At 35.8% G+C, this 65,398-nt stretch overlaps 2 protein-coding genes and 1 non-coding gene across 3 annotated transcripts; all 3 read right to left on the bottom strand.

Annotated features, from left to right (window-relative positions):
• Positions 1 to 14,474: 14,474 nt before the first annotated feature.
• On the bottom strand, positions 14,475 to 14,547 carry TRNAA-AGC (transfer RNA alanine (anticodon AGC)). Its single transcript has one exon. It is a non-coding gene; the product is annotated as a tRNA-Ala (tRNA).
• An 11,703-nt stretch (positions 14,548 to 26,250) lies between these two features.
• LOC141822377 (GRF-interacting factor 1-like) lies at positions 26,251 to 30,075 on the bottom strand. The gene is made up of 4 exons (XM_074709825.1): positions 29,790 to 30,075; positions 27,551 to 27,627; positions 26,826 to 26,907; positions 26,251 to 26,751 (listed from the first exon to the last, which is right to left on the bottom strand). Exons 1-4 carry the CDS (start codon positions 29,871 to 29,873, stop codon positions 26,341 to 26,343), a joined length of 654 nt encoding a protein of 217 aa, XP_074565926.1. The 5' UTR covers positions 29,874 to 30,075; the 3' UTR covers positions 26,251 to 26,340.
• A 1,947-nt stretch (positions 30,076 to 32,022) lies between these two features.
• On the bottom strand, positions 32,023 to 36,912 carry LOC141821316 (endoplasmic reticulum oxidoreductin-1-like). Its single transcript, XM_074708729.1, has 10 exons — positions 36,638 to 36,912; positions 36,417 to 36,548; positions 34,785 to 35,037; positions 34,564 to 34,674; positions 34,077 to 34,195; positions 33,869 to 33,973; positions 33,070 to 33,272; positions 32,870 to 32,993; positions 32,358 to 32,531; positions 32,023 to 32,282 (listed from the first exon to the last, which is right to left on the bottom strand). The coding sequence occupies exons 1-9, from the start codon at positions 36,791 to 36,793 to the stop codon at positions 32,382 to 32,384; spliced, it is 1,353 nt and encodes a 450-aa protein (XP_074564830.1). The 5' UTR covers positions 36,794 to 36,912; the 3' UTR covers positions 32,023 to 32,282; positions 32,358 to 32,381.
• Positions 36,913 to 65,398: the final 28,486 nt, after the last annotated feature.

Below are 65,398 nucleotides of genomic sequence, written 5' to 3'. Positions count from 1 at the left end.
AGATGAATAATGGTAAAAAATGTGACCATGGAAGTCAAAGGAATAAATCCACGGATGGGACTCCTGTTGTTAGTGATCCTTCTTTAGTAAGAACAAAAGGATGTGGGAAGAGATTAAAATCATCAAAGGAAAAGGCAGTTGCAAAGTCCTGGCTTTGTCATGGATGTGGGCATCGAGGTGTTTCACATGACAAGCGCAACTGTCCACTTTTACAGCAAGGGTATGTGTCGAATACTTTTGTATTTATATAATTTTATTTGTAAATCAATTTATTTTATTAAATGTTGTAAATATGATAATGTCTTTCTTATTTCCAGATCAAGTATAGATGTAATATCAATGACGACGACACATATGAACCCTTGGCATCTATGGCTGGTACTGTTTTGGTTTCATTTTAAAAAATTATAGTGGTTGATTGATTGAGAAATGAAAGTTAATAATTGTCTTTATTGTTGTAGGTTCTAACAATATGCTTTAGGATTCAATGTGGAAAGGATCTGGGTAAATACTAGGATAACTTGGATGTTGTATCCTTTAAATATCTTAGAGTAGCATCCTTTACATATTAATTTTCTTGAGGTTGTATGTATTTGACTATCTTGATTTTCCTTCAATTTTACAGATTCAAAGGTATGACTTGAAGTTATCAAATTCTGTGAGCAAACTATGGAACATGTTGAAGGTATGAAGAAGTTTTTTTCTGCAAACTATGGAATATTCTGTGAGCAATTTTAAAAATTTTCTTTCAACAAACAAGCATCCTTGATGTTACTCTAGAGACATGAAGTTTTCTGTCAATTTTTCAGAATAAGCAGATTTTCTTTGACAAGATAGAACAGTGCTTTGATCCAAGGAAAAGCGCAAAATTGTATGGAGGACTGATCATGACTTGATGGCATTTCATTTAGCTGCTATAAACCTTATTTGGACATCTCAATTTAGAACCTTCAAGTGTAGAACAAACTGTGTACAGTTACCATGCTTATATCTAAGATTATGGCATTTTCATGAGCCAACATTTTACTTTCATGTTGCTTGTACATGTGAAGTATCTTTTTCCCTTGCATTAACCAACTCTTTAATGGACAAGAAACTGATTTCATTGTTATTTTTCTTTATTATCATCAGGACCTGGAGGAAAAATCAAGTTGGAAAGGCAATTGGCACGATCAGCTCACAAAGTTCCATGGACATTTGTACATCTCGAGGCTTTCAACGGTTGAAGAAGCTTTGCCTTCATGAAGCACTTCCCTTTTGTGAAGGACCCTACACCGTGAATATGTTCTATCTTTAATAAGCAGCTCACACAGTTGTGGGGTAGCAGCTTGATGCTTGTACTAGAACTGAATTCAATTGATCATTGTGTAGTGGATAGCATGATGAAATGTGAAGCCACCTTTCAGCCTCCTTTTGAATAGGAGTTATTGATTAAAGTTTTGTGAAATGAATTTGGTGTCTGCTTCTTTCTGTTGCTTTCACTAACCCCCAACTTGTAAGGATGATGCACCCTGAAGTTGGAGAGTTTATTCTCATTTATAATTTTGCTTCTTGTCTAATTTTGTGATGCTGAGAACCATGCTTCTCAGTCTCTTTGTGCTGATGAAAAACCTCAATACTATTTTGGAGGATGGGTCGTGCAATCAATTCTCGTGCCATGGTTGGAACCAAGCCTTTGAACAGGCCTCTAATGCCGGCTTCGCGAACAACATGCTTTGCGACATCGATTGGCCCTCCATACTTTGCTGCAGCTGGTGCTAAAGCACTCTGAGCTTGCAACCTGTTTCAGAGTTTCATCAAAATCAAGAAACAGAAGACTTTAAATGTTCCAGTTGATAGATCCATAGCTGCAGAAAAGTTAGTAACCATTTGCAAACTCAAACCAGTAGAAGTTCATAGAATACATGTTTCGACCTGTTAACCATTTGCAAGCTTTTGACATGAATGTGTGTGTGAGTATCCCTCATCTCTAATTTGATAAACTTCAGGCACATCATCAATAGAGATATCGAGCATCCACTCAACCTGAGTGCATTTCCTTTTCTTATATTAAGCTGATTTAGCTTAGTCATAGAACGCAAGAACCAAACAAAGGACAAAACAAAAAGAATCGAAAGTCTGATGTAGAGCCAATTTTATGTTTCTGTTATTGTACATGGTTCAAACAAGTGTTCAATAGCTTGCGAAAAGAAAAGGCTCGAATTTTACCACATCATGATCCATTTACAAATAGAATAATTCAAATATAATTTCAAGTTCAACACACCATTTACAAATAACGTAGATAAACCACACTTACAACAATTTAGATATAATCAATATTTACAAGATAACATTCCCGTACAACTTGAAATAACATATCTAATCATCATTACTCAATTGTAGAGAATCTAATTGTTGCTTTATGTCTTCTAACGCATCTTTCAACTTAGCTATTTGTTCAGCCTTCGAAAGACTTATCCTTGAATTTGAATTTGAACTAGTAGTTGCCTCTGAAATTTCTTTTCCCCTTGATGTTAAAGGAGTGAGTGTAGATGCTTTATTCAAATGTTTATAATAAGCTTTTTCAGCCTCTTCTCTACTTTTAAAAGCTTGGTGTATAGCACCTTTAAAACCGGTCACTTGATTAGAAGCTTCTATCCATGTGTCATAGATACCTGGTTCGCGTCCAACAAAAACCACATATGTTTTTCCCTATATAAAAATTAACATTCATAATCTTATAACAATAAAATTTTAGAACTTAAAAACAAATAACATACCATTTGCAAATTTCCTGCAAAAAAAAAAGACAAATCAGAATAGATTTACTAAAAACTGAAAACAAACAATAGCAAGACGAAATAGAGGCATCAATTTCATGTGAAAATTGCAATAATATGTTTCCCTTCCATTTCACTTAATCACTCACTTTGTAATTTTTTGTGCTTTCCTGTTAGTGGTAATTCAATGTCTTCAAATGCTATTGAAGCAAGTACATTAAAGGTTCAATTGATCACCACTTGTCATTCTTGCATATTGGTAACACACTACCATTAAAAATAACGACTAAAGCAGTTGTAGGAAAGTTAACTCAAGTAATCAAAACCATTAAATAGACTGAAAAGTTCAGACCAGTTCTAATTGCTGTCTAAATCAGATGGGAGATTGTCAATTTATACATAATGAATGACTTATTTGTGATTAATAATAATGAAAAACCCTAAATTAAATGAAATGCAAGTTAAACCCTAAATTATACCCTAGTCGAGAGGGAGCAGTGCCGGTGGCGCAGGGAAGCAGAGAGCAAGAGAGAGCAGCAGGATGCAGATCTTGGCGGCGAAGAGGCGGCAAGCAGATCCTGGTGGCGAGCAAAAGGCGCCCAGCAGCTCCTGGCGGCGAGCAGTGCCGGCGGCGAAGCAGGGGAGAAGAGAGCCGGGAATCACTTGCGGCGGCGAAGAGGGCAGCGCAGAAAAAGGAGGCGGAGGGGAGGCTTAGGGATGCGGCGGCTCTTTTGCAAGAAAGGAGATCGCGCGATTGGAGAAAGGAGGCGGAGGGGAGGCTTAGGGCTGGGGCGGCGAGAAAGGAGCAGCGGCGGAGGGGAGGCTTAGGGCTGGGGTGGCGAAGAGAAAGGAGCAGCGGCGGAGGGGAGGCTTAGGGCTGCGGCGGCGAAGAGCAAGGAGGAGATCGCGAAGAGAAAGGAGGGAGGCTTAGGGCTGCGGCGGCGAAGAGCAAGGAGGAGATCGCGAAGAGAAAGGAGCAGCGGCGGAGGTTAGGGTTTCTGCGGCGGCGAATCGCGAAGAGGAGAAAGGAGGGAGGCTTAGAGCTGCGGCGGCGAAGAGCAAGGAGGAGATCGCGAAGAGAAAGGAGCAGCGGCGGAGGTTAGGGTTTCTGAAGGAAATCGCGAATGAGAGGGAGGCTTAGAGCTGCGTCGGCGAAGAGCAAGGAGGAGATCGAATAGGTTAGGGTTTCTGAAGGAAATCGCGAATGGACGCCGCGGCGGAGGGTCTCGCTGGTTAGCGCACGCGAAGCGCCGCTGACGTGGACGTCCAGCTCAGCTGTCGCCCAGCAGACGCCCACGAGCAGACGCCCAGCAGAACACTGCTATATATATATATATATATATATATATATATATATATATATACAGTTTTGCTATTATGGGCGACAGATTCCTGCGCGCCCCGTGAGCGCCTCCATTCGACCGTCCGTCCGTCCGATCGCCCGATCCAAGCCGTCCGATTGCACAGTGTTTCTCCTCGGACCTTCGTCGCTTCCCGCCGCCCGTTCATCGCCGTCCGACCACCGCCGGCCGCCGGACCGGGCCCGTTGGAACCGCAACTCGCAGGCGGTCCGACGGTGGCCGGATTTCGGCCCCGATTCGGCTGGAATCCGGCCGAATCGGGGCCAGGCTCCGGCCGCGGTCGACGCGCCCGGCGCCAGCGCGTTACACCGGCGGCCGATTTCGGCCGGAATTTGGCCGGATTTCGGCCGGAATTCGGTCGGATTCTGGCCGAATCGGGGCCGGAGTCCGGCCGCGGTCGACGCGCCCGGCCGAATTCCGGCCGACAGTGGCGCCAGGCACTGTTGCCCTGGTTTCGGCCGGAATTCCGAACGGATTCCGGCCCAATCCGGCCGAAATCCGATGCCGAAATGTGCGCCGGCGAGTCGCGGTTCCAACGGGTTCGGTCCGGCGGTCGTTGGTGGTCGGACAGCGATGAACAGACGGCGGAAGCACGTGGAGGTCGGCGGTCGGCGCGCACAAACGCGTAGGAAGCCGGCGTTCATAATAGTAAAACTGTATATATATATATATATAGAGAACTGATCTCCCGCGCGACACCCGTGCGCACCACCGACCCACGCCCACTGCCGGCGCTCCCGTTTCGCCGTCCGGCCACCTCCGGCAGTCGAACCGGCCCCGATCGACGCGCCACTCGCCGGCGCGTCGACCGGCGTCGGTCCGGCGGCTTCCGGTGACCGGACGACGGCGAAATCGGCCGGAAACCGCCGCTCTCCCACCCACGCCCACTGCCGCCGCGATTTCATCGCCGCCCGCCATCTCCGGCCGCCGGACCAGGCCCAATCGACGCCCCACTGGCCGGCGCGTCGATATATATATATATATATATATATATATTATTTTTATTTAAATTTTTTTTTTATGTTTAATACTATAATCCAACCCTTAAACCCTAAAGGGAAAATCTTAAATGACTTAACCATAAATCAAAAATTTTAATAAAAAATAAATTGTATTTTAAAATTTTTTAATGTTTAATACTATAATACAACCCCTAAATTCTAAAGGACAAATCTTAAATGGCTTAATAGTAAATAAAAAAAAATTTAAAAATTAAAAAATATATTTACTGTTCTAAGCGCTCGGAATATTTTCGAATGTCTCAATTCTGATATTGCGTACAATCGCATCTTTTAAGATGATATGAATAGGATTCTAATCTTCACATCCAATTATTAATTATTTAATCGAGTTAAAAAATCCTTCCATACTTTCTTCTATTAGGATCAGATATCAAATCCTTGACCCAATTTAGAAGAAATTATCATCTTTAATAGTTTGTCTTGCTTAAATTGAACAGAACCAAAGTAAAAAAACAAACTAAAATTTAATTATTTTATTAAATATTTTCTTTCAAAATTATTAATGATTTTAAAAATTTTAAATTAATATCAAACTGGCACTCATAGTGATCTCATGATCCTATTCATTCTTTTTTTAAAAAAACTAAAATCTTAATTTATCAATGAGTTTTATTAGTGTTTTAATAATATCTTGAATTTAAGATTTACGATTTAAGTAATTCAAAATCTTTCTATCGACGATTTTATGCCAAAAGAATTTAATAATCCTGACTAAAAGTATTTTGTGGATAAACAGTTGACCTTATTAGTCCATCCATATTATTTTAAAAATAATTAATCAATTTGGACTCAAAAGTCATAACCTTAAAAAATTTAAATTTATTTTAACGTTACGGAATTACGTACTTGATTTTATGTATTACCCAAAACGCGTACTCTATTTTTGAATTAATCATATCACATATCTCTTTCCTATAATATCTCTCTTCCTTTTCACTGTTCATCCGAATAAAAAAACTCCGAAGCATTTTATTTTTTCCACTAAAACAAACCTAATCTCTCAACTCTCCTCCATCTCCATCTCGACAAGTTTCTTCCATCATCCCCTTCGCCTCCGTCCAGTAGTGTAAAGAGACACAACAAGTCAATGATAGTTTGAAATCAAGACTAGAGCTTTGGATAGATTAGTGGTGGGCTATGGGAATCAATGGTGTTTTAGATCGAGATTTGGAAGAAAATGAATGACATAAAAGCCATGGCGAAATACGTTAAGGGCACCGAGCTGCAGCTTGGTCTGTCGGGCTCTGATGTGTCCGAGAAGCCGATCATGAGGGGTGAAAAATGAGCGTTTCCGGAGGATGATACCAACTTCGTCAATTCTTCATTAGATGATGACTTCAGTCAGAGGAGTGTCAGTGTGTCCCTGGTGATGAAAGTTTCTGATTTCGGATCAAAGATGTGAAATTTGTATATGTTTTAGGGTGGTTATATTTTTTTTACTAGTAGTTGTTTGATAAAATGTCAAGGCGCAGCAGTTGAAGGCAGAGATGATGGCGGGCATTGCCTGGTTATTTGTGAAGGTTAGCATAGATGAGGCTCCTTATTTGAGGAAGATTGACCTCAAGATTTATAAGGGGTACAAGGAGCTCAGGGAGGCATTGAATAACATGTTCAAATAATTTTTCCTAAGTAAGCAAGCATGACTTAATTATTGTTATCATCATAAATTGATATGTGTTTGTATTTCTTAATAATTAATGTTGCAAATTATTGATTCTCACATATCTTGCTGAAGAAGTATTAGCCAAAGAATGTTACAATGGATGTGAATATGCCATCGCTTACAAAGATAAAGATGATAACTAGATATTGGTTGGAGATGTTCCTTTGGAGTGAGTGTCATGTGTTGGATTTAATCTCTTAAGGTGACCTTAATTATAATTTATATATGTGGATATGAATCGAACCCATTTAAGTGATCTAATTATAAGGTTTATCAGGTTTCGGATCATCAGATGTGGATTAAATATGTAAAATCCGTTAGCCCGATCCGTTATTATATATGAGCTGATAACAGATCAAATTTCTATATATAGGATTTGATTCCTAAGGGTTTAGGATTAACTGACATCTTACCTTAGTTTCCCATTGACGAAGGTTTTACAACGCTATCACCCTAATTCCTTTAGAAGACCACTCTCTTGCTTCCGCTTTATCTTCTTCCACAGAGATCGAGCATTTGACGTTGCAAGATAAGGACAATGACTCTCCAATCAGGTTCTTTGTTGTTATTTACATATTTTATATGTTAAATCATATTTCATTGAAATTAGATCCTTGTTTTATTCGTATCTCTAATTATCCAAGTTCTTATTAGGTTTATAGAACTTATATGGTTTAGGATTGACAAATTCTTTCAATTAATATCAAAGCTAGGTTCTGTTTTATCGTATTTCATGGTTTACAAGATCGTGCTTACTGTGCAATTGGTGGCATCTTCGTTTCAAGTTGATTGTGAACATGTTGAATTGGACGTAAACTCAATTTGTTGCATGATTCGTAATGTAGAAGGAACATGAGATTTTTTTTTAAAATGAACATGGGAACATGAAAACAAAGAACATGAAAAATTTTAAAGTTTTTTTCCTTTCTTTCCCTCGTTCAAAAAAAAAAAATATGGAAGGCGTTTTCCACATGAAAAAAAATGTTTTTTTTAAAGAACGTGAAAAAACACAAAGGGGTGTTTCCACATGAGTAAAAGAATATATATATATTTTTTGGAAAACATGGGAACCTTTCAAGTTTTTTTTTCTTTTGACAAATGATTGACAATCCTAAATTAGCGACAAAATCGATTATCTAATTTGATTGCTTCTAGTAATCAATTTAAATGATCGATTGGTGACCACCAATCGATGGTCATAAATCAACAATCGATTCATGAGTTAGATGTCGAACACATAAAGGTTTATAATCAATTAATGTTGACACTCATCATCAATCGATTGATAATCTTGAAGTAGACTTTCAATTCGATTAAGGTAATCGATTGAGTAGTATCAATCGATTTTCATATAGTATCAATCAATTAATAAGTCTAGTTCTTCTTGGGTCTATCTACACATGTGTTACTAAATTGAACTATTGTCACGTCCTAAAGGAAGGCACATTAGATAAGTTTAGTATATTTTGTATCAATAAACGTATATCTATGCTAAAAGTAATTGACCTAAAGAAAAAAAATTTTTATGTCAGATATATGTTCAAGGTAGCTTACAACTATAGAATAAATTTATTTTATTCAGATAGTGTACAAAATATGTCGGCCCAAAGGAAGACATATTGCGTTGCTGATTAAGATTGATGTAAGTTATGGACCAATATATAACTCATAAAGTGTCAAATTATGCGCATAATGGATCGGTCCAAAGGAAGATTCATTATATAACCAATTAAAGTTTGAGTTATATTAGAGAGTACCGCTAACAAATTATATTTTAGTCTAATGCTTTGTTTGGGAGGAGGTGAGGGAAGGGAAAGGAAAGGTAAATAAGGGGAAGACAACTTTGAACCTTGTTTGGAAAGGAGTGAGGGAAGAGGAGGGAAGGGTAGGGAAGGGTAAGTTTTAACCTTCCTTACCCATGAAAAGAGAGATTTTCTTATACTCTAATTTGGGATATAAGGAAAGGGAAGACAACTCTAAATATTATTTACTTCAATTTTATCCCTATTTTAAAATATTAATTCCTAAATAACTTATTTAATTTATTTAATCTAAATTTTTAAAAAATTTCTCACTGAGCACGATCTTTTCGCTCCTTTCTTACATTAGTAAATTTTTATAAAATATATGTAAAATACTGATTCATCCTTTGTCGTACCAAAGTGTACAGATTTTATATTTCGCATGTTTATTATGTCTACTCATTATTTCTTTAAAAAATTTTATTTATTTAAGTCATAAATATTAATTTTAGTTGGTCTCACAAGATGGTTTTGGTAAGAAATTAAAATCTTACATCCATAGATTTAATGAGCTATATATATTTTTTCACATATAGATTTATTTTAAAAAGTAACAATATTTTTGTACTTTTATATATTTAATAAGGTAACACATGTTACGCTAATGAATCTTCCGTTTCTCCCAAACAAAGAGAACATAAATACTTCCCTTCCCCTCCCTTTCCCTTCCGTTAATGAACCTTCTCTCGCCCCATCCAAATAGAGCGTAAAGAGTAAAATACAATGCTATATTTGGTATCTCATAAATAACCCATTTATATATTTTATTTGTATATTTTATTATCTATACTTATATATATATATATATTCTTAGCATTAATTAAACGACGAGCTACAATTTTGTGGGTTACTGTGAAAAGTTTAGAATGTATAAATTTTATGATCTCTCTAACAGATCCTTCTTCAAAATAGGAAATGCTAAATTCATTGAGGACAGTGAGAGTGATAAAACTAGAAAAATAATTTTTGAGAAAAGCATAAGCAATCCTCCTATGGTCACTACTAGTGCAATAAGTAGCGGTATGATTATCATATTGCACATTATAGATATTGTACATCTAGAGGGAGTAGTGAATCAAAAATATTTTTGTAATATCTCCAATACAGTCGGAGGATCCCTTCACTCAAAGTGAGATATTATCGCATATTGATGAGCAAATACCTTAGCCACCTCAAGAACAAGTGCCTTTAAGGCGATTTACGAGAGAACGGAGATCCACGATGTCTTGTGATTATGTTCATCTCTAAAAGGATGAGTTTGACATTGGATTGAAAAGTGATCCTGTATATTTTCAAGAAATCAAATGATGCCCTAATTTTGCAAGGTGGATTAATGCCATGCAAGAAGAGTTGAAGTTTATGATAGAAAATAATGTTTGAGAACTTGTTGAATTGTCCAAAGGTATGAAATCCATTAGTTGTAAATCAATATTTAAAATCAAGCCAGATTCAAGGGGCAATGTCGAAAAGTATAAGGCTTGTCTTGTTGCCAAGGGATTCACTCAAAAAGACGACATTAATTACAAGAGACTTTCTCACCTATGTCGACGAAAGACTCTTTTAGGATAATCATGACACTTGTAGCTCATTTTGATTTAGAATTACATTAGATGGATGTAAAATTGCATTTCTCAATGGAGACATCGAGGAGTCTATATATATGGTGCAACTGGAGAACTTTGAGTCTGAATATTCAAAGCACCTATTATATAGATTAAAGAAGTCTATTAATGGTTTAAAATAGGCGTCTCGTCAATGATACCAAAAATTTGATTAAGTGGTCATCTCATTGGATTTAGAGAAAACTCTGTTGATCAGTGCATATATGTCAAGTTCAGTGGGAGCAAGTTTATTATACTTGTCTTGTATGTGGATTACGTATTGAGGATCAATTGTGATAATAAAGCGCAAAACTTTATGACAAGAACAATCGTAGTTTGTCGAAGTCCAAGCACATCGACATCAAGTTTCTAGCGATTAAAGAAAGAGTTCAGAGTCGTCAAGTAATGATAGAGCATATTAGTACAGATTCTATGTTGGCAGATCCACTCAGCAAGGGCTTAGTGCCAAAAGTGTTTCATACGTGTGTTGTGGATATGAAGTTCTTCTTATAGAAGAAGAATTCATTTAGTGGGAATCTATATTTATTTTATTACTTTATATTTATTAATAAAGATAAATATTTATTTTAATTATTGTACGTACTTAAAGTTTAAAATATTAATGTATATTTATATATTTGTTTGACACTCTAAAATAAAATATTATGATTTGCTACTACAGTTTAACATTTGATGTTTATAAATATGATACAGATTCCTTTAAGAATCATAAGACTTGGATTATGATTTGCTGTTACAGTTTAACATAAAGTATTTATAAATATGATCAGACTCTTTTGAGTCATTCAAGACCAATTGGAAATTAACATGTACTGATCACATTTCATGTAATTTTCATATCATATCCACTTCTTGATCTATACCATTAATGACATTGGTATTATGATTATTGTTGGGGTTTATTACAAGCATATATAGTAGCTATGACCTCTTTAGTCCTATACCAATGAAGTTAATGGACCATATAATTTGCAAGGATATTTTATACCCCTAGAGTTTGATATCAACTAAAGTTATAGTCGTATATCATATACATATCACATGTAGCCCAAGTCGGTGAGATTATTGGATTTAATCTCTTAAGGTGGGCTTAATTATAATTTGTATATGTGGATACAAATTGAACCCATTTAAGTGATCTAACTAAGGTTTATCGGATTTTGAATTATCGGATGAATAAGATTAAATATGTAAAATCTGTTAGCCAGATTCCATTATTATCTATAGGGTTGATAACAGATCAGATTTCTATATATAGGATTTGGTTATAATCCTGACATCATTACCTTAGTTCCCTAATGACGAAGGTTTACGGCGGTGTCACCCTAATTCCCTTGGAAGACCATCCTCTTGTTTCCACTTCATCTTCTTCCATAGGGAGGGAAAGGTCGAGGATAGACGACAATGACTCGGCTTAAGCCATTAGGTGTACGCTTTCCAGAGGTAGGATAAGGACCATGACTCAAGTTCCTTGTTGTTATATACATATTTTATATGTTAAATAATGTTTCATTGAAACTAGATCCTTATTTTATTTATATCTCCAATTATCCAAGTTCTTATTTGATTTATAAAATTTATACGATTTAGGATTTACAAATTCTTTCATCATGCACTAACTTATGTGTGCTATATCTTTTTTCTTATGAATTAATAGGAATCTCTTTAATTACTATTTGTAGAATATTTATATCTTTTTTTAAAGATAAAAGATTAAAGAAGAGGTAAATCAAGATAGCAAGAAATCAATCAGTTGTATAAAAAGATAAGAGAAACTTGCTTGAAATCAAGATAGCAAGAAGTCAATCACTTTATTGTCTCTATTCAAACAAGAAGCTAAAAATATGAAAAGAAAATAAGATAATATGTTAAACATTGTTCAAGCATACGTTTAATTGAAAATATCATGCATGTAGTATATAAGATGTGTTATTGTTGTATGAAAGCAAAGGAAACTATCAACTTGAAATCTATTATTGACTTGGGTTAGCGTCTATGAACTTGAACAAAACAATTATTTTTATAAAGTAAACACTCAAGTTCTATTTGTATATCTTTGTATGACTGATTGACTTTCTTGCTGTCTTGATTCCAACCCTTTTACTTCATCCTTTCATTATCTTTAGTCTTTTGCAAGAAGATATAAATATTCTGTAAATAATAATTAAAGAGATTCCTATTAATTTACAAGAAAAAGAAATTATTTCTCAAACACACACAAGTTAGTGCATGACACCCACTTTAAAGAACATCTTCAACTAACATCAAGTTATCATCTTTGTCTTTGCAAGTGATGACATATTTACATCCATTGCATCTTTCTTGATATTTCTCTTGTAAGAGATGTGAGAATCAATAATTTACAACATCAATTATTAAGAAATATAGACACATATTAGTTTGTAATGGTAGCAATAATTAAGTCATATTTGTTTACCTAGGAAAAATCAATTGAACATGCTATCCAAGACCTCCTTGAGCTCCTTGTACCCATTATAAACCTTAAAATCAATTTTCCTTTAGTAAGGAGCCTCATCCATGCTAACCTTCACAAATAACCAAGCGGTGTCTGCTACAGTCTTCATCTTCAATTGTGCCTTGGCATTTCATCAAACAATTACTGATAAAAAAATAGAACCACCCTAAAACACAGTTCATATTTTTGATCCGAAATCAAAAACTTACTTTGCCACCAGGGACACATCGATACTCCTGCAACTAGAGTCGCCCTCTAGCAAAGAATTAACGAAGTTGGTTTCATCCTCCATAAGCGTTCATTTTTCGTCCCTCGTGATTGGCTTCTCCAATACATCGAAGCCTGATAGACCAAGTTGCAGTTCGGTGGCCTTGACATAGCTTGCCATAGCTTTCATATCATTCTCTTTCTTCCAAATCTCGATAAGAAATACTACTGATTCCTAGAGCCCACCACGAATCGATCTAAAGCTCTAACCTTAATCTCAAACTATTGCCGATTTATCGTGTCTCTTTACACTGTTGCACGAAGGCGAAGGTGACAATAGATGAAACTCATCGAGACGGATATAGAGGAGAAGGCTTAGAAATTAGATTTTTTAATGGATGAATAGTAAAAGGAAGATGCGTATTATAGAAAAGAAATACATGATTTTATCAATTCGAAAATGGGATATGTATTTTGAGGAATATGCAAAATTAAGTTGATAAAATACCTATTTTTTTCAATTCAAAATTTAAAAATTTAAAAAATTTTAAGTCAAGCTCGATGCAAAATAAAATTTAAACTTAGATTTGTTCAAATTATTCAAACTTTAATTTAGTAAAATTAAATTATAATTTAAATTTGATTTCAATTATAATAGTACTGAACAATACATATCGATGTCCTTTTAACAAAAAATCAAAAATATGATTTGAAAATAAAAAAAGTTCTTTCGATTTTTACTCTAAATATTTTAAATTTGTTTTAAATTTACATGATTAAATTTATGATAATGTCATGAATGCATCATATTTTTAAATTTTTTTATATTTATATTTTAAATTTTTATATGGTTTAAGCTTTGATTATTTTATTTAAAAAAAAGTTAAGCACATGGGTGGGGCACAACTCACTAGGACTATAAATGAATCAAATATTCATGAATAAATTTAGTATTTAGTTTGGTAAGACCTTATTTATATTTATTCAATATATACAAGATCAATTAAATGAATAAATTTAAATAACTTATTAAACTAAACGAATATGCTTGAACATATATATCTTCAGTCCGTTAAAGTTTGTGAATAATATTATTGAACTATATTCATTAATAAAACTTTTATTAATATGCTAACTAAATAAAGAAGCTTTCAAAATAAACAAATAAGTTTGTATTATCAAGTGAAATAACCAATCAAACACGTTTATAATGTAAAAGTTTCAAACAATCAAAGAGAAACTTTAATTGAAAGTTTAATAATGAATTAGGCTCAAATTTAACTTAATTAAACTCAAGCTCATAAAAAAGAAATCAAGTCAAGATCAATCATTCTTTGGTTTTATTTTTTCTTCTCTTTCGCCCTCCATCTTCTGAATAGGACGACAAACGATGGATAACCCCAATTTATTTGTTTGTTTTTTTGGATTAGGCTATTTTCCATGCTCCAACTCGTCCAATTATAGCCTTCCCACTCTCGTTTGGATCTTTGAAATTTCTATTCAATTGTGTCCATTTTTGATTTTGAGAAAAAAATTTCTTATTAAATAAAAAAATTAATTGGAGATGCGGGGTATCGATCCCCGTACCTCTCGCATGCTAAGCGAGCGCTCTACCATCTGAGCTACATCCCCAATAAAATATTTATTATATTTTATTATAAGGAATTATAGAGTGTTGTGCTTAATTAATATATTTATTACTTCGATAGAAAATTTTAAATAAATATAAACCATTAAAACTCTACATTTAAAAAAAATAAAAATCAGTTTTTCTAGGTAAAAATATCCTAATATATTTGTTGCTCATAGCTTTCAAAATCTTTCATTTTAAAACTATTTACAAACTAGTTTACATCACCATAACTAATTAAAAAATTAAATGCAAAATATTTACAAACTGATTTTGCAAATTAGTTTTTATGGTTTAATTAAAATAATTTTTTTTAAATAAAGGAATATTGATATGCCTCTTTAGTAGTCAGAGTTGTACCTATTAGGAGGCAAAAGAGTCATTCGACTGGAGGTTCATTTTCTTAGAAGCTCATAATTTTGAAAAAAAAATTACATAGTAGTGTTAATTATCCTAATATAATCTCTTGCACTCTAATCCTTCTCGCAAATTGATCAAAGAACCTTTTTCTCTTCTCTTTTCCTTTTCAATTTTTAAAAAATGACGAATGTTAGAATTGTTTTTCAATACCTCGAAGGTTTGATTGTTTTCTTCCTCTTGCTTTTTCTGATTATTAATTTAGATATTTTTTTAAAAAAGTAAGAACAGATTTCTCGACTTGCATAATTGATGAAAATAAATTTGTGTATGTTCTTTGAGATCTTGAATTGAAGGGAAAAAAATATTTGTGACTTCATTAATTATGTAGACTAGAATCCAATCGAAAAAGATAAAGTGAGATTTTCAATTGATGAGTCTATGTTATTTTCAACTGTATGATAATAATAGGAATTAAGAAATCTTTATTAAAGTGAGGTGTGGATTCATATGCTTACTAAATATTTGAATAAATATCTCACAAAATTGCAACAAAGCAAACATATATGCATGCAGTTGAGGTCTTACAAGAATCTTAAAAATTTTCGGACTCATAAGGATTGTTCTGATTATTAATAAGATGATTTATTTTCTGAGTTGACATTCGTAAAGTGCTCATTAATAAGAGAAGTAAAATCAAGAATTGATGTAATTAGTTCCACGAAGAAAATGAATGGAGGTTTTTCAAATGCTGTTGCTTATAAAATTTTAGAGTAATGATAGAGAGTATGAAAAATGGTAGTATGAATGGAGCATGACAGACTGCATGCAGTGGGTCCAACTTATATGCAATAGGATCTACATCTATGCAATTGAGTGTGTCATGCTACATTGATGCTACCATTTTTCATGCTCCCTATCATTTTTCAAAATTTTATTGACTATATTGGTTACGGTAAAATGTACATAATAACATTTTTTAAAGTTAAAATTCATCAATTTTTTTTTCAATCAATCACTGATGAGTTAGGGTTTTATTAATTTTTAATCGATTTATTTTTGGGCTTTTACATGAAAATAAATTATAAAATGAATCGATTTGATCTTATTTGTCCCATATTGCATAATTTGAGGCTTGATATAATTTTTGTGATTTAATGGTGAATTTTTGGCATTAATTTGGATTTTTATTGATTTTAGGGCTAAATCGGACCCGACTCGAGCTCAACCGCGGTCAAATCAAGTCAAATTTGTCAAATTGATCAAGCCAACATGGAGGACATGACTCGGATCGAGCCCGATCAAAATTTCACAATTTTTTGGAAACCCTAAGAAGCCCTAAAGCCTAGATCAAGTCTGCACCGTCGGATTCAAAATCAACGGCTCCAGATTAATCAATTAATCAGCGGTATATAAAACCAAAACCTTACCCGATGAACAGTGGCTGCCGCCACTGTTCACTGTCTTCGTCCCCGCGACCGCGCCAACACCCTGCTCACCGACGTACGCAAGGCGAGCCCCGTCCTCCCAAACCTATTCCATTGCAATCCTTGATCCTTGAGGAGTCCAACGCCGGTTCGATTGGGTATAATCCGGCAGCTGGAAGAGGCGCGACGGCGAGGGTTTCTTCCGGCGGCGGCAAACCCTGTTTCTTCGTTTCCGGCCATCCACAGCACAATCCGAGCGCCGCGCTCCTTGGAGGGGTTCTCCTAGGATCGTGGAGCAATCCCTTGTATCATCAGCAAAATCCATCGGAGCAAGAAGAAGCATGGAAATCCAGTTTTGCCAGCTCAAAAGCTCGCTGCACAGCTTCTGTTTCAGTCCGGAGAGGGTTTTTCCGGCAATTTCAGGAGGTGCGGGCAGCGAGCAAACAAGCACACGATTGAGACCGAGCTTCCAGATTCCAATTGGATTCAACAGCTTGTTTGACACCAAGCTGAGGAGAAGCACGAAGGAGAAGGGAAGGATTGGATGCGTTTTCTGTTTTGATTTTGCTGTTTCTGCATGTTTCTGATTTCTGTTTTCATTTCTGTTAATTTTTTTTCAATTTCTGTTTTTGTTTATTTAAATTTGCAATTTGTTTTTTGTTAATTGTTATTTTTAATGCTAGTTTTGTTTGTTTGATTTGATTGTTTTAGAGTTTGTTTAGCTTAGTTTTAATTTGTTTTTGCAATTTGAAATCCTGATTTCTGAAACTTTGATTTCTTCTTGTTCTGTTCCGTGCCAACCTGTGCTTGTTTGCTTCAGTGTTAGATTGCCAAAATTAATGTTTGGTTAATGCCAATGGGTTAGGAGATGTTGGTTGATTGCATTTAGCTAATGTTAAGTTATTTACATTGCATTTGAATTTGAGTGTTGTTTAGTTTCATTTGTTTCTTAATAATTGCTTCTTCAATTCCTTAGTTTTGTGCTTAGGTTTAGGTTCATGCTTCAAGCTTAGTTTTATTGCCATCAAGTTTGTTGAATTGAATTGTTTAGCTGATTTTTGCATTGCATCATCATTGCATTTTTCAATTCACATTTAGGTTTAGGTTTCAATTTGTTTAGGTTTCATTTTTTTTTTTGCATTTGCATTAGATTTTGCATTGCTTAGGGTTTAATTTTCATTTTTATTGTTTGTTAATTTGCATTTTTTATTTATTGCATTTTGAATTTACATTTCATTCAAAAACCCCAAAACCCCCATTTTATATTGAAAACCCAAAAAGACGACACACCCAAGCTCAATTAAACCAATTTTCTACTAGTCCTTGGAAAAACACGACTCGAGGCCCCTATACTTCATTTATTTGTATTTATCGTGGGTTTTCGATAAAATCTATAAATTCTAATTTGAAGCCCTATCGTGACACCTAGTTTAGGGCTTTTCAAATTTTGGCGCCGTTGCCGGGGAATAACTAGTAGGAATTGTTTGATTTTGAGCTTATGAATAATTTGTTTTATTGTTACTTGGATCATTGTTGGTTTCTAAAATGTATGGAAATTCTTTTTATCAACAACCATTTTATCAACAATCTGAACAGCAAAATTTTTATTTGCAGGAGCCATATCAAGGTTTTCAACATGTGGATCAACAATTTCAACTTCAAAACCAGAATTTTCAGATGGGGCAGTTTCAACAAGATTTCCAACAACAATCAAATCAATTTCAACAACCATATCAACAACAACAAGGATTTCAACAACCCCACAACAATTTTCAGCCCCAATTTCATCATTCACAACCTCAATTCAACAATTTTCATCAAGCACAGTTTCAACCTTCAAACCAAGATTTTTCACAGCCCTATGGAGGTTTCCAACAGTCCCTAAATCAAGGTTTTCATGGCGATAATTTTCAGCAACATTCATGGAATCTTCAAGGGAATTTTCAACATCAAAATCCATCATTTCAAGCCCAAAATCAATGTCAATCATCATTTTCTCAAAGCGGACAGATTTGTAATCAAATTCAGCAGCCCATCTATTTTCAAGATCAGCAAAACTCATACTCAAATCAAGATGAATATGAAAATTCTATTGAGTTTATTCAACAACAACAAAGGCTAGAGGAGATGATGCAATCTCAACAAAGGACTGCTACAACCTTGAAAAATCTTGAGAGGCAACTTGAACAACTTGTAAATAGCATGAATCAAGTACAAGCTCAAAGATCAAACACTCAAGAATCAGAATTTTATGAAGAAATTTCAGCAACTCCTTCTCCCACACAAATCAGCCCCGAAATAGATTTTACAGCAATTAATTGTGACCAAAATTCAAGAAACACAAAGGCACAGGTTGATTTCACTTTGGATGATGGAGAGGATACATTGGTTATTCAGAGAGTTGTTCTGGAACCTAGTCTTGATTCATGTGCAGTTGAAGATGTTCAAATGGGTGTAGGGGATTGCACTGAGCCCCAGGGATCACCATTATTGATTGAGGATTCTGAGGAGAGATATTTAAGTGTAGGGGATTGCATGGAGGCAATACCCCAAGAATCACTTCCAGTTAGGATACATTCAATTGAGTCAGAGCAGGAATCCTCATCTGAGGAGGATGAAGTTGTGGAGCCACATAATCAGGAATTAGGGCTTATTTGTGATCACTCCAGTATTTGCCATGCTTCAGGTACCTCCTATTCATCCATGGATATTATTCATGCCCATCATTCAGAAAATGTCATAGAGGTACCAATTTTTGATTTTGTTGGATGTGATTCATTTCTTTATGCATGCCCTAAACATTTTGATATTACTATTTCTGCTCTTTCTTACTCCACATGCGTGTGGAAGATTGGTTCTATTTTTGGCCTTGCAGATTTATTTGAAAAATCAGATTGCACACTTCCACGGTTGATAGAGTCTCCATTAATGCTGAAAAAGGCAACAACAATTCAAGCAACAATCGAGCTTCCCAAGTGGATGCTCCATCTGAATCACCTTCGACCACCTGAGACATCATTCAAGGAGGTGAAAATTTTTAAGAAAGCAAATCAGGACACTCATGGCCATATTATGAAGATGCTTACCTCTCCCCGATCCATTCCATTACCGGCGTGGATTTTATTGCTGAATCTTCTACAACCGCCAGGATGAAGGGGAGTTTGTTCCAACTTTCACTTCTTTTTCATTGTTAATACCATATGTTGTTTTTATTTTGCATTTTCAGTTTAAATCAGTAATAAAATTCATTTTCATGAGCATTTTGGATTTTGCATGCATGGTTTAGGGTAGGGAATAAGAACCTTGAAAGTGTACCCCCTAGGATTTCTTTATATCATGTTAGAAGCTCTTGAAAGAAAATTACATTTGATTGATTATTCTAGGAATTAAATCCATGGATGAACACTTTTGAATGCTTGCATGACCCTTAGTAATGGAACCTAGATTGATGAACTTGAGAAAATGCGATTTTTATACCTAGTGAGGTTAGCCATTTTGTGTGATGCACTTAGGTGATTGCCACACTAGAACTTGCTTGTTTTCTTTCAAGGCTACAATATCTATGATGGGTCCACATTTATTTAGGTTTAAAAAAAAAAAATTCCCCCCATAAACCATCCACCTTTATGCTTTATCCATGTTTAGCCATTTGCATTTGAAATTTTTCTTCCCCATTTTCGATTCAATTTTCATGCTTTCTTGGACATGGGTATTTTAAATGTTATTGATGTTCCTTTGCCCGAGACGGTCAATGATTTAAGTGTGGGGGAGGAGGTTTTTGAAATTTTGAAAAAGAAAAAAAAAAGTTTTTTGTGCCAATTTTGATTAGAAAAGAAGAAGAAAGTGTGCCAATGTTTGATCTTTGAAGTCCTTTATGGAGTTTGTGTGCCAATGTTTGATTTTGATGTTCCAATGCAATTAAATGAGCTATATTGTCAGAAATGAGTTGAGTCTAGAAAGCCAAAGAATTCAGAAGAAAAAATGTGCCAACCTGTGAGATAAGTGGAAGCAACTCTATTGATGAAAGAAAAAAATTTGGAATGGAGATGAGTTGTTGAGTGCCAAAATTTTGTTAGTAGCAATCTTGTTCATGGAATTCTGAAATGATTAAACAACAAGTGGATCTGTTATGATGTACTCTATTGAAGCTAAATTAATTTGAATCAGTAAGGTGATGGAAGAAATACTGTTGTGCACAAATGAAGTGGAAACAAGGATGAAACTTAATGGAAGCAAGGAATTTGTATAAGCTGTGGAAAGGATGCATTACTTTGATCAGTTTGTTTTCAACAAATCAACTGAAGCTCATGTGAAGAAGTGGAACTGAAGTATAAGGAGTTATGGATGCAACTCAGTTTCCAAATGCATCAGAAAAAAAAAAAAAATCAAACAGAATCAGAAAAAAAAAAAAAAAAGAAGGAAAAAAAAAAAAAAAATAGGGAATACAAGAACTTGGCTTGGATGGTTTTCAACAAATCAATTGAAGTTCATGTGAAGAAGTTGGATTGGAATACAATAGATGATGGATACAATTCAGATTGCATCAATTCAGAAAAAAAGGAAAAAAAAAAAAAAAAGAAAACAGAAAAAGAAAAAGAAAAGAGAAGATGTGTGAAGTTTCAAGGAGGAGTTTCAAGAATCTGATCGTTGATGAACCACAGCGAAACCTACTTCATTTAGTCACTCTTCTAAACAACAAATTCAGATGTCAAGTTGTCCCAAATGAGCTGCAACAGAGAAAGAATCAGAATCAAAAACAAAACAGAAAAAAAAAAATCAGAAAATCAGAAATTGCAGTTTTTATTTCAGCTGAGTTTTGAGCAATTTTTACGGCACTGATCCGAATCTGGATTTCATGGAAATTTGCATGGCTATTAGCCTCATCAATCAAGCTTCATTGTGCAAAAAGAATGGAGGCAAAAGAGCAAGAAACAAGAGAGAAAAGCAAGATTTCGTTTTGAGAAAAAAAATAGTTTTTCAGCTTTGATTTTTCAGCCATGTTCCCTAATTTGCTGCTATTAATCCGAATCTGGATTTCACGAAAATTTTGCATGGATATTAGCCTTATCAATCAAGCTTCATGATGCAAAAAGAATGGAAGCAAAAGAGCAAGAAACAAGGGAGAACAAGCCAAATTTCAAATGCAATTTCAATAATTTTCAGAATTAAGCATGCATTGATACATTGAAATTGTGGATTCATGTGAGGTGAATTTTGACTCCTGAGGATTGGATGCTATTTCTTATCTCTTGTGAAACCTAAATGTGAAAGGAATTGGGCTTGATTCGAAGAAGAAATGCAAAATGGCACATTTGGGTGATGAAAAGAAGAAGAAGAATTTTGAAGAAATGAAGAGTGGAGGATGATTTGTATCAAAGGGAATGATCTTAGAGATTTGGATCAGAATTGGTATCAAGGATTTGAAGAACATACAGAAACAAATGGATACAAAAGAAAGCAAGAAGAAAGAGTGGCAAGGTTCATTGATTTACATTTAAACATACTCATGTCTACCACTTCATCTCTTCTCTTGAAATTTCTTTTGTCTTAAATTTTATTTCTACATTCCTATTTCATTTGTTTCAGTTCATGATTCCTTACATTTTCAATAAGCCTAGTATTTGTGGATTCCAAATCATGAATGGTAGTGGAGAGTAGAAAACAAGCAAGCCTATAGAAATGCATGAAACCTAAGTGCTTGAGTGAGCTCCATCTCCTTTTTGATCATGAATTAGAATTAGGGTGAGAGCCACTGATTTATCTATTGAAAACAACCTCGTGAGATTCAGTGTGATGCATTTTTCTCAATTAGTCAAGAAGGGTGAAACTTACTATGCGGTTAACCAAATACAAGTCTAATCCATGGATTTAAGTTTTTGAGACTTTACAAGCTTAGATAATTTTCTTTTAATTGTTTCTAATCATGATTGAGGATGATCTAGGGGGGTACAATCCTAGTTTATTTTGTTGACTAAGCCCTGAGCTTGCAATATAGCCTTATGACAGGCATTGAGCATGGAGCCTCGAGCTCGCGACATAACTTTACGACAGGCACGGAGTATCAAGCCTCGAGATTGCAACATAGCATTACGTCAGACATGGTGCACTAAGCCCCAAGCTCGTGACATAGCTTTATGACACGCATGAAGTACCGAGACCTGAGCCCCGAGCCTTGAGCCCCAAGCTCGTGATATAGTCTTACAATAGATACGGAGAACTGAGCCCCGACTCTCGACATAGCCTTACAACAGGCATAGAACATCGAGTCTCGAGCTCGTAACATAACCTTATGATAGGCATCCGAGTCCTAAGCTTACGACATAGCCTTACGATAGGTACGGAGCCCCGAGCTCGCGACATAGCCTTACGACAAGTACGGATCAGTACCGAGCCCAAGCTTACGATATAGCCTTATAACAAGCATGGAGCACCGAACCCTGAGCTCGTGATATAACCTTACGACAGGCATAGAGCACCAAGCTCCAAGCTTATGACATAACCTTACGATAGGCACGGAGCCTCGAGCTCACGATAGTCTTACAACAAGCATGGAGCACCGAGCCCGAGCTTGCAACATAGTCTTACGATAAGCATGAAGTACTGAGCCCCGAGCTCGTGACATAGCCTTACGATAAGCGTGGAGTACCGAGTCTCGAGCTCATGACATAGCCTTACGATAGGCTTAGAGCACCGAGCCTCAAGTTCATGACATAGCTTTATGATAGGTACAGAGCACTGAGCTTGAGCTTGTGGCATAGCCTTACAATAGACACAGAACTCTTTGACTCAAGTTATGCCATGGTCTTACCAAGAGCTTGCATATCTCTATCAATTATTTCATCAATATTACTATGGGATTTTCACATTCTTTGAAGGCTCGTTTCTTTAGGGGTTGATGTTAAGACAAGAAGTGATAATAAATTGATATTCATTCATTGATTAAAATCATTACATTCAGATTTAGGAGAACAATTTAAAGTAAAATGAGAACAACTAATCTTTTTTTCTTGGAGATAGGCTTGCTGTCCCAGACCTTCCTTAGATCCAAGAAACTTAGGTCGACACAATGAGTCTTCAAGCTGGATATCTCAATGATAGCTTAGCATGGTCATTGAGCAAGATATCTCAATAACAACTCTGCATAGTCCAGTCAATCAGACTACATATCTTTCGACTAGACTAATTAGGGAGGTTTATGATATGGTGGAAGCCTGCAGCCGCCACGTGGCCCGTGAGATTCGGAATGAGGCTGAGCTACTAGTTAAAATCAAGGAAGATTAGATAAATCTCGAAGGATAGCAAGTTGACAACCTTAGCCTCAGGTCCGTGGGTCCCGACCTCGGCCTCAAGCTTTAGGTCCCGACCTCGGCCTTAAGCCTCGGGTTTTGACGTCGACCTTAAGCCTTGGGTTCCGACCTCTGCTCTACATGGTCTCATGTGCCTACCTCATCTCAGTTTCAGACCCCGATCTCGACCTCTACTCCATCTCATGCACCTATCTCATCTTAGCCTCGGGCCCTAACCTTGACCTCTACATAATCTCGGGTGCTGACCTCATCTTAGCCTCGAATCTCTCTTTGTCCACTTCCAGGTTGAGCCCATAAGGTCAGTTCGCCGGTAAGACCATGAAACCCTAAGACTATTTCTTCTAGAAAGCAAGAAAAATATCCAGGAAGATATGAACAACGAGAGCATATATCTCGAAATATGTCATAAACGGATGTTTGTTTCAGAGAACAGACATATTGATAACTTTATAAAAGGTTGCTCGTATCCATGGACAGATGTACGCACACACACACAATCCTAATTTTTCCAAGCCCTTAATTTCTTTCCTCTCATAAAATCCTAATTTAAGTGTCAGACTGACTTGTTGGGATTCGAGGAGTGTGCAAGTCATGTTAAGAGTGTTAAACCTATAAGCAGCAAACTACACGAATAAGAGCTGCTTTGTATGACTTGGCAAATGATAATGAAGATCTCAAAACAAAGAGTGAAGCTGAGTTCTTAATATTATATGAACTTGAGAATTTTGAATTATTGATTGGTATTATAATTTGATACAAGTTGTCGTATGCTATAACACTTTAAGTAAATTTCTTCAATTTAAAGATATGAATATTGATATTGCTATCAAACTTTTATAAGGAATTTTTTATTTCTAGAAGAATTTAGAGAAGATGGTTATGATAAGGTCATGATTGAAGTTAGATAAATGGAATGTGAAATGGACATTGAAGCTGTATTTCGAGAGAAACGTATTGGTTAAAGAAAAAAACAATTTGATGAAAGTGATATAGTTAGCTGCAAAATCTTTTCGAAACTCTCTCTATAATCAATCAAGCTCATTCTTAAAATTTGATTTGAACAATTTCAAACATACGAAGAAACATTTAATTTTTTATTCAATCGGGAGAGGTTACAACGTGCATATGATGAACCTTGTTGAGGTCTTATAAGAATCTTAAAAATTCTCGGACTCATAGGGATTGTTTTGATTATTAATGAGATGATTTATTTTCCGAGTTGACATTCTTAAAGTGCTCATTACCAAGAGAAGCAAAATCAACAATTGATGTAGTTAGTTCCTCGAAGAAAATGAATGGAGGTTTTTTAAATGCTTATGTTGCTTATAAAATTTTATTGACTATCTCGGTTACAGTAAAATTCATCAATTTTTTTTTTCATTCAATCATCTTATAAGAAAGATAGAATGAATTGGTTATGTTATAAATTAAGAAAGAAATTATCGAAGCTGATTAATTTTTAGTGATAATTTTGAAATATTTGTCTTATTATTCATTTGATTTAAAAAAAATTGTTATGAAATTAAAAAAAAATAAACACACTTTATAATTAAGAGCTTCTTTTAAAAAGTTAAACTCAAGCATAAATTGATTAGAATCGACCATGTCAATATATAGTGTTCACAAATTGTAAATGGTAACAGAAGACTTCATTTATGTACATGATAAATTGATTTAAGACTCAAAGAAGGAAATGAAGTGCATTTTACATATAACTAGTATTTCACCCATGCAATGTACGGAACGTTATTTTATATAATTAACAAATATATAGATCGGACGTTATTTTATAGATCGTGCAACCATTTTATCAATGACATCTTGAGAAAAAAAAATTAAGCTATAAGATAAAATATTCGATCAATTAATCATGAAACAAAAAAATAAATTAACTTACCAAAAAGTATATTCTCATCCACAGAAATTGTCTTCTTCAATTCACTAAAAGACTTGAATTCATAAATCACTCTACAAATATGATCGGACGTTCTTTCAGAATGAGTTTCACTCTCTCTATGATCGGACGTTTTTTGAGAATGAGTTTCACTCTTTCTATATTGATCGGACGTTTTATTATTCCATGTATGCGTTCACCCTACAAATATATAGAAAAAGTAAATATTTGTATTTTCTAACAGTAATCAGATATATACGTTAAAAAAATACAATATCTTTATCATGAAAGACGCATATAATTATGAGCGTTTTAAGTGTGATATTGGCAACGAAGGATGAACTAATAGTGGACAACATTATTGACTCACAAGTGATCTTGGCAAGACAGCCAAAATAAAGGCAAAACCTAGCATCTACAGTTGAAAAGATGTTTAATGCAAGCAATTAAGCTGACATTTTACAGAGATGAAATGAAACTCTGCAATCCAAGCTACCAAAATCCACCATGAAGAGAAATCTCAATGATCAATAGGCAATCTGATTTGGGACGAGATCACAAGTTATCTGATCATAAGGTCTTCAGAGCTTAACATTAAGTTCTTCAGCATACTGATAATAATACATCTGATCTGATCATGGAACAAACTGAACACACTGATGAGGATTCACCTCATCAACATCACATCCCAATGCCATCACCACCACTACCACCAACCCAAACATATCGAGAGATGGCATTCAAAAAAGTCCACATTTGTTAAAGAAAAAAAAAGTTGGCAGAAAAGCATTCCATATCACCAGTAATTCCCTAGTTCCCTTCCTCTTCTGATCCCTTCATGTAAACAGTTTCTGTACCGTCTCCACTTTGTCTTCCTGAGTTGTTGCTTCCGCGTCCTTCGTTGGATAATGCATTGCCGGTGTCTTGCTTCATTGAACTGCCACGGCCGAAATCAGAAAACACACCGCCGGCCAGTGTGTTAGATCCAATGCCAGACTCTCCGTGAAGCATGTTGAATCCACTGTTGCTGCCGCCGGAGCTCACGCCGAGCTGGCTATGCAGTGCAGCTTGTTGTTGTTGCTGCTGCTGCAGAGTGGAGATTGGCGACTGACCGTATAGCATGGAGGATCGAGCTGCCATGAGAGACTGAGGAGTCATCGGCTGAGCTTGTGGGTGTTGCATGTAACGAGGGCCCGATTGCATGACAGTATTGGGGGGAAACTGCCAACAAGACTCTCCAAAGTTCAATCAAACAAGCTCAAATCCAGGAACAAAATATTGACAATGGCACTTGCCTGAGCAATCGTCGGTGCTTGTTGCTGACTATCTGCAATTGCTGCAAGGTACATCAAATTCCTTTGAAGTTTAGCTTGGTTCCTGTAATAGGATCAAGAGTAACATAAATACACAAGGTTGGTTCCCGACTAAAAGAATAGCATCGCGACTACAATAACAATTTTCAAGTTCATGAATCATTGCATCTGTAATCAGAATCTTAGATGCACATCCATGCAATTGTTATAAGTTACAACTAAAAAAATCATACGGCAAATGCTGACCTTTGGTTACAAGGCAAACAATTGCTATGCAAATAAGATAGTAATAAGAAATGCAAAGGGAAGAACCAGATTCTTGTTTGTAAGGCAAATGCAAACAAGAAATTACAAATTTACATTTATATATTGTTAGCTCACATAGTTTTCTCATGTTTCAACCGGACAAATAAGGCTGATGATGGTAGCTATTGTGATACTGACAAATTTACAAACTGTTCTTTATAATTGTAATTACAGTAAGACATAAATTCACGAATGAAGCCAAATGATCATGAATAGAAAAGTGATAAAGTACAATATACTGCCATAATAATAACCATTTACGATGTGTCCCGAGTTAATACATTTGTGTTTCTTTGTGCATTCTACTTGTTCTGTACCAAGTGATTAAGAATAAACTTAAATGACATGATTAATCATACAAACTTAGAATTTGCATCAAATTCATGACATTTCAGACTTACTCAGCACATTCATCAGCTTTCCCAGCACTTTGGTTGTCCAGAATCGCTAGAATCAACTGCTTATTCTCATCCAAGTACTACAGTATAAATAGACAATTAGCAAAGTTTTTTTAGAAAATAAACAAAAAAATGGTTTGTTTTGACGAATTAACTAAATGATTACAAAGTATGTGAAATAAATGAATTTATGAATCTTAAACAATTAAAATTCTTCAGATTGCATTAACTGGATTATGTACATATTTGTTGAGGTGGGCAGAAGGCAACACGCCCAGCTGAACATGTAGTATTCCTAAAATCAAATACATAAACTGTTGTATGTTACTAGATTACATGCAAATGTACTACAGTATTTTGTTGTGTGATATATACGAAAATGTAGAAGCAGTGATTTTTGTTGCACACCAAAATTAAGAAAGTTCAAGCCCTAATTTTTGAAGAGTCGAGCTTATTAAAGCAACATGAACAAGCACCAGTAAATTACAATTTTTTATTTAGTTACCTTCTTTTGGAAATGTGGTTATAGTATATTGGTATTGCCTTTAAAATTCCAATGATGCATAAAGCAACACACTTTCATTTGTTACTTGCTATCTCTGCTTGACCTTATCGACAAAACTATGATACCATAAGAAAAAAAATGAATAAATAGAATATTCTATATAGATCATGCAAGGATTATATACAATCTGAAGATCCCACAAGAGAAACTTGCACATTAAAAAAATTATCTAAATCCAAAGTAATAAAAATAAGTAAAAGATGTATGTTATGTGGTGAACCATAACCACCAAACATTCTTGAATTGAGTATCAGATCAAAAAAAAGTAAAGGTTTCACTGCATATTTATGAGGGAAGTTCAGATGCATGTTACAAGCTACTAAATTGAGTAGCTTAGAATTTTTACATCAATTTAATTTAAATTAGTTTAAATGAACTACATAAGATTGTTTTAAGCATATGTAGGCTAGATCTATCATATGTGGTCGTATGAAGTCGCCTTCAAAATCTACCTCAGCTCTTTGTGTGGCACAAGCGGGGATTTTTAAAACCATTAAAATGTGCATTTAAAAAATGAAAAGCATTGGCAAAAGCAGAATTTTCCCATATGAATAAAGAAGGAACTCCTCCATTTGCCTAAACAATCAGCATAACCTTATTTACAAGTATGTTATACTTTTATGTTTGACTACCTTTTTTTCTATCAAAGAAGCCACTGCTACCGACCAAAAATAGAATCCTCCAGTCAAGGATCTAACAACATTGAATACTCAGGAAGAACAAGCAAGCAGAAAAATCTCAAATGAAGGGAGCCTTCAAGCTAACAAAATAAAAAAAAAACAAGAATGCGATCAAAATTAACCCATAACAAATATTCCTGGTCGAGCAAGAACGAAGAATCAAAATACTAAGGACCTATCAAAGTCGAAAAAAAACTCTTTTTTGAATATAATCACAAGGAAATAGCACTAAATACACAGTCAAAGTGAACCTCGATTTTTTCTGTCATTCATTTGAAAATGCAGCCGATGGAGCAGTAAAGAAGAGCCAAAGAAAGAGGTTAAGAACCAAAGTAAGTTTAAAAAAAAATTATTTTTTGAGCAGGATCACAAAGCAAAACAGGGCTAGTTATACTTATTCCCCTCAAAGTCGTCAAAAACCTCGATTTTTTTTGCTGTCGAGAAGAAAAATAACTTGATCTTGAAATTTTAGCCGGAGAAGACATTCCCATCGAGGAGCAAAGAGCTAATATCATTTTTATCAAATCGAAGCATCAGCGCAACAAACTTGTCGCCCAAGAAAAAGACTGTTTTTGAATAAGATCACAATACAAGGCCGCACTAAACATCCATGTCGCTATTAGCCCTAAAAAAACTTGACTTTTTATGGACAAGATGGAAAGGAATCGACAATGAAGACGGGATCCTGATCAAGAAGAGAACAAGAGCCAACACCTCTATTCTATCATCCAAGCATTAACATACCGAACCTGTTGCAGTTCAAGACGGGATTAAACATCCAAGCCCTTAAAAAACAAGATCTTTTTGGAACAAAATGGAAAGAACCCTCAGATAATGAGTAGAAAGAAGCCAATATTCGTCATTAACGACAATGAGACCACGATCGAGGATTTGCCGCACAACAACAGCGAACTAGCCGGAGAAAGGAACCGGGAAAAGCTCGCATTAGCCATCGAAGACAATGAGAACACAATCGAGGGAGGCAGAGGAGCCGCACCTGCTGGATGATATCTGTCGTGACTTGGTTGGGGGACGCATATGCAGCCATCATCGGCTGCATCTGCATGAGATGCTGCTGCATATCTCGCTCGCTCGATGGCCGGCGACGACGACAGCAAAAGCACCCTCCCACTAGTGCTCGTCGACACGCGAGAAGGCACAGCAGCAAGGCGTCCTCCTCTTCCTTCTCTCTCAGGGCGTATATATAGGAAGGAGAAGGAGACAAGGAGAGCGCAGGTCGCTGGGCTTCTCGGGCTCTGGGTTTTGCTTGGACCTTTCTTTCTCTCTCGTCGTCGTGTGGTTGCTGTCAAGGGTTCCGGTCACCGCAGGTGGCCTGTGCGAGCAGCGTTCCTCCTCTGAGGACGAGTGGCGCCGAGAAAGCGCTCACGTGGATTGGAAGGGTGTGAGTAGTTCTAGAGGAGAGCCGAAGGTGAGGGGAAACAGATGCCTTCGATCACGCGCGCTGCACGTGCTCGGAAGGGATGCTTACAATTTAAGTAGGGCAGACAAAATTTTATAATCATATTAATAACATTAAATGGAAATTAATTTCGGAATTTAGCCCCTTTTAAATAAAATGTTTCTAAGTACAACATTAATATTGTTAGTTTATTATGATGAGATTTTAAAAGAACCTAAGACGAATATTAATATATTGACTATGATAAACTTTTAAGGAACCTAAGAAGAATATTAATATATTCTTGATTTTAAAAGAATATTTTTTGATAAAAGAAATTGGCAATAAAATATTTCTAAATCAATTTGTGCTCACTTAGTATGTGTGATTTTTAAAATGGGAGATAATTTACAAATCAGATTGCATATTTAAAATTAAAATGTATAATCATTATATTGGATGTTGCTCAAATATACTAATTAGGGATGCCCCTCGATAATATTCAATAAATTTATGATTCAAATTTTAATTATAATACATTGTAAAATATTTTTTTAATCGGATGAAAATTTTAAAATGTTAACTATTACTTTTAAATTTATCTAAATAGATGAATAAAAAATTTAAACTTTTAAAATTAATTGAGCTCAAGGCCCAGTCAACTGAAACTTGATATTAAGGTGGAAGTTTAGTTCAACTTGCACGATTTGATCTACCTCGCACGTGCGAGAAGTGAGAGAATATTTTCAACTATAAATAAATCTTTGAGGAATGAAGGGTGAAAAGTGAAGTAGTTGATAATTTTAAAGCTTAAAGAGTTTTAAAAACAACAAAGAGAGATAAGGATACTAACACCCCTAAAATTTACTCATTTCTAAAAATACCTCTTAATAGTTTTAAAATCATCAAAACTTATTAAAGTTTAAAATTTTCTAAACATTTCAGCACCATCTAGTATAGTGGTAAAGTATTTAAAGAAATAAATAATAGCATCAAAGTTTGAATTGAGACGAATTTTATAAAAATCAACATCTAAGTGTACACATCTATGCTTCAAATTTGTCAGATAAATGAATCAAGAGGAACACGATAAAGTTCTAACATCTGAATTATACAAAAAAAAAATTAAAATAATTTCAAAATAATTTATTTAAAAAATATTTTTTAAAAATATTAATTTTTTTATCAATCAAACCTTGTATGATTCCTCTTGAATCATGCTCGAGGGTAGGTGTGGGATTTCTAAACGGGCTCATTCATTCATTAGATGGAGAAGATTGTGTCCTAATTCAATCTTATCATAATCAATCTTGGAGATAGATGACTTTTGTCCTAATTCATCTTTTTTATTTATTCTCCTGAATATTTTAGGACTACAACATTTGAAAGGGGAGGTGGGAGAGAAGTGGTGAGAATCATGCTGCCTCTGAGTCTTACTGGCACATCAATGAGCTAAACAGATGAGTGAAAGAAAAAGTTGGAGGTAAGAAAAGGAAAGAAAAGAGATGCTGTCAGTTCCCCAATTGTGCATTTGCCAGTAAGCAAGCAGCAGAGGGGAGGGGTCACTACTGCAGTTGCCTGCCCTGGCCAGATGGGTGGGTGATGGGGTGGATTTGCCATCCCTCTCTTTAATAAATCCCAATCACACTGCAAGCCATAAATTAGTCTTTTCTTCCTCATCTACTTTACCCCTCTTTTTATCTCTTCCCTGTCTACACAATCAATCTTTAATGTTGCCTCGCCTGCAAACAGTGTCATGCTAAAAATGCACAACTAATGGGACCCTTCAGCACAATCTCTCTTTCTGACTAGAATAGCTCAAGAGTGAAGATTTAGTACCTAGTATTGAAGTTGTTCACTATCTAAATGAATACTGGTATGATCTCAGCTAGTGATCATACCAGCTCACTCTGTAGAATAATATGTTATCGACAGAACAGTGAATGAATGCCAGTGCTCACTCTGTACAGGATCTCATTAGTCGTTGTTCGTCGCCATGGTAGAGGCATTGATCTCCCCCGGACTAGTTCTGACTCCTTTGATAGTGTGCTAAAAAAAATCACTACCAGAACATGATCCAAATTGATATTCCTGAAAACATTGTCAAAGTTCAGACAAATACGATCAATACACTGTCAGATGATTAGTAGGGGACAAAAGTCTTACTTGAAGGTGCATTAGCGTTGTGGTTTACAGACTGCTTTTGGTGGTAGTGGAGTAAGTCTTTTTCTTCATGATTCTCTCGGCAAGGGGGCCTTGCTCATTGACATATTTAATGGATTCTGAGAGCCTATTGAGGAGGTTCATCAGAGCGATAACTTCATTTCTTTGAAGCTGCAACTGAATGACCAACAAAGAGCCATTCATGTGGCTTACGCAATCAGAATAATTTCATAAAGCTAATAAAACACATTTCAAATTCAAAAGAGGAAAAAAAATCTTAACAGAACAAAATATCAAAATGTCATTCAACTGGTCTGACTTTTACTCATGGAGAATGGAGGCAATTGGAGATTAAAAGATCAAAACCTAAAATAATTATGCTACGAATGATATGAACTAGGTAACATGGGAGGTCTATAAAGCTTAATTTATTTGTCAGATCTTATTCTCCTCTGCGTGAAAATTGATGATTGAAGACTAGTTCTCATGTGAACTTTGCTTAAGAAAAGACATACCTGTTGATTGATGAGGTTTTGGTCATCAACTGAGAAGAGAATCTTCAAAGCTGTAGCCAGACCGAGAACCTGAAGTTTTCCCCATAGGCGGCATTTCTCACATCCAACACAATCCATTAATGCACTGCATGAAGAAACGGATTCAGTCAGGTAGATTGTCTCACAATCTTTTAATAATACAGGATCAAGTTTCATATAACCTGATATTTCTAAACTGCATCTGAATTTGTTGTTTTAGTTCGGGACCACTTTCACCTTGCCAAAGTTTAGCCTCATCAAATGGTATTGGGCAAGCAGTCTGTACTTGGTGATTGTACACCAGTTGCCTCACTAATGATTGTGTTTTAAGATCTTCTTCCAGGTTTCCTGTGCTATATTCAGCTTGTCCCAAGAAATCTGCAGCCTGAACACATGAAACTATGCTGTCAGATTAATAGATAAATAGAAATGAGAATGTAGAAAAAATGTCTAAGTTGATTGAACATTTAATTTAAGATAAATCAATCGATGCTCAATATACATTTTAGCAAAAGAGGAAGCATAGATTGATTTCATCACCAGAGTCACATAGAGAGGAGATTCCTTTTTTTTTCAAATAAATTGTATGAGGATAACAGTTTTGTTCTAAAATGGACAAGACCAAGAATATATATATCCTTGGAGCACTTTGAGATATTTTCTGTTTCTCCTTCATAAATAACTATGGAATTCTATTTAATTCAGCCTTGTAAAATTGCTCCATGTATCATGATCAAAATCTTTCAAAATATGCAAATCTCAAGCCACTTTCCTTGTTATGATCATATAGAATTAATAAAGACAACTAGTATTGTAAAAGCTCTGTTAGAGGTAAGCTCATGTTGTGTCTTTCCTTCTACATTTGTGACCAAAATCCACATCCTACTTCCAGCAAGAAACATAATACAAAAACATCTCAGCGGCTAACCATGTCTCTACTGTAAAAAGGAGGAGAAGGAATTTGACAAGAAGGCAAAATACCTTTGTCACTGCACGGAGAACAAAAAGAAAGGCAAAGTACAAGTTTTTAACATATTCCGGATGACTCAATATCCGATCATATAACAGCTTAAGATTTTCACCCCACTACAATCATGAAGAGAAAACAAGAATGTCAGCAGAACTATCAAGAAGTTGTTAATAAAGCACTATAAACTCAATGAAAAGCACAGCAAAAGAGAGAAATAACCAAGTTATAAGTTTCATCGAGAAGATAGTCAGAAGCTATGTGAACTGAGATGGAGGAATGCAATCCTGATATCAGTTTGTACAAGACTCTTTTCTCCTGACAAAACTCTCCTGAAGGATCTGAAACACAAGCAAAGGACCATAAGAATATGGTAACTCACCTATTCTAGTCACCCTAGTACCCAGACATATAATGACTACTGCCAAATCATACACTAATATAGCATGATTGTAACTTCATTAACTTAGAAACTCAATAAGATGGCCATGAAAAAGTGTCAACAGAGAATGTTGGCACAAGTGAAACTGCTTGAAAATAATAAGCAAAATGAGTTAGGTAAGTTGGCAAAAGATGGTCAAAATCACCATGAAAGTGGTATTAATGAGGTACAAAAGCAACAAATCAATTGTAAGAAGATATTAGCGATCACTAAAATGCAACTAAATGAATCTTGAATAATGAGACCCATAAACAGCATTGGACTAACATTTTGGGCAATTTTCTGTATAAATTGCTTCCCATATCCTCCTAGCTGAAGGACCAGTGTAGCCTGTATAGCGCTCAGGATTTAGTTGAAGGTTCACATATGTCATCTCAGCTGCACAAGAGAATCATATATCAATAAAGTGGGGAATAGATGCATTAGCCACATTAACTGAACTAACATTATAGAACTAGACAAAGCATCAACCATATTAGGTGAGCTACCATTATCAGTCTCATCATCACTGGTCCATGGATTGTCAACTTCAATCCACCCTCTGAAAATTTTATTATCAATTGTGCGATCAACAGCAGCCTGTGGTTTTCCTTCTTGACACATTAGATTATCAGAAGAAAGCTGATAAGGTTTCTTGAAAGGCTCAGGAAACTCGCTTTCAGGACACTCACACACACTGCAATCCCGAAGACGACACATTCCATCATCAGGCCAGAATGGGCAATCACACCATAGCTTGACCTTCCAATACCACAAGAAAACAATAGATCAGAAAACAAAAGGATTCTATAAACCTGGAATGCACACTTTGGTCCCTATACAATGCCTCACTCCTGTAAAAAAACAAATTTGGAGAAAAATATTAACTGATGGTTCATAGACACTTAATTGATTAACTTATCATCCACATTTCTTGGCTTTTTTTTTGGATGGAACAAGCTTGTGGGATGTTTGACTGGATTTGTTTCCTTGTGATGTTAAGACATTAGAATATTGCCAGTAAATATCACTTTAATAGCAATAATCATCTATCATCAACAATTATCTTGCAAGCCAATAGGGATCTCAAATAGCCCGGTAAAAAGAGACATCATAAGATGGAAGCTGAGAAAGATGAATGCCCAAGCATACTTCCTAGGCAAACAGAAACTACTAAAAATAGCCAAAAATGCAGACTTCTAAAATAACTGAAAAACCTTGTTGCAGGCCAGACAAGGAATCAAAATACAGATGTAATGATATTATGATGCTGAGGAACTTAAAGAATATGTTGACTTGTTGATATATTTTGGCATAAGTATAAATAAAACTACAAGTGGTAAAAAAAATGTTCTCTGCAAAGTTGACTTCAGGACCTCTCTCCCACTCAAATGAATATAAGCACATGGGTACATGACCAAGAAAGGAAACCAGAGTTACATAAGACGCTAGGTTATATGGGAGCTGAATTAGAGTAAAAACCAAGTTTGCATGAAATGTTAATTTAACATATGTTTTTTTTTCAAATGCCTTCTTGACAAATATTGTCTAAGAAGGACGTTTTGATAGATAACATATTTAAGAAAAGGTAAATCATGGGCCAATTCATCACCAAAGAGACCACAGAGTGATGTTTGGAAAACTTAACTTTGTAAGAATCATTATGAATGATTCTAACCAAGATATTCATTTCAGTTTATCAGTACTCACTCTGTTTCCCATGGAAAATAAAATTTATATCACTGAAATTGGTTTCAAAATGAAGTCAGAACACGCATTAACTCAATAAGATATTATGAGACTTGTGACAAGGTAGAAAATGAGGCAGCAGAGAAAAAACAAAAGAGATTCTCTCAAAGTAGTTCTCTTTTTGTAACTTCTACTAACCCTGATCTTATAGCAGTGGGGTGCATTCCTGAACATTAAGGATGGAGACAATTACACAAGAAAATTTCCTCTATACTGAACTGAAAACCAAAATTTTCCTCTTTCATCCATCACTAATTTCAACATACAATGGCAACATAATTCCATATGCATAATGATGATCACATAAACAAGGACGTAGGTTTCCCTTGCATATGCATGCAAGCAGTGTTAAACATGCACCCCTAAATCGAGCAGACGACTTTATCAATTACCTTAAAATACCGAAAGAACGGCGTCGCCACGAGATCCTGTAGGATCGGATGTAAGACTTCCTTATTGAGATTATCCACAGTTTCGTACTCGCAACAACAATCCTCCACGATGCCAGTATATTTCCTCGACTCCTGAAAGGGCCCAAATCGTTCACCCGACAAAACAATGAAATTGCATTATTTCCCAATCAAAATGGGCATCGCGATCGAGGGAGGCTTACCGCGCACCGACAGATCTGGTTGGTGATCCCGAAAAGAGGGATCTTGGCGGAGTTCCTGAAGGTCGCAGCGGAGGCAAGGAGGACGGCGACCAACGCTCCAACGGCCCAGCAGCTCCAGCGCCAGCCTCTCCGGCCGCCGACCGCGGCGCCCTCCATGACCTAGCAATCGAACCGCGAGAAGTAGAAATCTGCCTGGGGAATTGGTGGATATCCAGTGGGCAGTGAGGAAACCCTATCGACTGGGCGAGTATTCGGGGGAAGGGTTTAGAACTTGGAGCCGGAGGTTGGAGGAAGAAAAGCCGACAGGCGACAGCTACCCGTAGTTGACGTGGCGTTCAAGTAGACGAACAATTGACGATGTTATGTGACCCGGTCCGGCGATACCCGTGCAGCAGATCGGTTTCTATGGTGGGGCCCACCCAACGGGTCCCAACGTGCAAGAAATTTCATTCGTCAACCGGGATCAGGGTACGACTCTCGGGGTGGATTTGAGCTTTGAAATGAGGTGGAAACCAGACCGTTAACGTAGTTCGGCCAATAGAGAGAGAACACGTCAGCTTCGGTGACGTGGTTCAGCTCCGACCGTTAACGTCGGATTTCGTGGACACTTGTCGGGCACGCTGCATGAGGCGCTCGCTGACGTCCGGAGTCTTTTTCTTATTTATACAAACAAAATTATTATTATTATTTTTTTTTTTTGCATAAAAACAATTCGTCGTCCATCCATTTTATGATCATATGTAAAATAATAAATTAAAAAATTATAGTTAAACATAATATTGCATGAAAGTGGTGTTTATAAGAAGCTTAAGAGACTCATGGGCTTTAAATATTGAATGATTATTATTGCAATGTGAATATTACATGTTTAATGGCTTGATGTCCTAAAATGAGGAATGGATCTTTAGAGGAGTTTGGAAGTATCTAGGATATTGAGCATTGAGTGGTAAATTTGATGGTATGGAATGTTCATCAAGTGACAAGGAACAAACTCAGAGAGCTTGGTCCACTCAATGACTCAATGGTTTAGATCAAGTGAGTTAAAGACCTAACATCGTGAGATGAGAAATTATAAGAATGAATGCAATTTTTAGACTTTTGGGGCAACAATATTATAAATGATGTGTTTAACTAGAAATGGTAAACTACTATGCGGTTTAGTTGTAACTTTTTATTGAATGACTATTGCCCCAAGTCATTTGTAAGTTTATGATAGTTAAAGTTTGTCCGATCAACTACATCATATCAATCATTTTATGGAATCAAATGAGTGCAAGTGTTGAGTGATCAAATTATTTCTATTCAAGCAATATCAACTGAATGAGAATTCAATCGACTAAAAGGTAGATTACTCAATTAGAGACTAGATCAATTTTATTCCTCACTCTAATTTATGCCTCAGGGATATAATTGTCATTCGATGATGGAGATACTCCTTAGTAAAAAAATAATAATCCCAGTAGCCACATCTCTGGGGGTGGTCGGCCCGGTCCCATGGAAATTTCTCATCGACCACTAGGGTAAATCGGGAAGCGCATACAGCGGCCAATCCGGATGCCCAGCATCCTTTGATTGCGTTCCCCATTTGGAGGAAAATTTCTGCAAATACGCCGTAGCTGGGGATCGAACCGCGGGTCCCTGAGTTACAACCCGAATATCCTACCGTTGCACCATTGCCCCGGGGACAAGAGAGATACTCCTTAGTAACACTATGATGCAATGGAGTACTAGAGTCAAATATTGCTAAAACACAAGTACAAAGGATAGTTTATAATAAGGAACAATAATCATGTGTATATATATAAGTTCATACATGCACGTCTAAAAAGTACATCTCCCAAAGTAAAACAAGTCAACTGAATATAAACCAAATAGCAAATGTCAAGTACTAAGAAAATAAAGTGCAACTATGAAAGAAAGAGAAATAGAAACATCTCAAAATAACGTGGTGTAGGATTGAGTTGAGCGCTAGAGGAGGAAGAGAGGTTGAATAATGTGCTCGTCATTTTTTTTACTCGTTCGAGAAACACACGAAAAACCAAAGTGCAAAATGCAACGGAAAGAAAGAAACTAATATTTTTATTTATTTGATTCACAGACACATGCTACTACTCCAAGGCTAACGGTTCTTGACCGTTTCCGACGGATAATTCACTATTAAACTCTCCTTTTACGAAAGGAAGTTTTTGCTTTTATAAAAGATGTTAGAAATGGTAAACTTCTATCGTCCTAATGGTTTAAGTACAAAAACTGAAGCTAAGTTTATTGACTAAAGGAGTAGATGTTTAATGCAGAAGTCGGTGCAGCTCATCAACGTTACGACAGCTTCTCAGATGTGCTAATCGCACGCAGAAGGTTGTCCTAGTAGCGTAAATTATTGCTTCTAGGATTTCCCCTCGCAGCTGCATATATAGGTCAATCCGGGCGCCTAGAACTCCTTCCAAGCGCCTCCACGTCGTCCCGTTGATTCACTTTCGACGTTGACTCAGTATCTTCTGGGCGCCTGTATCCCTTCCGGACATCTAGATGTTGACGTAGAGCTTGTCAGATCAACTTTGACTCCGCAATATCTTATCTATATCCAAGCGCCTGGAGCCTTTCTGGGTGCTTGGAGGCTGAGGTGTCCCGATCACTGGGAACTTGCACCTCATCCGCCTCGCTAGCCTGATCAACTAACATCCAATCGCTTAGATCACTTCTAGGTGCTTAGACCGTCCGGTTGTCTGAATCCAGATAGGGGCTCTCAAAATTTAAAATTTTGGTTCCTCCTTTCCTGCATCACAAGGTTAGTCCAGAACAAATAAAAGTAGGAACTTAACAGTTTTAGTAAACTGTCTGGTCTTGACTTTTGAGTTTCTAGTGAAATCCTAGATCAAATCGACACCTACTATTCCCTTCCTGGGAACATGCCCTCACGCACTCCTCTCAGGAGAATTTACCTTTGCCAACCCGGTCCTCTAGACCTGTTGGACTTTTGCTCAGCATCTAACCCTCTGCCCTCAAGAGTTCCACTACTAGACGTCCTGGTCCTCTAGACCCCCTAGACTTTCCCATCTGGTGCTCTGATCTATCAAGTCTTCCTGCCCAGTCCTCCTGACCAGGACTTTCTTACCCAGTCCTCCTGACCAGAACTTCCTTGCCTAGCTCTCCTGACTAGGACTTCCTTGTCCAATCCTTTAGATTAGGATTTCTTTTGCCTAGCTGCAACTAGGACTTTCCTGTGCTACCTACACACTCAATTTAGCTTATTAGTCAACTTCACAAGCTTAACTTGAACCCTTTGTCATTATCAAAATTCTGGTTCGATCATCTGGTGCTCCCTGCACCAACAATCTCTTCCTTTTTGATTATGACAACCTCAATTTTAAGTTAAGTATAAATTTCCTTTAAAAACAAGGTCATAACGAAATTCCAAGTTAGAAAAAATGACTCCCCCTTAACTCAATATCTCCCCCTGAAATTAAGGTATACTTAAAAAAATTTTAAAAATAAATTTTTATCTCCCCTGAACTTGACATGGTTCTTTTCAATTTATCAATTCGGTCTAAGAACCATCCAAGTAATACTTTTAGATTTTGAAAATATTTTTAGAAAGTATTTTATAAAAATTATGCTTATTTTGAAAATGATTAAGATTTTAAAACTTTGAATATTTTCTAAGGAAAATAATTTTACAAAAGAAACACTTTTGAAATAAGAGAAGGCAATTTTTTAAAAGAATCACTTTGAAATAATTTTAAAGACCTTGAAGTTCTCAATATTTTAAAAAAATTAAAACCATTAACTTTGAAATTTAAACTTGAATTTTAAACTTGTATTCTATAAAATTTATTTATGCTCTCTCTCTCCCTTTGACATAATCAAAAATAAATACCGAGGGGTTTCTTGAAAAGCTTGCAACACACACATAAATAAGACTTCAATTAGAATAAGAATTGGATTTGAGTCCAAGCATGATGTCTATAAAAAATACTTAGATAAAAAATTTCTGCCTTAGTCACATGTCTAACTTATTGTTATTAGCTGACTATCAGAAGATAGTAATTTTCACTAAGTTAGTCAAGTTAAGTGTATTTTTCTAGCTAATCTTATACTATGAAAGAACACTTAACCTAATTTATATTTGTACGTATTTATAGCCCAGATTTATTTTGATGCACTAACATAAGCATCAAAAATTTAAACTTTTACCCTATGCATCTCACACTATTCTAGATTTCATAATACACAACCAAGTTATATCTAGTATGCTTTGTGAGATGCGGTTAGCCTAAATCTATAGGTGCATGATTTCTACTAGAATTGTCTAGGTTAAGTCCAGATTTTCCTTTAATTTTAAAATTAAAATTTTAAAAATATATTTCTGAAACTAAGTTTTTCAAAAATGATAAGTAAATAATTTTAAAAAATTTTGAAAGTATGAGTAATAATAGATTAAAAAAATTATGAGTTTTGAAAACATTTATAATAGAAATATAATTTAAAAATTAAAACTTAGTCTTCCAAGCACATTCCTAATTTAGTAAAAATATAATAAATAGAAACAAGTAAATAAAATATTATAAGATAAGTCAAAGTAATGTAATAGATAGGAACTAAGTCAGAGTCAACACACTGCTAACTGGAGTTAAAATACAACTCAAAATAAAAAACTAATGGGGTTTACTGGAGAGGTGGAGGTGGGTGGCTCATGCTCCAAGATCTGAGCATGTCCATCATCTCAGCATGTCTAGCCCGACTCTGCTCCTCCAAGCTCTCATAATGGTTAGTTACAGTCTGTTGATAGGTGACAATTGACTCATGCAGACTGGTGACTGACTACTCAAGTCTGATCACTTTCTACTCTAGAGTGATAGGAGATGGAGGTGGAGGAATCTGAAGGAGGTCTACTAGGTCAATGTCCATCCTCGTCCTTGGTTGCCTGCTCTGGCTTAGACTAGTTTCCTTGTCTCTAGGACAAAATCTCATCCTCATCTAAGTGGACCCCAACTAAGAAGATGTTTCTAATGCCTAACATGTTAAACTTACTCACTAGTTTGACATTACCTGAGGTAATGTCAAATCCAAAGGAGGCTAAAAGTGAGGTCAAAATATGGAGTAGGGCATATGGACTCTCCTACTAGTAATGACGCTAGATGAAAAAATAATGGTATGAAAAATATGCAAACTAATATCTATATCTAATCTATGATACAGTGCATATAATAGAAATGTATGAAATGGTTGCATCATCGTGATATTGCTAGTAGTCAAGGGTAAAATGCAAGTAACTAAGACTCTGTACTCATAGTCCTGTATTCTGACAGATAGAATCTGGGTCACTGTAGGGACCCTCTCCTCTCTAAAAAAATATGAATGCATGACATCTAAGGTAATATGTGAGTAGAGATCGCCAAAAGGTCCACCCTGGAAGGGTAGCATAAAAGGTGTATGATGAATGTCTAAGTTTTAAGTGCTCTCTAATGATGGTGGAAGATAGGATAAAATCTCTATCTCCAACTCTGGTGGAGTAGGTCATATCATCAATCTGAACTAGGTTATTATACAGTTCAGCACATATATCTATGTTAACCAGGTTAGTAAATAAACTAGTCTCTCTAGGCCATAATGCTCTATGACTTCAATGGTAGGTATGTATGAATGTAAGAAAAATATTCTACATAAATATCTAACATGTAGAGGTACAAATATCATGGATGTAAATCTAATCCTATGCTCCTCAATGGGAAATCTAGGATCTGTACTAGGGGTACTAGAAGTCCCAGCCTCGGTGGTCTTTCTCTTAATCTTAATGCATAAATTAAGAATTTAACAAAAAAAATGACTTAATTGAATTTAGGTATTGTTTAGAGGCTTACCTAGGCATATCAGATCGAATACTAAGGTTTTGATGACCAAGGCATGCTTAACGCTAGCGCGAGGAAGTTTTTCGTGAGTTGGAAGAAAATTTAGGGGTGATTGTGAATTAAGTCTCGGGCACCTATATAGACGTGTTTCAGATGCTTGAATTGGCACCTGAATTTCATAACAATGCGGGACTCTTGGATTTACTCTAGGCACCTGGATTCCGAAAATCATGGGCACCTAAATGAAACTGTGGGTGGTGTTCAGGAAGTGGTTTGGGGCGCCTAGATTTGTATTCGAGTGCTCGAATTACGTCGAGTCGGGCTTACGAGTTAGGTTTTAATGAGTTGGGTTGATTAAGGTTTAATTTGGTTAAATTTTAATTAATTAAGTTTTTAAATTTTAATTAAGTTAAATTTAATTGATTAAGTTAAGTTTTAATTAGTTAAGTTTAATTAATTAAGTTAAGTTTAAATTAATTAAGTTTAATTGATTAAGTTAGATTTTGATTAATTAAGTTTAATTTATTAAGTTAAGTTTTAATTAATTAATTTTATGTTTTAATTAATTTAGCTTAAGTTTTAATTAAATTTAATTGATTAAGTTAAAGTTTTAATTAATCAAGTTTAAATTTTAATTAATTTTAATTGATTAAGTTAAGTTTTAATTAATTAAGTTTAAGTTGTTTTAATTAATTTAGTTTAAGTTTTAATTAATTTTTTAGTTCCATCTCATCCATTTCTAGATTATCAAGTAGTTAATCCTATGGGTTGTGTGAGATGGTTTTTCAATTTTACTTAATTAATTAAAGATGTGATTTTCTAAGACTTGATTAATTCTTGAGTTAGATTCAAGTTTAACCGTCGACTAATTAAGTATACATTTCAAATTTTAGTTTCTAGGCAATGGCAAGGCACAGGGGCCTTCTTGGGTATCAGAACAATGACCACTTTCTAAGACAAAGCTAATTCATGAAATTATATACTTAGTTAATCTAATAAAAGACCTTTAGTCTAACTAGTCTAGGGTTTGGCGAGGTAGCTTCGGTTAGTTCCACTCAGCTAAGCAGACTAAATAGGGTACTCCTTACCCCACTTGACTACCTAAATCAAGTTTCCTCCTATCATCCGCCACCTAGTACTAGGTTGGGCAAGTATTAATCAGGCTTATGTCCTTAACTAGCCTAGGTTCAATCTAAGTTCAAAACAAAAATAAAAATTAAAATTAAAATCAAACAGTCTTATTTAACTAGGATGTTTTGGATCTCCCTATCATGACCCCTGTTGGGTTGATCAGGTGAATCTGATCCTTAGACCTAGTATTGGTTCCGTCCAACTTGATTAATCAAGCTAGACTTAGAAATCCATGCTTGGACTCGGGGTTTTTTGGTTCGATTTAATAATGACAAGTATGATCTATGTCTGACTTTGTGTCTAAGTCCAGATCGGTTGTACACAACCCTTTGAGTTTCAAGCATCATGTCAAGATACTTGGAGCCCAAAGTAAACTTTTCCAACGATCTTTTTAGATCGTCAACTTGAATTTTCAGATTGAAATTTTCTTCCTCAAGTTGGACTTGAGTTGAAATTCCAACCTAAACCTTTTTTAGTTAATTAGTTGAGGTTAATTTTCTCCTTAAGGAGTGTTACCTCCTTTTGGAGAGACTTAACCTGGACAGTGGACTTTGCCAGTTTCTTAGACAAATAATAAATAATAGAATATAATTTTTTAGTTAGTTGATTGCTTACAGTGGTGTTTGGACTTTCTAAATCGGATACGGATCTGTGGCTTGATTCCGACTCGACTTCTGATTTTGTGTCGGGTTCAGACTCAGTCTCAGCTAGCTCCTCTCTTGCTGGTAGAGCTAGGAAGCTCATGTTTGCTTCCTCCTCTGAGTCTTCTGAGGAGGACTCATCCCACGTGACCTTCAGTGCCTTCTTTTTGGTCCTTCTCTCCTTCTTTTGGTTAGGGCACTCGGCCTTGAAGTGCCCTTCTCGTTGCAGCCGTAGCACATGACTTCGGCCTTGTTGGTTGGAGCTTTGCTTGATCCATCTTTCTGGATCACCTTCTTCATTTTCAGACTATGACTTCTTGAATCCTTTTCTCTTTTTGAACATTTTCTGAACTAGGTTGACTAGTTCGGTAGCAACTTCGTCGTTGCTTTCAGAATCCGATGCGTCTTCGGATTTGGGCTCGGTTCGGTGTCTTGGCTTGTGGTCCTTTGCTTGTCCTGCAAAAAGTGCAATCCCTTTCTCGATCGGATTGGCATTAGTCTGTTCATGTAATTCAAATTTGAAAAAATAATTCATCTAACTTAATTTTGGAAAGGTCCCTAGAAACCTTATACGCATCAACCATTGATGCCCATAAGGTGTTCCACAGGGAACACTTTCAGAGCGTACTTGATAATGTCTTGATTTTCCACAGGTTGTCCTATGGCATGCAGTCCATTGAGCAGATCTTGAATTCATGCGTGCAGTCCACTCACAGATTCACCATCCTGCATTTTAATATTATATAATTTATTTAAAAAAGGTCTCGCTTACTTACTTTCATATCCAACGTTTCCTGCATGTAGTAGCTCAATGAGCTTGTCCCATAAGTCCTTGGCACTTATGAAGGGACCAACTCGATTGAGCTCTTCTTTGGTGAGGCCACATTGAAGTGTCTGGGTTGCCTTCGCGTCGGCCTCGATTTTGTGCTTTGTTGCGGTGTCCCACTTCTTGCATGGCTGTGGGATGCTGTCAGTGTCGGTTGGGAGAGTGAACCCAGTCTGGATCACTATCCACATTTCCACTTATGTCTTGAGGTGGTACTTCATCCTCCCCTTCCAGTAGATAAAGTCCTCACCGAAAAAGAGAGGGGGGTCTGGCGGTACTGTAGCCTTCTTGATGGGTCATTAACTTGCACAAAAAAATAAACAAAAAATATGTACCAAGATTTGTCTTGGATTAGCAATGCGGAAGAAAATAAATCAAAAATTTAGAGCAATGAAAAATTGAATTTGCTCGATTAGTGGTTGCACTAATTTCGAGCACCCCTCATTTTGATACCAATTGTAGGATTGAGTTGAGCGCTAGAGGGGGTGAATAGCACGTTCATTGCTTTTTTCACTCGTTCGGAAAACTTACGGAAAATCAGAGTACGAAATGTAGCAGAAATAAATGAAATGAATACTTTTATTTACTTGGTTCACAACCACAGGCTGTTACTCCAAGGCCCACGATCCTTGATCATTTTTGACAGGCAATTCACTATTAAACTCTCCTTTTATGAGAAGGAGTTTTCACTTTTACAAAAGAAGTTAGGAACGGTAAACTTTTACCATCCTAAGAATTGAAGTACAAAAGTAAAATGTAAAATTACCGACTGAAAAGAGTAGATGTGTAGTGCAAAAGTCGGTGCAACTCTTCGGTGTTACAATGACGTATCGGATGTGTTGGTTCGGGTGCAAAAGGTCATCATAGTAGCGTAAGTTGTTGTTCTAGGGTTTCCCCTCGCAGATTTGTCTTCGCCAGAGCTGGGAACCAAGGAGAAATCGTCGACGACGAAAGCCTGGTTGGTTGGGGTTGGATTCTCGCCGGAGGAGGCTCGGATTGTTGGCACGTTGGCGGCTCTAGCGGCGGCGAACCGAAGAGGGGAAACAGATCGGTAAGTGTTTTTAGTTAGATTTTAGGTTTGTGATCGATTCTTGAGCTTGGATTTACCGTTTAATCGAGTTTTCAAGCTTGGATGTTGGATAGGTGAGATTGTGCTGGAGTTTTGGTTCGGCTGTGGTGGTGAATCGGAGAAGAGGAACGGTAAGCCGATCTTGAATCTCTAGGGTTTCTTGAGTCTAGATCTTGGTTTTTCTGAGATTTCAGAGTTTGATGTTGAATCAAGTGATTTCCTTGTTCGATCGCGAGTGAAGAGGAGTCGGAGCCATTTTTGGGATTTGGCCGGCGGCAAATAGGTAAGGCAAGTGTTCGGGTATTACTGTTCTTGGCTTCGTAAATTGAATCTTATTAGGATTCTTTGTATCACCTCAGATCTGGTCAGATTGAAGTGTTCCTCGATTCTGATCGTAAGCAAGAAGAACTTCCGTTGATTTCAGCCGCAAAGGAGTTGGATTAGGGCTTGGGAACGGCTGAATCTGGAGGTGAGCCTTCTTGATCCTGATCTAGTTGATTATTAGGGAATTAGCCATGGGTTAGTTGGATTTTTGGGAACTTGATTGATGCTGTTGGGTTTATATTGATAGTAATAGTGAGTTGTAGATTTGGGAGTATGACTTGCTGTTGGTTAGGTTGTGAATATATGGACTTAGTTGGATTAGGTTCGTTGGGTGGTTTATAATGATCTAACAAGGGGTTGAGGTTGATACAATTAATTAATTAATTAAGTTGTGTTAACCAGACCCAATTGGTTAGATAACCAAACCTTGGGTTAAGTTTAATTGAATGAGTGGAATTAAATTATAGAATTTAATTACTATAATTTAATATAGTATTGTGGTAATAAATGTTGTTTTGACGTTTATTACAGGACCTTGATTGTTATTGGTCCTATTATATACAGAGTTCGTATTTCTGGGGGGTTCTAGTTATCGTCGATCGTCAGATCAGGTGGGTACTGATACGCCCACGATTGATGTCACGAATGAGCCTCAAATTAAAATTTTTAATCGAAAAACTCTTAGCTCACAAACAAATGTAATACAGGGGCCACGAGTCATATTTTCCAAGGATTAATAGAGAATCGTATGAATCAAGCTAAGATGTCGTTATTTTTGGGTTTTTCAAATATAAATGGGGTTTTGGTATTTTAAAATGAAATGTAAATCTAAATTTAAGGTTTTAACGAAAGATGTATGAAACCAAGCAATAAAACCTAGACTAAAATGCAAGAATCAAACGATACCCAAGTATAAGCAAAGGAAGTATGAAATGCAACTAAGGATGTGAAAAGAAAAGAAACTAAAGCTCATGTAGCAACTTATGATCAAAATAACTAATCTAACTTGCAAACAAAAATTCAATCTAATTATCACATGCAGTTAACTAGCAAATGAGAGTAACAATTACTCTATCAAAAAAAACTGAAAAGTTCTCTGATTAACAGAATGATACGGTGAACAGTGACTTCATAATATCAGATTTTCGGAAACAATTCAATCACAACAAACTAACTACACAAACATGGAAATTTGACCTAACAAATTGCTTTCAGAAACCTATTACGAGATCTACTTATCAATCCAAGTTTCAGATCAACAAAATCAGAGTTCAAATATGAAATCAAAAAAACTGACAGAGAAGAAAATGTTAAGAAATGAAACTAATAAAATTTGGATTCTTCCCTTCACAAACCAATTCCAATCTTGTCGTCACACAAGATCAAACCATAGATTACAAATCCCATATAAACTCCTATCAATCTCAGTTTTATTAGATCTGAATCAACTCAGCTGGCTACGTATCAGAAACCCTCCAAATCCGTGCCAAAACAGAGCTAATCAGAAATGTGAAAATCCAGCTAAAGATCCTTCAAAATGCTTTCAATTCAATGCTGGGAAACCATCAAGAACCTTCAAAGAACCCCTCGGATTGCTCTTGATAGCTCCAATCGACTTGGATATGAAAATCTCAGCTGGTATCTGCGGCGGAAACAAAACTCTGATGAAACCCTCACCGTGCTTTTCCGCGTGCAATTAATTCCAAACTCAGATTGTAGTTGTCCTCTGGAACTTGGGAACCGATTTGGAAAGAAGAAATCCGAAGATCTGGCGATGAAAAACAGGAGAAAACGAAATAGAACGACGCAGCTACAGTAGAAAATCGCTAACGAGGGTTTCTACAGTGAAGTTTCTCGTTAAAACTAGGATTTGAATTGCGCTGTTCTGAACCGGGTTCAGCTGCGGTTTAACCCGGTTCAGCCTTGATTCCATCTGGTTTAGTTCCAATTCGACTCCGGTTCAAGTCAAATTCACATGGGTTCAGTCCAAATCAAACTTGGATCTTGATTCATGAAGTTGGATCCATCAATTTGATCAAACTTGGCTCAATTTAACTCGATCTCAATTTGGGTTCCATCTTGGTTCAACTCGAGTCCTACAAAAATCAAAACCAATTGATGTAAAATTAACCATCAAATTGCAAAAATTATAATTAACCATCAAATTGTGCAACATATTACAACTATACTCAAATCAATTCATTAAACCATTTATTTTCCATGCACAACCCCAAAATGAAGCGATAAAATGCATAACAAACTCAACTCATCAGGTACCCTGTACTTGGTCAATACAGGCTTTATGTGTGCATGATCTATTCTGTTGTTTCCTACCATGTTGGTATTGTTGTATCTTATGTTATCTATTCCGTTGACACCTATTGATACTCGTTGCTTGATACTGTTCTGTTAACCTTTATGATGATCGGATATTGTGCTACCTATTCACATGTTAGATACATGGTTGATATCTTATACATTTGTTGCTTGACACATGCTGGTTGACCTTAGATTGACATACCTGTTGTTAGAACAAATCCTAACTGTTGTAACCTTGACCTATGTTGTCCTTTAGTGATTCTTGTAGAACATGCTGATTTATTGTAGTTATTACATGTTGGGATGATTATCATTACATCCATTTTAGTTGTAATTGTTGATAATAGCACAGTTGGCTGTTCTTGTTGGCTCTTGCCCGGCACCGTTGTTGTGGTGAGATACAGGGGCGAGAGCATCAGTTGCACTACTGTTGGGTGCAACCAGGACTGGCTATATTGTCCTCCTACTACACTGCCTTCTCCCCACTGGATTAGTAATGGTTAATTGTTAGAGTCTGTGCAGTATGTCCTGTTGTGCGCCTCAGTTCACTATGCTCTGGGAGGGTAACTAGGGGTGGCGAGTGCAGACAATGACTTGCATTTGGTTGGCTATGGTTGTTACGGATTTACATGCACCGTTGGTAGGTTGATATATTTATAGTGTACTTTAATCACATGCTTACGGTTGCTGCACTAATATGCTATGATTGTTGTACTGCGTGTCATGCCATACATGATACATGTAGATTTCTTTATCTATTGCACAGTATGACTTATTCTTGATTACCATGCTGAAATACTATGTTATACCCTGATTCATGATACCTGCTGATTATTCTATACCTGTTGTATAGTATGATTTATTCCTATTCTGTTTTGTTGATATACCATGATTACTACCATGATCCATGTTGTTTCCTGTTACTTGTTGTTATTTCCTACTCAGTCTATACCAGTTTGTTCTAGTTGTCTCTTATTTTATTCCTACTATTTATCTTGACATGCACTTCTTCCTGTGCCCACTAAGCATCTAATGCTCACTACCCAGACCCTGAGATTATTTTGTTTTCTCCCTAGGTAGCAGATAGATTATTTAAAGCTTGGAGATTCAGTCAGCTGGTGCTATCTCACTTCAGGGGGTCTATATAGTGGTTGGTATGGTTTATAGTTGTATGTGAGTATGGATGTATAATCTATGGACATGGACTGTTGTTGTTTAGGTTTGCATTCGTAGTTAGTTGTTTTATCGAGTATTGATTCGAATTTTCGATGTTTTCGTTCCATACGTGTTTCTATTGTTGCATAACTATTATGTTGTGCATTTGATAGTTGTGTGTGGCCATGTAGGCCTTATGTTGCATTTATGATGTGTGTTGTGATATACATGGACGTGTAGTCCTTCTTCCAGCCGCCTGTGGCTGTGTATGCATGTATATATTAGAGGAATTGTCATAGTTACTGGGGAGATGCTGTCAAAATTTTTCGGATGGCCTTCCCGGGGCGTGACACCTATCATAAATAAACAAATTATTTATATATTTAATGTATGTCATTTATGTATGTAATCTCTAAATTGACTCAATGTAAATTCGATTTGGTTTATAAAATCAAGTGAAAATTACATTATCACTCATCATTTGTATGTTCCAATCTAATTTGTATTGATCTATTTTATTACATACATCCCATCTTAATGAACTTAATCATTAATTAATCATGATATTTATCATTAAATGAACTTATCATTTAAAAGTTAATTAACTATACTCATAATTAATTAATATCACACATCATGTAGAGTAAACAGTATAAAATGAACTTATTATTAAAATAAACATGTTGTAAATTGTTAACAAATAACAAGAACTTTACTTTAAATGTTACCTTTAACATTTTTACTCATAATTAACTAGACAACAACTCTAATAAACTAGATAAGCAACTATCACTCCCACTAGAACAAACACTAGCACAGTAATAATCCAGACATTGTCTATCTTTTTATGCTGAACAGAAACTTCTTCAGTTGGGATGCTATTTGGATGATTCGAGGATACAGAATCCTGTATCGAACACAAATATCCCACAGAAGTGTCTTCTACAAAGTCTTCATTTGGATATTCTTCTGGATCCTCTTCACAATCAGCATAGTGAAGCAGCTCTGTGCACAATTGGATATAAGAAATGCGCCCTTCATAGAGCCCCCATATCTGAAGTGCTACATGTTGCAGGTTTTCAAGCAATGAACGAATCAAAGCCCAAATCCTGTAATTATCCAGAATCAAAAAATCTTGCATCTCTAGGCGCCAAAACAGTCTGTCCAATCTTCCCATGTGTCCACTAACTCCATAAACTGGATCATATTCTATCCATTGGATAGCTTCCCTCAGTTTATTGCGCATCACATCGCGTCGAGTCATAGTGGTAATCGTCCGTGCCATCTGAAAAAATTAAAATTAATGAAGTCAGTACAAAACTGACAAACCAGTACATATACCAGCTTAATTCAATTTATACAGGCATAGAACTAACACAATAAATCAAGAAAAATAAATCTTCTTGATTTAAAGGGGCTTTGTCAACTGATCCTTTTGATCAGTTGATCGGCACCTTGAAGACTCAACATGGTAGTGTTCCATGAGAACTAAAATATCACATAGCTCCAAGCACCCCAGGCACCTGAGCATCATGCATGATATTTAGTTTTCTCATCATCTTCAACCATGTTGACTAAGCCTATTGAGTTGTTTCTTAAGTATAAGTTGTTCAAACAACTTCTCAATTATGAGTATGGTTGACGAATATCAACACTAACCAAGTCTAATCTATACTTGGTTACCTCTAATCAAGAATTGTCACCGTGCTAGAGCACTTGACATTCCACTTGATTGGGCTAATTGGGCACATGAGTCCAATTCATTTTTATGAAATAGCCCAATTAAATTTAATTAATATATAAATGAAACTAATTCATTTATATACTAATGATCATGGTTTAGTGGTTAGCACATGTTATTATGATTGTGGAGATCATTAGGTTCAATTCCACCATCCCTTTTTTTTTAATGAAATTTCAATTAATTGGGCTTCATTTAAACTTAGCCCATTGCTAATTAAAACTGGAAGCCAAAAAATCCAAAGACCAATAAATGAAGCCTAGCCCATTGCTAATTAATTGGGCAAAGATTTAAATGAAGCCTGAAGCCCAATTAACATTTTTTGTTTTTTTTAAAAAAGAAAAAAAATTTTAATTCCCTAAAAAAAACTCAACTTCGTTTCTGCCGCCGCCGAACTCCATCTTCATTTTTTTTTCTCTGCCGAACTCCCTCTTCTCCCTTTCTGTTCGTTCCCAAAAACATGCCACAACCTCGCCGGCGCCGACCTCGTCGGCGCCAGTCTCATCGGCACCATGGACTGCATCAACCGTGTCGAACATGAAGCCATTGCTTCATTCGCCGAAGCCAGCTTGCCAACTTCTTCCTCCCACCGACGCCAGCCGCCTTCTCCACGGCAACCTTGGTGAAATTAGGAGGGCACGTTACTGGCCTCAAACAACGCCTGTGCGCTGTCGTGAGCAGTGTGTGCAGCGTCGTCGACTAAGAACAGAAAATAGACAGGGACCATTCGACCAAAATAGAGACGACAAACGGGGCAAATGCTAACACGCTAACAAGTAAAATCTACAACAAAATAGCTCTGATACCAATGTAGTTTTATACCTATTGTAGCGTGATTCCGGCGGCTGGGATTGCTTCTGTCGGAGGAACAATCACGGATGGAAAGCTCCTCAAGTTTCCACAAACCAAATCCTCCAATCGTATTCTTTCTCTTCTCTCCGGCGTAGTACCTCTGGAACGGATCCACCACAGTGCTGCTTCTCTGAATGCTTCACTTGGACGCACACAATAAGATCGTACCCCCATCTCAGGGCCTTCCTCTCCCTTTAATAGGGAGAGGCTGTGCGTTGTGGGAAGGCGAGGAGGTGGTGGGCGGCTGTGCATTATGGGAAGGCTAGGAGGTGGTGGGCGGCTATGCGTTATGGGAAGGCGAGGAGGTGGTGGGCGGCGGTTACACAAACGACTAACACCATGGCCTCGGGGACAAAAGAAATCTAAATAAATATGCATGAATCGGGATTAATAGTACTTTAATTAATCAGTTAACTAGGCAGATGTGGCACGTCTGTATCATGCATGCGGGAGGGGATGATAACGGTAGTAGCTGTTCATAATGTGGCTAGAAAAGGTTGGGGAATAGGCGACAGATTTAGAGGGCGAGGGCGAGGTCGAGGGCAGGCACAGTTGACAATGACGACAAATATGCAGATCTAGGAATTAGAATTGGAGGGGCTTGAACTTAATATAATAAATTATATATTATTATAAAAAAAATAAATTATATAGGTATTATATTATATTGTTCAATAAAATTGTGCCCTAGAGATTTTAAAATATAAAATTCATCTATAATAGAATATATATATCCTTAATTAAACATCGTTTAATATAGAGTGTTGATAACTAATATTTTTTCATCTTATTTTACTTTCATGTTTGACATTTTAATTCTCTCATATGCTTAATTCCTTATTTCATACCACATTTTACGAGCAAGAGTTTATTTCAAATTTATTATAATTTTTCCTACATTTAAAATATTATCTCTGCAAGCCACCTCCGCCAGGTAGATTTGCCTCCGGCAAGTTATCACTTGCAGATGCATTGACGCTGACACAATATGCCTTGGAAGCTAGTGCGGCAGTCGAAAGGAGGAGGAGGCGTGGAGGTTCGTCGACGACGAGCAAGAAGCAGGTGTTCTTGTATCCGAAGATGAACTACTTGCACTGCGAAAACAAATTTGGACTAGGCTACAGCCCAAGATGACCACTACCTACCTAGCACTACAAGAAAACCTGAGAATAGCGATGGAATTTATTTCCATCGCTATTTGTAATCAAGCGACGGAAAAAAATATTTTTGTCGCTAATTTAATGACGAATATAAGTTCCATCGCTAACTTAGCGATAGAATTTAAATTCCATCACTAAATTAGAGATGAAATTTAAATTCCGTCGTTAAAGTCACAATTTTTAGTGTTTCCGCCATGATTCTTTCCCCTCGTGCAACCTTAAATCATGATTTTTTGGCTCCCGGTCGACCTTCTAGCTCTGACTCGCTCCAGCATTCCCTCTGGCGTTCGCTCCAGCATTCCCTCCAGCGTTCTCGACTCCAGTAAGTCTCTCTAGCATTTAAGGTTTTAGGGTTCGGCAGCCTCGGGACTGGCGGCCGACCTCACTGGCGTCGGCCCCGACCTTAGCAAGCTCACCAGCGTCAGTCGCGGCCTTGGCGAGCTCGTCGGTGTCGGGCCTAACCTGGCCGAGCTCAGTAGGTTCGGGGACTACCTGGTCGAGCTCACCGAGGTCGGGCCCAGCCTGGCCGAGCTCATCGGCATAGGGCCCGACCTGGTCGAGCTCGATAGGTTTAGGGCCGCTCTGGCCGAGCTCGCTGGCGTCAAGACTGGGCTGGCTGAGCTCACCAGCGTCGGGTTCGCCTTTGGCGAGCTCATCGATGTTAGGGTCAGCCTGTCTGAGCTCGTAGGCGTCAGGGTCAGTCTGACTGAGCTGACCGGGGTCAACCTCGATTAGGTCGAGTTCGTCGGTGTCTTTTCAGGCCTGACTGAGATTGCCGATGTCGAGCTAAGCTTGGTCGAGCTCACTCGCATCTGTGCTGGCCTAGTCGAGCTCGGCGACATCAGGCCAGGCCTGGGCGAGCTCGCCGTGGTCGGGTCTGGCCTGAATATGTCATTTGTGCTTGTTGAATATGATTGTAAGGTTTAGGATTTTTAAAACATAATCTATTTGTGTTTGTTTTAATATGCAATTCCTCTGTTCGTAGTTGTCCAAGAGATGTCATTCCAGATACTCCGACCTTGTTCTTCTTTTAGTATTGTAAGTGATATTTTTTCTGTCATTTATATTATATATTTCTTTATTGTTTGTATTGATATTTAAGATTATTATATTAACACTAGATGTTTTTTTTACTTTTTGTATTGACACTAGATGATTGTAATGATGTTATAGAGTTTATTTTTGATTTTGAATTATATGGTTGATGTATAATTCTGAGTGCACGATACCAAAGTAGAATATATGTTTAAAATAACTTGCCGACCACGAGGTCGTCCTCCTCATACAACCTAATCAATCCTTTCACCATTAAATTTTATAGGATAGTAGAATCCTTTTATTATTATAATGCAACCAACATTATAATAAGTATTATTATAAATTTATTTCATATACAAATTTATTAAGTGCTTTAAAATTAATTTAAATTACTTGCAAATTTATTTTAACATATTATTTGTATTCAATGAAAATTTATTTTTGCAGAAGGTTACAATGTATATGAATAAAGCTTGGATGTATAATAGATTAGACAATGGATTTATCCAAGTTGAATTTTATGCTGGAGTTGAAGAGTTTGTGAACTTTGCTAAGAGTCATCCAGAATGCATGAATGGTGCAGAGTTACGTTGCCCGTGTAATCATTGCAAATGTAGAAATAAAGCTTTCCGTGATGAGGATACCGTGAAAGTACATATATGTAGAAATGATTTTGTTCCAAACTACTACAATTGGTACTGTCACGGGGAGCCTTATGTGTCTGATCGAATTGGAACTTCGGCTGCTTCTTCATCTGACACAACTGCTTTAGGGGAATCAACATCTAATGAGAATGTGATGCAATCAATGGTTTATGACGCAATGAATGCAGTTGATCCATCCAATGTAGATGAAATACCAACACCTGCAGTTCAACAACTATATGACATGTTAAAGGCTAGTGAAAGAGAAGTGTGGGAAGGTATTCCATCTGGTCATTCCCAACTATCAGCTACTGCAAGATTATTGAACATCAAGGCAGAACATCATTTCTCAAAACGATGTTACGATGACATTTGTCAATTGATGTCAGAGTTGCTCCCTGTTGATCACCAAATGACTGATAGTTTCTACAGTACAAAGAAATTGGTAAGGGGTTTAGGTTTGCCCATAGAGAAGATTGATTGTTGTATAAACAATTGCATGATATATTGGAATGAAGACAGTGAACTGATTGAATGCAAAATCTGTAGTCACCCTCGTTACAAGCATCGTAGTCGCATTCCAGGGAAGAAAAAGAAAAATATTGCATGGAAGGTTATGTATTATTTCCCCTTAACTGCTAGACTTCAACGCTTGTATGCATCTGCCGCCACAGCTTGCCACATGAGGTGGCATCATCAGCATGTGCACGAAGGAGGTATAATGTGTCATCCTTGTGACTCTCCTGCATGGAAACATCTTGATACAATATTTCCTACCTTTGCGATGGAACCACGTAATGTGAGATTGAGACTTTCTGCAGATGGATTTCAACCATTTGGTCAGTCAGGACAGCAATATTCATCTTGGCCAGTTATATTAACACCCTATAATTTACCGCCATGGATGTGCATGAAAGATGAATTTATGTTTCTGACTGTGCTTATTCCAGGTCCAACAAATCTGAAAGAGAAGATAGATATTTTCTTGCAACCTCTGATTGCCGAGTTGAATGAATTATGGAATGTAGGATCAGAGACTTATGATGTTGCAAGTAAAACTAATTTTACCTTGCATGCTGCTTTATTATGGATAATTAGTGATTTTTCAGCATACTCAATGTTGTCAGGATGGAGCACAGCTGGTAAATTAGCATGTCCATATTGCATGACAGAGTCTGATGCATTTTCATTACCATGCAGTGGGAAGGTATCTTGGTTTGATAATCACCGTAAATTTTTACCAGTTGAACACCCTTTCAGGAGAAATAAGAGAAATTTCTTAAAGAATGTTGTAGTCAGAAAACTACAGCCAACAATGAAGTCAGGTGCAGAAATCATTGACCAAATAGACAGTTATGGATTTCTACCAGTATATGATCCTAATTCTGAGGAGATAAATAAATACATTGTTAGGATGTGCAAATGTGGTTGGAAGAAAAGAAGCATTTTCTGGGACCTGTCGTATTGGAAGTATTTATTGATTCGACATAATTTAGATGTGATGCATGTCGAGAAAATTTTTTTTGATAATATCTTCAATACAGTGATGAATGTTCCTGGAAGAACTAAAGACACTGCAAAATCATGAGAGGAATTAAAAGGATTGGTTAACAGACCTGAATTGCATCAGAATGAAACAACAAATCAATATCCAAAGGCTTGTTATACATTAGACAGAGAAGGTAAACAAGCTTTATGTAGTTGGTTGAAACAGATAAAATTCCCTGATGGGTATGCTTCCAATATGGCCCGATGCGTGGATATGAATAGGTTAAAAATGTTTGGAATGAAGAGTCATGACTGTCATGTGTTCATGCAAAGACTTATGCCAATAGCTTTTCATGACCTTCTACCTAATAATGTTTGGCAAGCACTTACAGAACTGAGTCTATTTTTCAGAGATTTATCTGCCAGGTGTATTATGACGGCCGATATGCTTAAGCTAGAAACTGATATTCCTGTCATACTATGTAAGCTTGAGCGCATATTTCCACTAAGTTTTTTTGATTCAATGGAACATCTACCCGTTCACCTACCTTATGAGGCACAACTAGCTGGTCCTGTTCAGTATAGATGGATGTATCCATTTGAAAGATTTTTGAGAAAATTAAAGAATAATATTCGCAACAAAGCAAGAGTCGAGGGGTCGATATGTAATGCTTATTTGGTTGAAGAAGCAACTTCTTTCTGCTCCTATTATTTTGCTGATAATGTCAACACCAGACATCGCAAGAATCCTAGAAATTCTGATGATACTCAGCCAATTGACCCTACAATGCTTTCTATTTTCAAGTTTCCTGGTAAGCCAATTGGTGCTTCTATTTCGAGATGGTTAAATCAACAAGAATATCATGCTGCAAGAACATACATACTCCTGAATTGTGAGGAGGTCAAACCGTACATAAGGTGAGTTGCTTGATATAATCAACTAGTAATCCCTTTTTATTTATGTTTGGTATCCCAATTATTTTAAATTTTACCTTTCATCCATTACAGTCTTTATGAACAACAACTTCAGTATCAAAATCCATCAATCAGTCAAAGTGAAGTCGAGGAAAAGTTAGAGATAGAATTTGCACTGTGGTTTCAAATCTATGTAAGTTAAAGAATAAATAATTTTTCATACAGGAGTATCAAATTTTGATCTAATTTATATCATACTTACTATTATAGGTGAACGATCGTAGAATATCAAATGTGGAAGATGGAAGGATAATCAATCTTGCATCTGGACCCCTCCGTAAGATACAAGTGTATTCTGGTTACTACGTGAATGGTTTCAAATTCCATGTGGCACAACGGGATTCACAAAGACTGACCTTTAATTCTGGTGTTTACGTAAAAGGATCTATCAACAACAATAACTCAGAGTTTGATTATTACGGGAGACTTGAAGAAATTATTGAGATTGAATATCCTGCCTTACCCATAAAAAGGTGTGTGTTATTCAAATATTCTTGGTATGATCCGACTCCTAGAACAGGAACCAGAATACACCTAAATTACAATTTAGTTGAGGTTAATGCAAACAAAAGGTTCAACAAGTTTGAACCTTTCATTTTTGCGGTCCAAGCGGGTCAGATTTTCTATCTTGAATATCCGACGAAGGCAAGAAGAGTTAGTGAATGGTTAGCTGTTTGTCGTACGAAGGCTCGTTCGACCATAGAAATATCAAACTCCAACATAGCACAACACCATGATGCATTTCAAAATGAAGAAGTGGAGATACATTTAGTAGATTCCCAGATTCAATCAACATCCATCTTACTTGTAGATGCTAATGTATCTTACCAGGAGATAGATGATGGAGAGATGTCGAGCAGTGAGGAGGTTGTTGAACTAACTGAGTCTAGCGAGGAGGATCAAGAAAATATTAATGTTGATGATTTAGATTGTAACGATGAATGAAAACTATTTGTTTTGTTAATAAGCCCTTGCTGATGCAAGAGTTTCAGAAATTCTTGATTACAAGATTATCTAAAACTTCAGATTGATGTTAAAAAAAATTTATGGGAGAAGCTTAAGGAAAAGGAGCTGCTGGGTTATTGCAGAACTCAATTTTAACTCTTTATAAAGACAACTCTTGAAGCTAGGAAGACAACTCTTAAGTAATTACTTACAAGATAGGAAGACAACTCTTGAAGCTATTAAAGAGGAGAATCCCTTGCAAGACTCTAACCAACTCAGCAACTCTTGAATTCTGAGACTTATGCCCAAGGATCTGATGTAAGCAAAGGCTGAACATGATTTCTGAATTCTGAAATGGGAATTCTGTTTGTGCTAATTCTGTATGCTGTCCTTGGACACAACTAGAAGTCCACCTCCTGTTAATTCAGTGCCAAATGAGATGCACTGATAAGCTTAGCTATTCATGATTCAAGCCAAAACTACCTTGAATTCGTAAGCATTGAAATTGAATTCCATTTCTAGAAATCAACTTCAATGCAGGAATTTTCTTTTGAATCTGGATTCCTTTTATTCAAGATCTATCAACTCCAAGAACTTGAATTTTGAAATTAGATTTCTAAAATTGGAATTGAAATTGTAGCTAATTGTTGATTCTGGCTAGCAACTTAAGATCAAGTCTATTCACTTTCGGGCCAAATGAAAAGAAGAAATGGTGACCATTAACCTTGTTTTAGTTTCCCTGCGTATGTGAAGTAAATGTAACCTTTAAGAACATTTCAGGAACCAAGTGATGTGTATTTTCTGTTGAGATAGAAAGAAAAGGAGGAAGGAATTTAACAGGAAGCAAACTGATCAGAAGTGGAAAAACAATGCATTAACAGGAACCTGTTTGTGTGCCAATTCCTTATGCTCTTTCTGATTAGCATCACTGTGAATTTAAGTTCCAATCAATTTAGTGCCCAATGAAATCCTATCCTAAACTTAACCGTACATGATTCAAGCTAAAGTTCTTTCAAGTTTCAGATTCTGAAACTAAAGTGCTAAAATGCAGAAATCAGAGTGTTATTGTTTCTGGATTCAGCTTAACAAGTTTCGGAATTACAACATATAGAGTTCACCATTGCTTGTGTTCTTCCTTTCTTTAGCTTTAGAATGTGATATAGTTTTGAACAATTTAATTTTGAAAATTTTCAAAAACAATCGATGTATTCAATAACTAGTGAGCTAAGTGATAAGAGTATTTCTGGCCACAACCTAGAAGAAATGGATACTTCACAAGTAAAAGAAAATAAGGAATACAGCAAGGTAAGACAACTTTGTTTGCTTTCAACCAAAGTTTGGTCAACTAGGTTTACTTTGTCATGAATACGGTGTCTGATGCTTCTGTTGTGCAGATAAAACTAAGGAATATGGTGTCTGATGCTTATGTTGTGCAGATCAACTACTTTTGATGATACTCCTTTCCTCGTATCTCTGCAGAGCTTTTTTTTTTTTTCATTTGTGAACCTTAATTTTTGCTGTTTTGTATTTGATTTAGATTTTATTATTATTTATAATGTGTATATTCTATAATGTTATTTTGCAGATACAGATATGTCAAACCAGGCAGCAGCACCTGGTGGCCAGACTATCTTACGAGTTATTGGAGGATGGTAAGTATTGGTGTTATTAGTACTTTTAAATTCATAAAATTTTTTATACCATATATCTAATATTTATATGTTTTATAATGCAGTTTTACTCCAGATGGTCACCAAGTTGCAGCCTATATATCTAATAAATTTCATGAGCGAGTTTGTCTTTCAGGTATTACTTGGAGGCATGTCGACGAGGGCATGCGAAACTTTTACTATAATGAGTTTTTGATAAGTCATTTTTATTATGAAAAGTTATATTTGTTTATACTAATTGAATAATTTTTTTTTTAAAAAAAGTATACCTGGGAGCCAGGGCACGAGGAGGAATTTAAAGAAACATGAAATAATGTTTGTGCCATAATGTGTACCAAATTATATAAGGATATGCTATATAAATGCAGAAGAAAGGACGTAAGACCATCTTTCATCCCAGTTGATATTTGGGATGCATGGCAAGCCATCTGGTTGTAGAAAGATGACAGTCAAATTCAGCGACAGCTCGAGCCAATAGAAACACCGAGCTGGCTGGCCCTAGCACCGGATCCACAAAGCATACAGCTGGATCTCATTCCATCGTTGAGCATACCTTGGACTTGGTGAGTTTACAATTAATATATTTATTTTAAAATTATTTAATTAGCAATGATATTATTTTGATTTAATTATATTTTTTAATCTTCAGGAGCATGAGCTACAACGACCTCCTATTTGTTGGGAGATTTTTACCAAGACACATAAGTTTAAGGATGACACATTTATCGATCCACGATCGCAAGCATTAGACGTAAGATTTTAAATTTTAAATTTATTTAACTGTTATAAATGATTATTTTTTTAATTTTATATTTTATATGAATTTATTTTTAAATAGATTGAAATGGATGCCAAAGTTGCACAGGCGTCTCAGCTAGATAGAGAGGGAGGTGAGATGCAGACTCTTTCCACCGACCAGGTAAATGAGATATATTATAATGTGGTCAGTGGAGGAAGAAGAGTTCCACCCTCTACGGTCAAGGTCCTAGGTGAGAGTCGTGTATGATCGTAGTGATGGCCCCTAGAGCCAGGGGTTGTCCCAGCAGATCATCTACTAGGATAGAAGCCCTAGAGCAAGAAAATCAAGAATTAAAGAATTGACTCTCCATATTAGAGACGTAATTTCAAGAGTCTCCTAAGCCCAGTTGCGATACGAGGAGATTGTGCAACAGATGCACGAATTCATGGTCGGCATGAGTCAAATGCCGCAGCGGTTACATGACTTTGACTCACTGGAGACTCAGGACCTTGATGACTCTGATCAGTAACTGCTTGCGAGGTATGTTAACATTTGTATATTTTCTTTTTTTTTTAATTATGATTCATAAATATTGCATTTTTAAAATAGATACATATCGTTGATTTATTACTAATCTATCTTATTATATTTTTTGCAGGATTGGATATTTTGACTTGGTGAGTTTAGATATTTTTCATACGTTTGGTTGTATTTAAACATTTGATATAGTATCATTGTATTCAGATATTTGTATTCAAATATTTGATATCAAATGTTGTGACTGAATTTATTTAAGAGATTGAGAACTAATTGCATCGTGATTCGATTATTTCAGATATTAGATATATTAAATTGTTAAATTATTTTGTGATTAGATTGTTGTGTTGTAAAAGTTGTTTAAAATTTTTGTTCAATATGTTGTTTATTGTAAATTATAGTGTTGTTTATTCTGGTTAAACTATCGCTTGTGATAATTTTATATTGTTGATGAAAATGTAAACAAGGGATTGAGATAAATAAATAAATATATATATATATATATATATATATATAAAATTTTGAATATTAGCGATGGATATTTAATCTTTTCGTCATTAATTAGCGATGAAAATTTATTTTCGTTGCTAGAACTCAAACAGAACAGTGATTTCGTTTACCTTTTTTTGTAATGGAATTAAAATTTCATAACTAATTAGCGACGGAATCATAAATTTCGTCTCTAAATGTAGCGATAGAATTTATGATCCATCATTAATTAGCGACGAAATTTTAATTCCGTTGCTAATTGACATCAGGGACCAAAAATATAGCAACGAAAAATTTCCATCGTTAGTCCATGGTTAATGCCTTTTAGCGATGGAAAATTCCGTCGCTATTGGTCATTATTTTTGTAGTGTAGATCCGTCTTTGGATGGCAAGATGTGCAAACGTGTGCAGGGAGAGAGAGACCGCCACAAAGATATACAAATTTTTTAATGGCTTCATCGAATCCTAACAGATTTATCCCATTAAAAATATATAAATTTATTTAAATTTTTATATAAAATATTATATATATAATTTAATTATTATTATTATAGATGATTAAATTAAATCAAAATATCAATTAATTAATTCTTTATACTCTTATATATATTTATATATATATTTATATATATTCATTTTCACGATATAACACGACTGAAGGATTTCTTACTAAAAGAGGCCCAATAGAGCCATTGAAGAACTTAGCAATATCTTTTAAAGAGGCCCAAACAGAGCCAGTCAAAAGTTTGAAAAGCGTGCCTAATTAATAATACCTGTATGTATTTATTTATTTAAAAAAGGGGTTGATAGGTAAAAAAAAATGCTCATGCATGATCTGTCGATCTTCAAATTTATTATATCCCATTTTTCCTTAACAAGTATTGAAAAGTAAACACGAGCAACAAGTCAAAGTCAAAAGCAAAGTGGACCATGTTCCAAATTGATGGATTGAAATAAACAACAACAAGAACCCAACAAAACAAAGAAAAATGAAAATCAATGTAGTCAACAAAGTATGCGAGGAGTGTAGGGATGCCACGAATTTGTTTTATTATAATAATTTCCCGTTCAAAAGATTATCCTTGACCAAGATTTGAATAAAAAATAAAAATCATTATTTTGTCATGATGTGTCACATGGGTAATGTATATCTCCTGCACTTAATGCTAGCCATTTTATTTATACACATAAAAAAAAGATAATATCTATCAATCTTAACGATCAATTTTATAATTATATATAAAAATCAATTTATTCTAATTAATCATTATAAAAAAGATACATATATTTATTATTATTATTATCATTTAATAATATTATTACGTATGAATTTGTCTCTTTCATTTTATTTTTTAGGATTCATGATCTATCATTAGATAAATCCAAAAAATATACATACATGGATTCTGATAAACGATCAAGCGCCATCAGGATTTATCTCTTTCATATCTAAATACAATTTAATGGGATAACGAAAGAACCTCGCTGTAGATTCATATTAAAGATATCATATCATCAATTTGATAGTGTTTAAGACTTTTCAAAGGGTATTTTTAGTCATTTAAATTTTTTAGAAATGTCTAGAAAATATTGTAAAATTTGAAAATTATAATATTTTATGGTAAACGATAAGACGGAATAACCCTATAACAAGAGTTTGAATAAAAGGTATTTTCGAATGTCCATAGTAGTCGAACTATTAGTGATGTTGGGTTATCATATCAAAAGTCATTTGCACTTTTAAATTTATTTAATGGACGATTCGTACGATCAGATCATTCACTTTCAAAAATAATAAATCACAAAAGTTGGATGCCCGGTTATCGTATCCTACACACTTCTAATTATTCAACTTTTAGTATTTGACAAGTATCACAAGCAAAATTAAAATACAATAATTATCCAAATACCTTTCAACAAACTTTTTTTTTAGTGTTTTAAAAATAATTAGTTAATGATAAACTTATTTACCTAGATCTTGTAGTGATGAATAATTAAAAATTAGAAATATTAATTTAATTAAATATGAAATAATTGGATTACGTGTACCTAGCAACAACAATAGTCAACTTATATCCCCATAGACGGACTCAAATGATTTCTACAGGGGTGTTACTACTAATAGATTTGAAATTGATTCTCAACAGGTACGGAATGTCCCACTAGTTGTCTCAACCCTACCGACGTTATTGTTGTTGAATGAAGACCTCTGTGATTTATTCCCTCTCAGGAAATATAGAGCCGTCTTATAGACACCGCTAAGACTATGATTTCTTGTTTTTTCTACCGACCAACCATAGTCAACTTATGCTTTTAAAATTATTGGAAAATGACAAAAAAAAAATTTGTTGCCAAGTACTTAAAATACCCAATTGTTGGATTTTTTTTTAAATAAAAACGAGAGAGAAGGCGAATTACATATATAAATATAACCACACATCCACTTGAAGCCCAATCATCACAAAAATAGTTATTTTTGTATATTAAAAAAACAAAAACAAATATTTTGTGGTTGTGTCATTAGGTGGGATAAAAAATAGTGCTTTGGCTTATTTATTTTTTAAAAATAGTTTATAAATAGTGTACAATTATATATTATAAATGGCGAATAAAAGGATCCACCAAATGAGACAAATTGTCATAGACAATGAAAGAAAGACAATTGACCCAATTTCCATGTCAAATGTATGTGTCTTTCTAGAAACCAGCTAAGAGATTTCTTTTAACCAATCATACATATTATTTTATAAATTATAATAATTTAATTATTAATATTGAGAATATCGATGTTATATATATATATATATATATATTTTTTTTGCATCTACATCAATAATTGTGTGGATGGATGTGTATTTGTTGACTAAACTCCATGTGCATTTATGCAGGTCGCAATCAAAGACTTGAAGTGTTGACTCCAAAAATGAATATAAAAGTGAATATAAAAGTATTCTTTATAGGGTTGTAGACAATCGACTCAAATTTTTATAGTATTCAAACAAATCAAATTGGAATGATTATTCAAATTTAATTTAACTTTTTTTATGAGCTTAAGCGTGATCCAAACTGGGAACTTGGTTCGTATAGATGTTAACAAGCTTTTAATTCAAGTTTATTTGATGGATTGAAATTTTTATATTTTAAACTTATTTGATTGATTATTAAATTTGAT

The sequence above is a fragment of the Curcuma longa genome, chromosome 2 (assembly GCF_044706935.1).
Source record: "Curcuma longa cultivar G26 ecotype Majalengka, Jawa Barat chromosome 2, ITB_CL_G26_1.1, whole genome shotgun sequence".
In the NCBI taxonomy this organism is placed as follows: Eukaryota; Viridiplantae; Streptophyta; class Magnoliopsida; order Zingiberales; family Zingiberaceae; genus Curcuma; species Curcuma longa.
The sequence above is the reverse complement of the archived record's forward strand: the minus strand, read 5'-3'. Positions and strand labels throughout refer to the sequence as shown.

Bases quoted from the DNA above. Each gene is read 5' to 3' on its own strand.
- LOC141821316 (XM_074708729.1), bottom strand. From the start codon at position 36,793: ATGGAGGGCGCCGCGGTCGGCGGCCGGAGAGGCTGGCGCTGGAGCTGC. The intron at 35,038-36,416 runs GTAATTGATAAA...TGGTATTGGAAG, and splicing joins CGTTCTTTCGGTATTTTAAG to GTCAAGCTATGGTGTGATTG. The intron at 34,196-34,563 runs GTTAGTCCAATG...CTTGTGTTTCAG, and splicing joins TACAGAAAATTGCCCAAAAT to ATCCTTCAGGAGAGTTTTGT.
- LOC141822377 (XM_074709825.1), bottom strand. From the start codon at position 29,873: ATGCAGCAGCATCTCATGCAGATGCAGCCGATGATGGCTGCATATGCG. The intron at 27,628-29,789 runs GTGCGGCTCCTC...TTTATACTGTAG, and splicing joins CGACAGATATCATCCAGCAG to TACTTGGATGAGAATAAGCA. The intron at 26,752-26,825 runs GCAAGTGCCATT...TCTTGTTGGCAG, and splicing joins AAGCACCGACGATTGCTCAG to TTTCCCCCCAATACTGTCAT.